The following is a 72,089-nucleotide window of genomic DNA, read 5'->3' as shown; positions in this document are numbered from 1 at the left end:
TTGGAGCACAGGACTGCTGGGAGCTCAGAACAGCTTGGAGCTCAGACCAGCTTGCAGAGAGAGAGAGGATGTCTGCTGGGAGCTGCAGAATAGAGTGCAGTTCTTGAATGGAGAAAGAAGGCAGACGATTGCTGAAGATGAGGAGAGAGAAAGCAGTGCAGAGAGCATCAAAGAAGGCTGTCAGCTGGAGCAACTGAACCAGAGGCGTGGTGATGTGGTGAAGGAGGGAGAGACAGAGAGAGCCCTAATCCCACCAGAGACAGAGAGAGCCCTAATCCCACCAGAGGCAGAGAGAGAGCCCTAATCCCACCAGAGGCAGAGAGAGAAATCTTCCTTCTAATAGGTGAGGTAGTCTGAATTAGTTACATTTACACTTTATGTCCAATCTTTTCCCTTTCAGCGGAGTGTTCCTGTTATGTTTAATCTTTTCTCTTTCAAGCGGTGTGTTCTACCTATAGTCTTTGTCATATCTGTGTGAAGGTTTATATTGTACTAATAATAAATGACCCCATTGATTAGTGAATTAGTGTGCATGAGTTCTTTTATGATAAAGTTATCCTGGCTTCAAGCCAGTTGCTGTTGAGCCACTGATGGATAAGGGGGGTAGGAGCGCTTAAATCAAGAAAGTAACTCAGTCACATAGTGTGTATATCTTTATCCCCATACAGTGAGATTACTCACTCCTGGTAGGTATTACTGTTTGAACAGATGCTACCCCTGATCAGGTAAGTAATAGTGAGGGAGAGAGGAGACTTGCAACCAAGGGACTAAGTTAGTACACCATCCCATAATATTATTGTAGTAGCAGACCCTTAGTGAAGAGACTTCCCAATATATATATATATATGTATAGGTGTTCATAGGAATGTGGTCGTCGTTGATATGCGGCGTTAGTGAGAGCACTGGGGGGTCGAACCAGTGTGTATACCCACTGGATTGTGGCTTGAATAAGTGAGAGCGCTAGGAGGTTGAACTAGCGTGGAGATCGACAGGATTGTTGATCGTTTGGAAAAGGGAGCATTGGGTTCTGCAGGCCCATGTGTAGTCGCACCGGATTGTGCGCAATATCTGCCCTAGGGTAGACCGGTCTGGGTCTGAGTGGCCGCGAGACCAACTGATGTAAATAAGTGTGGTGTAGGGTATGGATATCCCTAGTAATCAGTGAGTATTCTTAGTATCCCTATAGATTTAGTGGTGTTCTTAATAATATGAGCTTGTATATTGCGAGTTCCCCATCCTCAGGTAGGTACCAGGTGCCTGGATATAGAGGAGTCCTGAGGAGGGAAGGTGAGTACGTTCTGGCTGGGTTGGAGGGGCCCCTGGGGGCTGATCCCACCTACTCAGAAAATCCAGCCATAACAGTGATGTAATATGTGACGTCATCAGCAGTGCATTGCACGCACAAGTTATAGTGAGTCCAACTAACTATAACGTGGGAATTTCAATGGTTTTATGCGAGTAAAATTTCCACCTAACTATAACTGGTGTGAAACCTATGTTTTTTTCAGTGAATATATATATATATAAATACACATATATACAAAACATATATTTGATGTTTTAACAATGTACTTTTACAATGTATATGACTTTACCACACATGCATTTGCGTTATAATGGCATGCGTGATGAAGTCATTTGCGTTGTAAAAGTTTTAGAAATGATGTCTTTGCGGAGTAATAGTCCGGCGTTATAAAAATTGCGGAGTGATGGTATGCTGGATGTTGGTTTGCGGAACATCATCACATATTCCCGGGGGAGGGATAGTCCCTTTCTTGCTATTTCCGTGGAGACGGGCCTTGTGTCTGGATGTGCGTGGCGCGAGGCCTGTGCGCAACATTAGTGGAAAATCTCCAGTGTGCGCTTTAGGCGTCACCGGAAGTTAAGGCGAGATTACATTTCCTGCACAATGGCCCCTGTTTGCTCTCCTTTCGGCCCTTGGGAATAGCGCCATGCCTGACCTCCATACAGGAAAGCAGGTGCACGTCACTGGAAGCGCGGGGCAAGCACTCCTTGAGCTGGAATGTACAGAACCTGGGAAAGAAAAAACAATGAAATATTGGGCACAATGCTCGCTTTTTTTTCCGTAATCCCGCGCCCCGCACACGCCCACGCCCCCAGCACACGCCCACAGCACACGATATGAGACATGGCATGAAGGGCGGAACGTACCAAACGCCCCTAGTGGTTGTCACTCCCCCAGCAAAAGCCCACAGCACATCACAGACACGCCCACAAGGAACTACTTTGCTGGCACAGTTCTTTTACCTTTTAAATGTTTATGATGGGCGTCTGCATAGCCTATGTCTTTCTGCTGCAACTGCCCTTTCCAACGCTGTATTGGGTGTTGTGATTGGTGCTGTGGTTCCTGAGATTACCCGCCTCAAAGGTTTGGGCTCTCTCTTTATTATATTAGTATAGATATTCCCCGAAGTACGGCAAAATTCCGCCCTACGGTTCACCTTTGAATGCAAGTTCTGTCATTTTCACTAATGATTTTAATTCGAAGAAACCAATTCTGTTATGACATCCCTGAACGTATTCCCGGTTCTTTCTGCGCAGTGTTTCCGCACATGTATTTTTTCACTTTTTGCTGAATCCGTTCGCTGCCCTGCTGTTAAGAGAGAAGATTGATACTCCATTGGTTATCAAATGGCCGATTTACCTAGACCCAGACGAATAAAACTTCTTCTGCATTTTTCACATGGAAACCCTTGAGCATAAGCATTGGCAAAACCCATAGGTCTGTCGAAGGTCGGCAGCGATTTGGTTTTGCCACTGCTTGTTTTATTATGGCTAGTTAGTTGCAAAGCTTTGTTTAAGAAGCAGCTGGGCCCTCGTTAATCTAAAGGAAAAAAGATGCATAAAGCAATTTCGTTGGGCCTTAAAATGCACATATTGCTAGAGTAGTTCCTGGCACCTGAAGGAACTGCTTAGTGTGTGAATGTGCTCCTTATGAAAGGGCAGTCAGTGATTAGCAGTGAGGTTAGCCTGGTTGAAGTAGGCTGACCCCATAACCCCATGCTATATTCTGCAGTGGGTGGAGGAAATGTGAATGACTGCAAAAGACCAATAGATGAAGAGGACTGGTTGAAAAACCCATTTTACAACCAGCGAACCAAATAAGATGAAGAAGGGAGTGAGGATCTGGCATGGCAGACCTGCCCGGTAAATATCTGCAGGTGGAGGACTGGAGGCTAACAATGCTATCCCTTGAGGGACTGCTCATACTGAGTAACACTAGTCTGAGTACCATCAAAGAACTTCAACAACTAACTTTCTTTCCAGACCCAGCTGCAAGCCTTTGACGCAGTACCCTCCTCTTCTCCACGCCCATGGATCTTCTCCAATAAGTGTTGAAGCCTCCGTGTAAAACAACAGTAGATATTACAGCACCCAGCACAATGTGCTGCATGGATAAATACTTATAAGGTCCCAAAGGCGAGACCGATTGCATTGCAAATGCTTGTCTATTTTATTGTGATAACTCTGTCGCCGAGTGGCCAAAAACAAATAACATCTTGTGTAGTGAACTTACAGCTAGATTCATGAAGCATTTTTGCGGGCGCAAACGGTGCGAATCGCAGAATTCGGCCGTTTGCGCCCGCAAAAATGGGATTTGAAATTCATTAATGGGTCATGAACCCGCAATTTGAGAAATCGTAAAAAATTGCGATTTCTCAAATTGCAATCGCATTTAAGGAATCTCAATTTGAGATTCCTAAATGCTATTCATGAACCATTATAAAATAGCGAATTCGCTATTTTTTGCCGCTATTTACAGCGAAGTCAGACTTCGTGGTAAATAGCGAAAACAGAGAAAAATGCACTTTTGTGCATTTTTCTCAGTTGTATGTTACACACACACACATGTTCTTTGGACATGTGTGTGCGCAACACCTGTGTAAATCTGCATTTCAGGGGTGCTACAGGGTGTCCTTTGGACACCCCTGGCACCCTTGAAATCGCTATCTTATTTGTGATTAGCAAATTGATAATCGCAAACAAGGAATTCTCCCCATTCATTCCTTTGGGCCTTTTGGCCCATAGTTATGAATGGGGAGTTATTCCTTATTTGCAATTAGCAATTTGCTAATCGCAAATAAGGAATGTGTAGGAATCGCTATTTATTTTGCGATTCCTACAGGAATCCCGTTTTGCAAGTCCTTAATATCGATTCCTTAATAATCGCTATTAAGGACTCGCAAAACGGCTCCTAGATGAATCTAGCTGTTAGCCCTTGTACAGGGGTGTACAAGGTGTTCTGATAGAGTTCCTACAAAGTGGTATTGTAAGCTGATTGTGTTTTAGAGGAATGTTATCTTGTGTGTGCACGCAAATGAAAGTGTGTCAAATGTCATTGTGTTTAAGATGAGAGAAGGCAACTTAAGAATCTGAACATGTAAAGATGGTGTTTCATACCTCCATGTTACAGCACCTCATTGTTGTAGACTGTGCTGCATACACAGTATGCTGTCACTCACATTGCTTTTAGACAAATGCTGGTTACCCAAGACCCCTCCACTTTCTGTTTGCACTGCATGTAGTGTAGCACACAAAGTATTGATAGTTGCATGACCCTCAGCAGCTTCCTGGTACCACTTCCCAATAGTCCTCCTTCCATCTCCATGCATTCGGAGAAGGCATGTAACCATGCTAGATCACGTAAATCGAAATCCAGCGATAAGCCACCATATTGAATACACACACAGCTAATTCAAGCAGTGCAAAGACTTTCCTCTGCATTGGGTTACAGATCCTTCCTGGGAGAAGGAACTCACCCATGCCAGCTCCAGATTTGCTGCTTCATATTATTTTGCTATACCTCGACTGTAATGGCCCAATGGAGTCCTGCAGCATACCGAGACTGCCAATTTCACGCCACCTGGCAGTACCTCACCCAAGGGTATTTCCTGGATTAAATTTTCCTATTATTCTTTGCTATATTTATGCGCTACATCAGTTTTTTCCCTTTTTCTCCCGTCAGTGCATTGTGCCAATATTCATGGGCGTTTATCCTCACTGCATGACCACCTAAGTCCCATCCAAGAAACCTTGAATCTTTTTCCACTTGGCTCTTGCTGTGCTTTCTTTCTTCTGTTGCCGCCCCATTGCCAGAGGATCTTGGCTCTGAGACACTGTTCCCTTTTGGGACATTTGTGCATGGCTCTGCTCTGATATGCGTAATAGGAGTACATGGTGTAATACAAGATGCATTCCTATGCGGATAATAGAAGTGTGGAATTCTTAATCCCCTATTCATAAGCCATTGGTAAGTGTGATTATTGAGGTTGGTGGAAATTGGCCTTGTGGTTGTTGTTGTACATATTGTGGAGTGACTTATCTCTTCTCTGTGTTTCCTTGCAAAGGTTGCGTGTCGTCTTTGGGCATCTGTGTACCGTGTTCTGAATAAAGCAACAGCACCTTAGGGGAATCTGGCCACCTATCTTACCATACAGTGGAACAGTCTACCCATACCTGGGATGCACGCTGGGAGTGAAAGCTCTACTGCGGCAATATTGTTTCCTGCGCTATACTTTTTTATGGTTTGCTGAAAAAACGCATTTTTAACTATCACTGATCGCTTGACTGATTGTCTGTTCGTTTGACAATATGCATCTTTTTTAACTGGCACTATTCCGTTTTCACTGACCCGTTTCCCTTTACCTACCTGATCTTCTCTGACGCCCTTCTTCACCGCATATTCCTTCCGGGCTAGAGGGAAAGGAGGTGTGGGATCAAGGCCTGCCGGTCACCTGACCGGGGATTCAAATTGAATGTTTCACTGAAGGCGCGCCAAAGGCAAGCCCGTCTGCGCCCGTCCGTGCCTGGCCGGGATCAGGGGCCATGACCCAAGGCCAAATGCTCCCCAATAGACTCATATTTTCGTCTAATGATCTCCTATCCCTTCCCCCGGCTATTAAATCCAATTGTATCTAGCTTTTTAGCGATAAATTAGGAAAAGAACATTGTCCGGGCTGTAGTTGCTCGTTTGCCACTCCTCAGCTACATTATCCTGTGTCTCCAGGAAATAGTTCTGTTACATCTTTTACTGTTTCCCCCTCTAAAGAGTTAACTTTTCTCAGTTTAAACTGTCGTTCTCTCCCTAATCATAAAAGGAATATCTTTGACCTTCTTTTTAAGAAATCACCGATGCGTTTTTTCTCACTGAAACATGGCTAAATGAGAGTGCTGGCCCCAATGTCGACAATGCCCTACCATCTAGCTATGCCATCGTTAGAAGGGATAGAGCCACAAGAACTGGCGGGGGTATAGCCATTATTTACATGAAACATCTCCAATGTAAATTTGAGCCAGTAGATCTTCCTAATTGTGAAGCGGCCTTGTTTAAAATTGCACTTAATCCCAAATTCACTTTTTCTGGCTTATTGGTTTATCGTCCGCCTGGCCCTCCTTCCTCATGGGCCAATTCTCTGCCAGGTCTCTTATCCCCATTAATTATGAGCACAAAAAACTTTTCAATACTCTGGGATTTAAATTTACATTTAGATGATTTGTCCAACCCTACGTGCATTAATTTTATTTCTGACCTTGCTGCTATGAATATTAATCTCTGCAATTCCGGTCCTACACATAAAGCAGGACACCTTCTTGATCCCATTTTTTCCACTTTTGCTGACATTCACTGCGCTCCAGCAATACCTATTTGCTGGTCCGATCATTTCTTACTAAAGTTTACAATTCCTCTCCCACCCACCTTGGTGTCCTCACACCCTTCCCTTATGTCTTCTAAACGTGATTGGAATAAAGTTGATGCTAATGTCCTTAACAATCACTTAAATTATAATCTACCTACTTCTGACTCGCTGGTCGTCGCATTTTCGGAGAGTGTCAATACCTGGATTTCCAATGCCATAGATTCTTGTCTTCCCTCGACCAAGAAAAAGCTTATACATCATCGCCCTCCTGCCCCTAGGTATAACAACACTTTAAAGAGTGAGAAATCTAAATGCAAAGTATTAGAACGAAAATGGCGTAGGGATTATGCGTCTGATCTTAAAGATGCCTAAAAAGGCATTAAAAATATACCATAATCTCTGCAAGACGGTCAGGGCCAGTTTTGTTTCTAAAACTATTACTTATGCAGCTAATTGCTCTAAAACACTTGTCGGGCTAGTCAAAAAACTGGCCAGATCAGAAACTACAGGCAACCCCACGCCTTTAAACAAAAAGCAGTGTGAAGATCTGGCCCAATTCTTCACTCAAAAAATTGAGACGATTCATCTTGAAATTGCTAACTCTCCCTTATCCATGCCTCTGCAATTAAATTTGACAGCCACTAATTTCACACTATCTTCTTTTAATTTGACTGCTGACAGGTCACACTCAGCTATGGAATTTGTACTACCCCCCCTCGCTTGGATTGTTGGCCCCTTCTTAATCTGAACTCTCTCACTCTCATTTCAGATTAGGTCAAGTCTGGTTCTCCTAATGACCCACTACCAAATTCTATTCTTATGCAACTTGACTGTTCTCACATGAAAGTCATCTTGGATACACTAAACTCTTCCCCAACGGAGTCCACAGTTCCTCCACTGTGGAAACATGCCATGGTAACTCCCCTTCTTAAGTAACCGACTGCTGATCCTGCTATTCTTACTATTCTTACTACCGTCCGATTTCTCTCCTGCAGGTTTTCTCTAGAATCCTTAAAAGGCACATCCGTTTTCATCTGTCCCAGTTTATCAAGACTAACACAATCCTTCACCCTTCTCAATCTGGGTTCAGAACTGGATTTTTCCACTGAAACCACTTTGTTGGGGGTCACAGAGAGGCTCCGCCACCTCCTGGATGCTGGAGAAACTGTTGCGCTCATATTATTAGACCTTAGTGCAGCGTTCAACACTATCTCCCATCCCATACTAGTTAACATGCTGAGTAATAATAGTATTTATTGTATAGTTAGTAAAAACCATTACAAAATGTGAATGCAGCAACATTAAAACACACGAAAATTTACACTGCTGAGTGAGTAAAAAATGTTATAAAAATGAGAGCGTCTTTCGGGTTAATAAAGTAAATGTGTTCAGGGCTCAAGACTTCGCCAGTTTTTTTGCTTTTTCTCGAAATTGTCAATGAATTTGATTGCCCTGCAAATGAGTTGCGGATATACTGAGCACAGGATTAGCATGATCGTTAACATGCTGAGGTCCTCCGGCATTTGTAGTTCTGCTTGGGACTGGATTGTCTCTTTTCTGGATAGTCGTACTTTTCAAATTTTCCTGTGTTTCCCCCTGCGCTGGTGCTAAACTTAGAAGCCTAGTGCCAATGAAGGCACCCTTGCGCCTCACTGCAAGGGCGTCTGCGTTGAGGGGAAGAATATTTATGTCAGGAATGTCTTTCCAGATGAAGGATTACAATGGCAGTTTTCCACTTCCTTTTTGTGCCAGCCCATCCAGCACAAAAAAGGCATTGGGAAACAGTTTTGGGGGCCCCCAGCAGGGCCCCCAATGGTGCCAGGCTGCCGAATGGTGGCCATGCCCCCTTCTTGATCCCTGCACCCGGTGGCAGGACTCTTGAAGAGCCTGCCACGGGTGCAGGGATGAACGGCACCTCTGCCCTTTACAATGTTAGCATGCATTCCGTTCAGAATGCATGCTGGGAAGCTTGTTTCCGGTCCAGGGAAGGCATGGCTTGGCAGTTCGGGCTGGCGGTTCAGATTCTCCGTCCATCACCACCCCCTTTTGTACCGCTTTGTTCGCCATAAGTTGGCAGGGTATGCTCAGACGTGAGTCCCTTGCTCACTTTGCCACTGGATTAATGCAAGCCGGGCTGAAGACGGCTGAAATGCCAGAAACCGGTCCTCGGAAGCTTGTTTCCAGTCCAGGGAAGGCATGGCTTGGCAGTTCGGGCAGGACTGTTCCCATGAGGCACAGGTTCAGACTGATTTGCATATGGACATGTCTGAACTGGGGTGGCAGAGTGGGCTAAAGAACGGTGATGGATTAAACCCAGATCTGTTGACTGGGTGTGAGTGTTTGATTGGTTCAGATGCTCCGTGCATCACCACCCCCTTTTGTACCGCTTTGTTCGCCATAAGTTGGCAGGGAATGCTCAGACGTGAGTCCCTTGCTCACTTTGCCACTGGATTCAAGCAAGCCGGGCTGAAGACGGCTGAAATGCCAGAAACCGGTCCTCGGAAGCTTGTTTCCAGTCCAGGGAAGGCATGGCTTGGCAGTTCGGGCAGGACTGTTCCCATGAGGCACAGGTTCAGACTGATTTGCATATGGACATGTCTGAACTGGGGTGGCAGAGTGGGCTAAAGAACGGTGATGGATTAAACCCAGATCTGTTGACTGGGTGTGAGTGTTTGATTGGTTCAGATGCTCCGTGCATCACCACCCCCTTTTGTACCGCTTTGTTCGCCATAAGTTGGCAGGGAATGCTCAGACGTGAGTCCCTTGCTCACTTTGCCACTGGATTCAAGCAAGCCGGGCTGAAGACGGCTGAAATGCCAGAAACTGGTCCTCGGAAGCTTGTTTCCGGTCCAGGGAAGGCATGGCTTGGCAGTTCGGGCTGGACTGTTCCCATGAGGCACAGGGTCAGACTGATTTGCATATGGACATGTCTGAACTGGGGTGGCAGAGTGGGCTAAAGAACGGTGATGGATTAAACCTAGATCTGTTGACTGGGTGTGAGTGTTTGATTGGTTCAGATGCTCGGTCCATGACCACCCCCTTTTGTACCCCATTGTAAGTATAGGCATACAACTGAGCATAGTTCGGTCGCATCCTAATTCCTGGGCGGTAACAGACGACAGGAGGTTGTTCGGTTACAGTTCCAGAACAAGTCCGTCCAACATCGTAATCAGGCCCTAAATAGGTTACAATTATTATTTCCACTTTAATCTAAACTAATTTAAAGAAGGTGTTGTACACTAAAAGAGTGACATTTACTACTCCCACTCTGGTCTAAACAAATTTAGAGAAGGTGTTGGACACTAAATGGGGACAATTACTATTCCCACTCCAATCTAAACCAATTTGGGGAAGGTGTTGGGCACTAAAGCAGTAACATTTCCTATTCCCAGTCCAATCTAAACCAATTTAAAGAAGGTGTTGGACACTAAGTGCTAGATTACAAGTTTTGCGGTCCAAAGGACAGCCAAACCAATGGTAGCGGTCCAGCCGACTGCTGAATTACAATTTAGGAGGTCCGACTCACGCAACCTCCAGGGATCTGCTACGGTACCGCAAAGCATATTACAACTTTCCCCACAGCCAATCTTTTCATGGAGGTAAGCTTGCCATGAAAATGCTGGTGGTAGGGAAAAAAAGGGGGACCTGTGGAAATCTGAAATAATTTTCGTTAGCATGAGCTGAAGCCATCTTGTTTGTGGCATTCATTTTGTTAGCTATGTAATTCTTCCATCTTCACTGTTGCTAGCCTTTCTATTCTGCTTGTGTCATCAACTTTAGTTAACTCCTTCTGTACTCTACCAAAGCAATGTACATGCTGAGAAAAGGCCTGTAGCTGCTGAAATGCACCTGGTTAAAGATGTAACTGTGAGATATTTTGTGCTGCTGTGAACAGTTCTGTTCCCCCTCCCACTTTGCTGACTAAGTTATTACCCATCTGCCCATGTCTGGCTGTAAGTATTTCTGTGTAGGCCTTTACCTTCTATTTGTATCTACATGCTTACTCTGCAACAAAGTCTGCATATAAGCACCATGGTCTGCATAATCTGTATATTCAATGTACTACCTCCTGCAATACTTGATGGTGCTGTATTGATGTAGTCCCGCTCATGAGTGATTAATAAACTTGTTATCTGAATTCCATCAGTGTCAATGTCTATTTTGTTGGTCTATGTATCCCGTGGACATGATAAGAGTGAACCCTGCACCGGTGTGCTCATTAAAAGGCACATTTCCACAGCCCTACAGGGCTGCCTGTGTCCCTCGTGCATGGGGGTGCATGCAGGGGGCACATGGTGTGCTCCCCCATCTGCATACACAGCTCCTGCACAGCATGGACTGCACCACCATGCGACCCCAAAGAACTGCCCGCCAGAAATGAGAAAACTCGTAATCTGGCTGTCGGTCTTCACACAGCTTTGGGGGTGTGGGAGCGGGGAGGCAGCACTGCAGTCCCGCTCCCACGCGGCTAAAGTCGTGATTGGGCCCTCAGAGAGTGACATTTACAATTTCCATTTAAATTTAAACCAATTTGGAGAAGATGCTGAGCACTAAAGGGGTGACATTTACTTTTGCCACTTCAATCGTAGCCAATTAAAGCAAGGTATTGGATACTAAAGGGGAGATATTTACTTTTCCCACTAAAACCTACACTAATTTGATGAAGGTGTTGACAACCAAGGGAGTGACATTTACTATTCCCACTTCATTCTACACTAATTTCGGGGAAGCTGCTGGACACTAATGGGGTAACATTTACTAGTCCCACTCCAATCTTAACTATTTTGGCAAAGGTGGTGAACAATAAAGAGGTGACATTTACTATTCCCACTTCACTCTATACCAATTTGGGGAAGGTGTTGGACACTGAAGTGGTGACATCTACTATTCCTACTCCAGCATAAACCAATTTTTAAAAAGTGTTGAACATTAATGGGGTGACATTTACTATTCCCATCAGTGGCGTAACAAGGGCCCCAGCAGCCCCTCATTATGGTGGTTTGGGGTTGGCGAGCTCCAAGGGTCACCCTCAGCACAGTACCCAGACATGAGAGCTCATGAGTGAGGTTGGGCCCTCCATGTACTTTGCAGGGGGCCCCCTCAAGTTTTGTAATGCCACACATTCCCACTCCACTCTAAACCAATTCGGGGAAGGTGTTGGACACTAAAGGGGTGACATTTATAATACCCACTCCACTCTATACCAATTTTTGGAAGGTGTTGGACATTAAAGGGGCCCCATTTACTATTCCCACTTCAGTCTGAACCAATTTGGGGAAGGTGTTGGACACTAAAGCGGTGACATTTAACATTTCCACTACAATGAAAGAAATGTATGCACAGTGCTGGATACTAAAAATGTTATATACGCAATAAAAACTCCAGAACCACACAAAATGTTTGAGCCAGAAAATAAAAACAATCTTAAAAAGCACAATAACCCAAACTAAAAACCTATAGATGTATGATTAAACATTAACATATACAATAATATATGTATCACTATTAATAATGAACACATTTTTATTAATGTTTACTAATATTCCTAAACTGTGAAACATAGCATGAAATAAATCCATATAAAAATAATTTTCGATTTAAATATTTAAAATGTTTCACAATAAAATGAATAAATGTTAAAAAGTATATTAACAGATTTTTTTTCAATAATAAACATCAATCAATCAATCAGTGACACTTATAAAGCGCGCTACATACCCGTGGGGTCTCAAGGCGCTGGGGGGGGGGAGCCGCTACTGCTCGAACAGCCAAGTCTTCAGCTTCTTCCTGAAGGAGAGGTGGTCTTGGGTCAGGCGCAGGTCGGTCGGGAGGGAGTTCCAGGTCTTGGCGGCCAGGTGGGAGAAGGACCTTCCTCCTGTAGTCGCTCTTCGGATGCGGGGGACGGCGGCGAGGGCGTGGTTGGCTGATCGGAGGTGGCGTTTGGGAGCGTAGAAGTTGACTCGGCTGTTGAGGTAGCTCGGGCCTTGGTCGTGTAGGGCTTTGTGTGCGTGGGTGAGGAGGCGGAAGGTGATTCTTTTGTTGACGGGGAGCCAGTGAAGGTCTCGCAGATGTCCGGAGATGTGGCTGGTTCGTGGGATGTCGAGGATGAGTCTGGCTGAGGCGTTCTGGATCCGCTGGAGTCTCTTCTGGAGCTTGGCGGTGGTCCCGGCGTAGAGGGCGTTGCCGTAGTCCAGTCGGCTGGTGACGAGGGCCTGGGTGACGGTCTTCCTGGTCTCGGTGGGGATCCACCAGAAGATCTTCCGTAGCATGCGTAGGATGTTGAAGCATGCCGAGGAGACGTTGTTGACTTGCCTGGTCATGGAGAGGGAGGAGTCCAGGATGAAGCCCAGGTTGCGTGCATGGTCTGTCGGTTTGGGTGCGGTGCCCAGGGCGGGAGGCCACCAGGAGTCGTCCCAGGCGGAGGGAGAGGAGCCCAGGATGAGGACCTCCGTCTTGTCCGAGTTCAGTTTCAGGCGGCTGGTCGTCATCCACTCGGCTACCTCTTTCATCCCTTCGTGCAGGTTGGCTCTGGCGGCGGCGGGGTCGTTGGTCAGGGAGAGGATCAGCTGGGTGTCGTCGGCGTAGGAGATTATGCTGAGGTTGTGTTTGCGTACGATGGCCGCGAGGGGGCTCATGTAGACGTTGAAGAGGGTGGGGCTCAGAGATGATCCTTGGGGGACGCCGCAGATGACTTCGGTGGCCTCTGACTTGTACGGTGGTAGGCGGACTCTCTGTGTTCTCCCGTCGAGGAAGGAGGTGATCCACTCCAGCGCCTTGTTCTGGATTCCGACGTTGCTGAGGCGCCGTACTAGGGTGCGGTGGCAGACCGTGTCGAATGCCGCGGAGAGGTCTAGGAGGATGAGGGCCGCTGTTTCTCCATTGTCCATCAGGGCTCGGATGTCGTCGGTGGCGGCGATGAGGGCGGTCTCGGTGCTGTGGTTGGCTCGGAAGCCGGACTGTGAGGGGTCGAGGGATCCGTTCGTCTCGAGGAAAGCGGCCATCTGCTTGTTGACGGTCTTCTCGATGACTTTGGCTGGAAACGGGAGGAGCGAGATGGGGCGGTAATTCTTGAGGTCGGTGGGGTCCGCTGTTGGTTTCTTGAGTAGGGCGCTGAGTTCGGCGTGTTTCCAGCTCTCGGGGAAGATGGTGGTGTCGAGGGATGTGTTGATGATGTCTCGCAGGTGGGGTGCGATGACAGCGTCGGCTTTGTTGAAGACGTGGTGAGGGCAGGGGTCGGTCGGTGATCCGGAGTGGATGGAGTTCATCGTGCGGATGGTGTCTTCGGTGCTGATCGGGGTCCAGGCGCGGAGGGTGGTGGTGGGGGGTGGTTGTTCGGTCATGGTGTGCGTTGGTTGGTTGTTGAAGCTGTTGTGTATGTCCGCGATCTTGTTGTGGAAGTATGAAGCCAGGGAGTTGCAGAGGTCTTGCGATGGGGTGATGTCGTTGTTTTCTGCGCTGGGGTTGGAAAGCTCTTTGACGATGTTGAAGAGTTCCTTGCAGTTGTGTGCGTTGTTGTCCAACCGGTCCTTGAATGCTGTTTTCTTGGCGGCGCGGATCAGCTGGTGGTGTTTCCGGGTGGCAAGTTTGAAGGAGGTCCTGTTGTCCGGTGTCGGTTCCCTTCTCCAGACTTTCTCGAGGGCTCGGCAGTTCTTCTTGGAGCTCTTGAGTTCGTCGGTGAACCATGGGGCTTTCTTGCTGCCGGGTCTGCTGGGCGGGGTCCTCAGTGGGGCGAGTTCGTCCGCGCAGTTGCTGATCCACTTCGTGAGGTTGTCGGCGGCCTGGCTGGGGTTCGCTGAGCTGGCAGGAGGGTGCTGGCTCAGGGAGGTGGCGAGCTGGTCTGCTGTGATCTTGTTCCAGCTTCTGCGGGCGGTCTGTTGCTGGTGGTGGTGGGTCGTTGTTTTCTTGAAGGTGAAGTGGACGCAGCTGTGGTCCGTCCATTGAAGCTCTGTGGTGTGGCTGAAGTTGATGTCCTTGCTGGATGAGAAGACAGCGTCGAGTGTGTGTCCGGCGAGGTGGGTGGGGGTGGACACCAGTTGCTTGAGTCCCAGGTTGGTGAGGTTGTCGAGCAGGGTGCTGGTGTTGCGGTCGTTGTTGTTCTCCAGATGGAAGTTGAGGTCTCCCAGGAGGATGTAGTCAGCGGAGGGGAGGGCATGTGGGCTGACGAAGTCGGCGATGTCCTCGCTGAATTGTGTGCGTGGTCCAGGGGGTCGGTAGATCAGGGTGCCTCTGAGGCATAACAAAAGTCTTAGTAAAAACGTTGTTTCAAATTTTTTTTATAAATAGACCTATAACACATATACAACAAAATATAAGTGTATACCTCATAAATAATTCATATGAATTCTGTTTTCATAATTTAATTAGACATTGTCGTGATTGCCAGTAGCGCAAGAATAGATAAACGCCACTAACCTTCTTCTTGTGACCGGCAGAGATGATGACTGACGATATGCCCCCAATTCCTCCTAGCACAACCCCCAACAGAGGAAGGCAATCCTTCTGTGTGGATTTGTACCCAGGGGAAAAGGGAAGTGGATAAAATAATAAACTCGCTGTAGGGTCTGTGTTTCCCTCAAGGTCTGGTCGAAAGAACTGCTAGGTACCAGGAAGGATGTCTACACTGCATAAGGGGATGACAAAGCAGAAGATATAACACCTGTTTTCTTCTTCTCTAATACTGAATTAAAATGTTCTTTTTCCCTACTCACCAGAATGTCTATACAGCTAGACAAGGTACTTGCGCACACTTTAGTATCAAAACAAAAATAACAAAAAATAGAGGTAGTGCAGTACCACTCATTGGTTCCTTTTCTGGCAAGGACTCTTCAAAAATACGTAGTCTCTATTGGCCGCAGGAACACATATATTTTCACAGTCACAACAGAAAGCAATAACACCAGGTAGTAATTCCCTCCAGAGAAATGAGAGCGTTGTTCAATTCACAACACAAGTTCTAAGGACTGTCCATCCAGTAATTAGGAGCAGTGATGCTTCGCATGAGAAATTGTAGCAGCAGCGTTGGAAGAATATGATCAGAACTTATTTATCAAAGCAATCACCGGTGGAACAAACTAAGCAAGGCAACTGAAAAGAATTGTAAAGAACATGTCTATTTTCCCAGATGCATTCTCTGTCAATAACTTTTCTCGCTCACAAATGCAATTTAAACGCGGAACAGCACGTTTAAAAGCACCACAGCTTTTCTTTTCTAAAATACACGAATACTGACAAAGCGGAGGAGGCGAATCCGCGCTCTTTCCGCAAGAGAACCTGAGGGAATTAATCCAAGGAGAGATCCCAAAGTGTCCAGAACATCGGTAATAGGATCAGGAAAACGGCTCGAATCTTCAAGCTGAAATCCGGCGGGGAACACCATCCTCCATTCCGACAGTAACAGGTTGATTGACAAGCACCTTCCCATTGAGAAGGAGGTGCTTTTGTAAGATCCGCCCTGAGTCTCCACGTGTCTTGCACCTTGGCATGCTGGTAGCTGTAGTCTTTCTGCTGCTTTCCATCGTACCATGACGGTAAGGCAAACAGTGGAGTCTATAAGGATAGTCCGGTTTCAGCCCCCTTGAACACGATATCGCTACAGACATTTTGAAACCTAAAATAAATGTATATATAAACATAAAAATTGTACCAGCAATTTATTTACGATGTTATAATTTTCAAAATTAAAAAGAAAATGCTTATAAATGTTTTACCATTAAAACATAATTTTTAAAAATATTAAAAACAACATTTTGCATAAAAATAAAGTAACACAATTTTTACTTTATTACATTTATGTTTGATATCTTTTACACTTTACAAAATGATCTATCTTTTTAATAATTAACTTCATATTTACAATATTTTTTTTCATGTATTACCATTTCTTTTACGAGCAATTGCGGTTTTTGATGGCGTGCTTCCATATCTCTGGTGGTGCTTAGTATGTTGCTGCCGCTAGTGCCTTGGCGTGTGCTGTGTTCTTCTGCGGTAAGCCTACAGCCTTGCTCAAGGACTACACAAATGTTTGAAACTGGGCATTTGGAAGGCACAAGCCGAGCAGTGGGGTCAGGAGGCCCTGGCTGAATGAATCGGATGTCACTTGATGCACTGACATTAGAGCATTTTACTGTGCTGCCTTTTATTGTATTTCGGAAGAGACTCTTCGTACGGCATTTACAAGGTACATTTAAAGGGTGAACACCTTAAAGTGAAATTGGAAACAGAATTGTTTGCATTTGAAAGTCAATGAGTTCCTTGGGTTAACTGGTTGAATAACAACTGGTTGAACAAAGTAACCGCTCACACCAAAAGAACCTAACCAAATACTTCTCAGCCTAAAACCAGCTTTTGTCAGTCAATTACTGAAAAAAGAGCTGTATAGCAGTAGTCTATAAACCTGCTGAATCAGAAGTTAGATTTGGACAAAAAAAAGCATAGAGTCTCTATTGGCATACATCCAGGTAAATCGCCTCTATTACCTCTTTGTTGTCCTCCAAACTATTTTTTTTTTACCTAGATTTATCCACAACCTCTGACAAATTAGACCCCTGAATCCGTTTTGATCGATGATCTAGTACCACCATTGACTTGGATTGAACCACTGTTACAATCTTATGGCCACAATTTTCCACTCTCATACACATTGTGCTCAATAGCCTCACTATAATTTTATTAATCAAATAAACGTGAACACTTACCCATGTGATTTAACTATACCCCTTCCAAATCCATATGTGTAGGTTTGATGCCCTGATCCAATCTGCATTGATACTAATCTGGCAACCACACAAATAACTGAGCAATACATTTCTTTAGGAGGAGAAACCTATTTCCATATCTCTTTCCATCTCTGTACAGCTCAAAGAATGAAATTATGCTGTGGATTGTTGACAGCAATACAGTAACTTTCGGATTGCCTAATTACTGTGTGCAAACTCAATGCAGACACAAAGGGCCAGATTTAATTCCTGACAGACGACATGTTGTTCTGCCAAGGCGATGAATAAACTACTCAGTCGCCCTGGTGGAGGGACCACCGAACTGGTCTATAAATGGCCATCAAGCTGGCAGTCCCTTGTAAAGCATGCCAGGAACCACTGTATCATCAGTTGCTGTCAATGCATTGCACTGTATGGTACAGGGCTCCTTCAGCAGGACTGAGACCTGCAGCAAAGAGTTTTCTTTTTTTTAATTTCAAACTTTTTTTCACCTTGCCATGGGAGTGCCTTGCCATGGCGAGGGGAGCATTTAGCAGTTTTTACTGGCAGGGTTTTCTTAGAGGTGGTGGGCAGTGAAAACTGACCTGAAATTCTGCCCGTATAAATTAGTTGGGTGGAGTTAGTTCTGCTCATATAAATTAGTTGGGCGGCAGCACTTAATTGGCAGGGCCGTCAGAGGGGATTAACCACAGCACAGACAGCGTAGTCTCCGCCATGATTAATCCTATGGACTGACCGCATATAAATTTGGGGGAGGGCCGCATTATTTACAGTGAGGATACTTTGTTGCCATTGTGACGGAGTATCCTTACCACCAAGAATTCAATTAGGCTCTTAGTTTGGATGTTATTTTTGACCGTGATCTATGGTTCTCTATCCAAAATGAAACATTTTACCTCCTCAACTTGATTTTTTTATCTCATTTTTTCAGCTGCTTTATTAAATATATATTTGTTTACATTTTAAACACTAGTTTAATGTAAATTATTTTTTATGTATTTTTTGTAATGGTGCTTTTATTATTTTGTTTACAATTTGTTAAATTGTTTAATATGTAGTGTTATAATTATTTTATAAGAATTTGTATTTGTTTAAATAATTGTATATTTTCTTAAATATTATGTTTATTTTTGCAGTTATTTTAAATTATATATTTTTATTTGGTATACTTTTTTTTTATAGAATTAGTATATTATAAGATTCAAAATGTAATATTGTGAAAGTGTATGAGGTATATAATATTTATGATTCGATATGCTTATTCTATATTTTATGTTGATGATATTTTGTTATGCAAAGATTATTTAAATGCTAAAGCATAATTAATTTGTGTGCATACTGTTCTTTCATTGCGAAAACATAGCAAATCTGAAACGAATAGTAAAGTAATACAAAACATGTTGTCTGAGTGGAACTTTTAGCATAAATGTGAGGCTTCTAAAAATCTTAACAAGTATTTCTGAAAAATAATAAAAACATATATAATAAAAAGTGACCATCCAAAATAAATCTAACAAAGCAAAAGTTAGAGATAATGAATTAAATGCACCTTAGTTGGTTAAAGTAGCAAAAGAGGTCAACCTCCATTTAAGACATAGTCATGAAGTATTTTTCAAACTAGGGAAGATAACTGCTGAATAACAAACGCATTGGGAACGAGAACAGATCTATATAAAATGGTACATAACTATAGACATCAGTCTATAAATACATGTTCACATGCTAAAGATCACACTTTTTAGTTTGTGGCACACAAGTAACGTTTTGCACGAAATGGACAGTCAAAGACCCTTTATGCAAATCAAACTGTTTCGAATTATTCTTATATTTAGACCTATGAGGATGGGCATGGTTGTCAAAGAAATCGGAAAATGTGCCCTTTTAATTCTACATTCATGTTGAAGTGTAGAATTACGAATTTTTGTTATTCAGAAATGGTTCCAGTGGGCCCTGAACAAAGGCAAATGCTTGTGCTATCATTTTCTCTTTGTTTTCTTAAAGAGGGAAATATTTTTCAACTTGGAAAAATCCCTTTACCTGCACTTGACCAATGTTGGAGGTGGGCTTTTTCCCTTAGCACCCATGAAATGGATTTACACCTGCCCCTGATAATTTCCGACCATTTCCAAGGTTTGAACGAACTGAAAAACAGTTTGTGAATATCCACAATCTTGCAGGCCCTGGACACTCCTACCTTTGAACATTCATTCCTCATCGATGGAATCAAATTTACTTCAACGTAATATCACTGTGGTAAAAGTGTGTGTGTGTGCAAATAGCTTTATGATTGTAAATGTTTGTATTGTGAATACAAAACATGAATTTGCACTTGTAAATCAAGTAATTTGCACTAGATCAAAGAAGAGATCTTAACATATGTATAATAACCTGACTTAATGTAATACTATGTATATGCGATTTGCCTGCATTGATTTGTTGTACAATTATCATGACTTAATGTAAAGCGCTCTGATACCTGCAAGGGTCTTGTTCGCGCTCTATAAAACTCTCAAAATAAATAAATAAATAAATCGATGGAATCAAATTTACTTCAACGTAATATCACTGTGGTAAAAGTGTGTGTGTGTGCAAATAGCTTTATGATTGTAAATGTTTGTATTGTGAATACAAAACATGAATTTGCACTTGTAAATCAAGTAATTTGCACAAGATCAAAGAAGAGATCTGAACATATGTATAATAACCTGACTTAATGTAATACTATGTATATGCGATTTGCCTGCATTGATTTGTTGTACAATTATCATGACTTAATGTAAAGCGCTCTGATACCTGCAAGGGTCTTGTTCGCGCTCTATAAAACTCTCAAAATAAATAAATAAATAAACTAAGGCCACAAGGCCTGAGACTGCAGGGCACAACAGCTGTGAGGAACAGCCATTGTTTTAGTGTGTTTATTTTGAGATAAAGACCTTTACAAAAGCAAACTTTTGCATGGCGGATGAGAACTTGTATGTCTTTCCAGTTTGTGAATTCCATGCTGCATTAGAAATGTTATCTGAAGCATTGTGCAGTATGATGGTAGATGTGGATTATATGAATGAGACTAATAGCGCTCTGTGGCATTTGCCAAGCACTAATCGATAGTCACCCATTGGGGTTTCTTTATGTGTTATTATTTTTTTAACTGAGAGGCCTTATATTATTAATTTGACTTATCAATGGTTGAATGTTTAAATGTCTGCACACACGAAAATTATTCAAAACTAAATGAACAGAAAAAAGTACCATTATATGAACTGCTGCAGATGTGAAGTGTAAAGTATATTGTCTATCGTTTTAGATGTAAAAGTAGACCACCAAAATGGTGCTTTTTTAGATTGAGAAAGGCTGTTGTACACCTGAAATGCATCTCTCTTTTCTTTGTTGCTGTGTCCGGTGAGGGCAGATCAATTAAAAAGGTTTAAATTCCTCCTCCCTTTGCCAGCCTTGCTCGCTTACTTATGGAAGGTTAATATCATTTATGTATATATTAAAAATATTTATAAACTACTAGCTTACCCGTCGCGCGTTGCTCGATCTCAGAAGAAAGGAAATTTAAGGAAACTCGTTATGATAACATTAAATTTACATTGTGTCATTGTTATTGAAACTTATTCATTTTATTTTTTAAAACATTTCTAAGTGTGGCTTGAGCAGTGCGTCCTCGATTGGCTTCCAATCTTGATTCTGGTTGCTCTCCTGTTTCATTCGAGCGAGCTTGAGCAGTGCGTAATTGATCGTTTTCCAATCTTGATTCTCGTTGCTCTCCTGTTTCATTTGAGCGGGCTTGAGCAGTGCGTAATCGATCTGTTTCCAATCTTGTTTCTCGTTGCTTGTTCGTTTGAGAAGAACGGGCTTGAGCCGTGCGTACTCGATCGGCTTCCAATCTTGATTCTCGTTGCTCGTTCGTTTGAGAATTACGGGCTTGAGCAGTTTGTATTCGAACAGCTTCTAATCTTGCTTTCCGTTGCTCGTCTGTTTCTGAAGCTCGTAATGCCTTTTTCTTTTGTGCTTCTGATGTAGATTGACCTATCGATTTCCGTTTGGGGGTCATAACTGTCGACGATGCTCGCAAATATTGCTGTCTATTTCAGTATTCGAAAGATTATGAGGGACCCTAGGGTTCCGATTTAAAAAAAAAAATTTTTTTGACAGAAACCTTTGCGGGAGTGTACTCAACAACATCCCAAAGTTTCATGGCGATCAGATGAATGGTGTAGTAATGCATAAAGGACAAACAGACAGACAGACATAGTTTCGTTTTTATATATATAGATTATTTAGAAAAATGATAATTGTAACAAAATTAATTTATACATTTTACAATTTTAATTTGCATACCAATAACATAATTAACATTAAACTGAAATTAAATAATAACTTTTCAAAAATCTCTCCATCCTTATCCACTAAAATCCAACATTCTGAAAATAAAAAAAGTATGCATACTTTATTTTGACATATTATTACAACTGAACATACAAATTAAAAAAACATATTTAATAAATTATTTTGTTAAACACTCAATATAGAAACATTAAATATATAAAATCAAACACACTACAATGGACAGATTCTCTTTGATTTATGATTTTTAATTTGGAAATGTATGTATAAATAAGATTAACATTAATTTTTGTTGAAATGCATGAAAAAAATGTATAAAAGAAATTTAAACTAAAAAAATCAAACACACTACAATAAAATACATACAAAATAACAGTTACAAAAGATATTATATACAAAGATATTTTCTAAATCAATATTTTTATAGCTATATTAATAACAAGACTTAAAACAATATTCTTACCTCGAAATTCCTGTTGACCATATTTTTGACATTCCAATATTCTTGACACAATATCTTTATATCACATTATTTTGTATTTAATATTTTGTCCGAACACACACAGAAACAGGTCCGGAGTCTGGGCCTTCACGTACATTGTTCCTAAAGCATGGAACGACCTCCCACTACTTGTCAGAACCGCCTCCTTGCTTCTTGAATTTCACAGGAAGATGAAAACCTGACTTTTCAAATAATTGCTGCCTTAGGCTAGGCACACACACACACCAGTTCAGCACCAGGATACCGTTGCGGATGATAGCATGCTTTACAAATGCAATTAATGTATCATAACAAGCAAGATGTCTACTGCGCTTGTGCCATATGTAGTTGCTACAGTAGAGTTAGATATTGAGATGGGTAGGAATTTGGGAAAGAAGAAACAGGAAGAGAATGTGAACAGAAGGTACAAGTTCATAGCCTATATATATATATTCTTCACTGACTTAGGACTGAGATGCAGAGTTCGACAATGGTTTACCTACCATAGGTAGCCTCCTATCTGTAACTTTACCATACCAACTTGTCATATCAGCATACCTACCGTATCTAACCATGTGGTGCCTGGCATAGGGTGCATGGATGTTTGGGAGCACTTCATAGCTGAGGCCATGGGTGAACGGGACCCATCTGGGGGCCCTCAAAGTCAGTTTCCGACAGCCATTTCATGGTGGTGGGACCGTCATTAGACGGCTGTTGGAAACTGACATCCTAATCCCTAAGGGGGTGGCACCGCCTCCATTGTAAGGATTTAGGCTCCAACCGGCACCCCGAGGTGCCCCTTGAGCCTGTCTGATGCGCTCAGGTCGCCGGCATCCTAATCAGGCGGTCAGACTGCTTCCTCAAACTTCTGATGGACCATCCAACCGACATAATTTGGCCCTTAATCTTTCATGCCATCCTTAGATGCCTAACCTATCTACTAAACTTAGCCTACCTTATTTAACCTATCATACCTGACACATCTGCCTACCATGCCTAACTATGACAGCTAACCTAACATGCCTAATCAATCATACCTATTAAACCTACCTACTGTGCTTACTTAACTATCATACATGACCTACTTACTATACCTACACCTCATCTACCTTACCTACTCTGCCATACATACCTACCATACTTAACATGCATATTGTACCATGCCTAACCTACCTCCTCTAAGATGTGATTATATTATATGCCTGTTCAGAGATGAATGTTCCAAACTGAGCCTCTGGGAGCTTTTAAAAAGGTTTAGGGTACTTCAGCGTGATAAACACTTGTGGTTAACTAAAGAGACATCTAGTGGCGGTCTAAAGTTCTGCACCCTGCATCAGGAAGGTGCTGATTGCAGCTTTTGCAGGGCACAAGAATTTGAAATGCAAAGCTTCTTGAAAAATAATGCAAACTGTTAGCTTTGCCAGTGCTTATTTATAGTTTTCAGCTCTTCTCATCCTTCCTTTTAGATTTGTGGTAGATGGAACCTCATGGACCATGTTGTACTCAAGCCTCAAATCTGTTTGTTTTTCGCACCAAGGCCCAGAATTATTACTGTTCATACAACAGAATGCTGCAAGCAAAAACTACAGTGCTGTGTTGCGGGAGTAAGGAAACATTTTGCAGTACCAAATCTGTAAAGGGTTGCACACCAGTGATATCATATCACTAGTGGCCACACACAAAATGGCACTTTAGCGCTGTGCATTGCTCAATAGCACAAAGTCAGGGCATGGCTGTCGTGTGCACTAGAGATGTACCCCTAGGTTCATATTCCTATGTGATGACAACCAGCGTACAGAAAGTTGCCTAAAATGTGAATTGCTGGATGAATTATATGTCACATGTGAAAATAACACATGATATCCCTCTTGCCCATTGTTTGTGTCTGGTTTTGATTGGTGTTAGGATTTTACGGAAAGCACTGCTGCTGCCTCAACTCATAGGGGTCCATTAGGATGTCGGGCGGTGGTACCACCGCAGTGGTGGCGAGGCAGAAAAACAGCTTTTTCCACCCGCGAGCAGCAGAACTCACGTCCGCCACATTAGGGTAGGTAAACATAGGTAATTTCCCATCTGCAGCGGAGCGACGCGCACCGCCATCAAAGTGCGCCCGCCACCGCGGCGGCGGGAGCCAATCGACACTCTCCGCCGTGCCGAATGACGTCCGCCCCGCTCGACAAATTAGGATGGCCCAAACAAGCTTACGCACCGCAGCAGAGATATCGCCCAACCTGAGCAGGCGGAAACTCGACAGCGGAGCAAGATAGCCGAGACCTGGTCCTGACCGCCATGAACCCAGCCCTCCATATGCATCCGGTGATGTTCCTCCTACAACACTATTGTCAGATGGGCCGCCGCGGACGCCGCCGCAGGTATACGCAAATACACATATGCAACACACAACACACAGTCCGACACAGGGTCCAATCACCACACAGACACCCTGCTGGGGGACACAAAACATCCACACGGGCACCCACACATCACCCACCTCACAACAAGGCACCCCTCAGCATCCGGGACACACATTGACCGCCAACCAGCAGCAACGTCCCGGTCCAGGTCACGTCACCGCCGCGGTCAACACATGCGCACTATGCAAAAGGCAGGGCCACTCCATGGCATGGGCAGGGCACAGACACCACAAGGACACACAGCCCCCAACCACACAGCAACACACCCCATCAACCCACAGGCCAGGTGCCCATCCCGTCCACTCCCATGCACATCAACAAGCACTGCAACAACAAGCACAATACACACTCTCTGCACCACACAACACACAACCAGGGAGACAGCCACTGCAGGAGTGGCGGACAAGGAACACACAACACCACTGCCACACACACTCAAGGCTCACAATCTTTGCCAGCACACACACACACACACACACACACAAACAAACACACACCCTGGGGGTAGCCACAAACACAACACACACAGGGTGCCTCAACCAATGCCTGCACAAGAACAACACACAAACAATACAGGAACACATACTGAACTCCAACAGAAACACACATACCCTGTCAGCCAAACTGGGGAAAATCAATGGGAGAACAGACACAACAGGAGTACACAACAACATCACTCAGGAACAAAACACACACACCATGACACAAATCACACAAGAAGCGCATCTGGACCTACAGACAGCCGTGGCCGGTAGTGGGAGTACCGGCCAGCGGTGACGTGGGGAGGGGGAGGGGCAAGGTGGGGGGTAGTAATGTATGGATTACGGACTTTAAAAAGTAAGTAAACATAAAAATAAATAAAACGAATTTCGTTGCACAAACTGCAATGCAAAATGCGATGCAGTGTGTGCAACGAAATTAGTTTTATTTATTTTTATGTTTACTTACCTTTTAAAGTCCATAATCCATACTTTACTACCCCCCACCCTGCCCCTCCCCCTCCCCACGTCACCGCCCGGGCGGTACTTCCACTACCGGCCGTGGCTGCCAACACACACAGCCACATCAAACCCATCACAGACGCACATGAAACCTCAATCAACAAACACCACAAGACATCAGGGGATGCACATCAGGCAATGCTATGGCCACATACACACAGCACAGCATGCACGACAAGCATTGTCTGCATAACAGGCATGATTGACACAACCGCATCACACACCACAAATCAGCACTGCACAAATACAACACCACACCCAGGAACTCAAGAAATACCACACCCTACATCCACACATCCAACACAACAACTACACATGCACCACTCTGGGATACAAGAGCACAGCCACCTCCACCAGAGCACTGGCCAGCACACACAGCTGAAGTGCACATGACCACTACAGAATGACCAATAGCACAAGGACAGCACACATAAACCATTGGGGCAATGTCCAGAGTGGAACAACACTTATGGCCTAAGAACTGAACCACAAAGCACAAGCCTACATATGAAGTGATGGGGAGGCACACACACATGGAAACCAAGGGGAAAGCTGACATCTAAGTTCAACAGCATGTCAGCAGCAGACATGTAAGGAGTGTACCACACACAAATAGAGGGACGGAACACCCAAAATGGCCAGGCACAAGTGGCACACATAGGGGATGGCCTAAAACCACACACACCATGCCATACAGGAGTGCAAAAACCACCATGTGCCTGCAATGCATGACAAACACAAACACAATGCCAGTGTGGAGCAGCAGGGCCATACAGTTCACACAAAAACACCCAAGACACATTGAGGATCAATCAAACACAACACTGATGTGCAACTCACACACTTTGTACACTCCAAACTGACAAACACAACAAGGAGGAGTCACACACAACACCATGGAGACACCAACACACAGCACAGTGCACTACAAACAGCTCACACAAGTGCATACAATCCTCTACCCAGAGAAAGACAAAACAAACAACAGCCATACAACTCCTGGGTGACACGTTTGTCTCACACAATACAGGGGCACACACATCCACTACAAACTGACACCCTTCACACTGCACACCTCTGCAACACCCAACAGCAGGCATCTCATGTAGGCCATGGCACCAGGACCAAGGCCCAACACAAGATGACCATACACATTCAAGGCTGGGCACACAGAAAGCAATCCACACACATACTACATTACATATCCCAGCCAGCTTCGTAACTTTTGCACAGCATCACACCCTGTGCTGGCAGTGTCCCCCAACCAGACATGTGAACAGTGTAGGCAACAACTGCAAATCACTAACAAGATGACTGCATGCCAGGTAAAATAGCCATCACAGATCACACAATGTGTAGCCTCAGAATGGACTTAAGACCCTATCACCCCAGCCCAAAATTATGATGGCTGCAAAGAGCCTTGCAATGTTGAAGTGATACATGGAGCATGGTGCACAGGCAATCAAATGCGAACAGAAACAGAACTTTAATCAGCAAGGACACCGACAAAACACACACCAGAAGTAACTGTATTTATTCACATATTGCACAGATGCAGCGGTACAACAATAGTAGACAACAGCAAGGCTCAAAATTATGCAAACATGCTATATACCATGCACAGGTGAAACACAAACAGGAAGGCCAGTGTCCATAGCACGGGGGAGATTACAGCACAGCAGAGCAATAGGGCCAGTGTCCAAGGCACAGGTGAGAGCACGACACTGCAGAGCAACAGGGCCAGTGTCCATGGCAGGGGAGAGGCCAACACAGCAGAGCAACAGGGCCAGTGTCCATGGCAGGGGAGAGCCCAACACAGCAGAGCAACAGGCCCAGTGTCCATGGCAGGGGAGAGTACAGCACAGCAGACCAACAGGCCCAGTGTCCATGGCAGGGGAGAGTACAGCACAGCAGAGCAACAGGGCCAGTGTCTATGGCAGGGGAGAGGCCAACACAGCAGAGCAACAGGCCCAGTGTCCATGGCAGGGGAGAGGCCAACACAGCAGAGCAACAGGGCCAGTGTCCAAGGCACAGGTGGGAGGACGACACAGAAAAACAACAGGCCCAGTGTCCATGGCAGGGGGGAGCACGACACAGCTGAGCAACAGGCCCAGTGTCCATGGCAGGGGAGAGTACAGCACAGCAGAGCAACAAGGCCAGTGTCCATGGCAGGGGAGAGGCCAACACAGCAGAGCAACAGGGCCAGTGTCCATGGCAGGGGAGAGGCCAATACTGCAGAGCAACAGGGCCAATGTCCATGGCTGGGGAGAGGCCATCACAGCAGAGCAACAGGGCCAAGTCCATGGCAGGGGAGAGGCTAACACAGCAGAGCAACAGGGCCAGTGTCCAAGGCACAGGTGAGAGCACGACACAGCAGAGCAACAGGCCCAGTGTCCATGGCAGGGGAGAGTACAGCACATCAGAACAACAGGGCCAGTGTCCATGGCAAGGGAGAGGCCAACACAGCAGAGCAACAGGGCCAGTGTCCAAGGCACAGGTGAGAGCACGACACAGCAGAGCAACAGGCCCAGTGTCCATGGCAGGGGAGAGTACAGCACATCAGAACAACAGGGCCAGTGTCCATGGCAAGGGAGAGGCCAACACAGCAGAGCAACAGGGCCAGTGTCCATGGCAGGGGAGAGGCCAACACAGCAGAGCAACAGGGCCAGTGTCCATAGCAGGGGAGAAGCCAACACAGCAGAGCAACAGGGCCAGTGTCCATGGCAGGGGAGAGGCCAACACAGCAGAGCAACAAGGCCAGTGTCCAAGGTACAGGTGAGAGCACGACACAGCAGAGCAACAGGCCCAGTGTCCAGGGCAGGTGAGAGCACGACACAGCAGAGCAACAGGCCCAGTGTCCATGGCAGGAGAGAGTACAGCACAGCAGAGCAACAGGCCCAGTGTCCATGGCAGGGGAGAGGCCAACACAGCAGAGCAACAGGGCCAGTGTCCATGGCAGGGGAGAGTACAGCACAGCAGAGCAACAGGGCGAGTGTCCATGGCAGGGGAGAGGCCAACACAGCAGAGCACTTGGCCCAGTGTCCATGCTTGTAAACAATGGTCAGGACTAGCACACCTGTATGAGGCACAGGCGCATGAGGGGGATGTCAACTCACTCCTGGAAGTCATGCAGACTCCGACCTGGCTGTGTGCCGGTGACAGCAGGCACACTTAACTGGGGTGACAGAGCCCCAGGTGATGTGGGGCTAACAGTGGATTGGCAAGCTGGAGGGCTGTGTGGACCAGGTGGCATAGTGGCACGTGGAGGTGGAGTCATGCAGACTTCTGACGCAGTGTGGGTGGGAGAGGTTGGAGGGGTGCCCTTCCACTTTTTGGGAATATGAATTGGCTTCCCTGTCTTGGGGTTGATGGGAAGTGTTGATGACCCAACAGGCACACACACCAATTGTCCCACATCAGGTGCAGACACTGGCACTACCTCTGGTGATGTGCTGGATCCTGCGGAACGCTTGGTCTGGCTACCCCTCAGGACCTCCTTCCCTTCTTTGCCTGGTGTACCCCCTACAGTGCCCTGCTTTGCCTTTTTGGCAGGGGTGGTCTCCACAGTGCCCTGCTTTGCCAATGTGCCAGGGGGGTGTCTACAGTGCCCTGCTTTGCCTTTGTGCCAGGGGTGGTGTCTACAGTGCCCTGCTTTGCCTTTGTGCCAGGGGTGGTCTCCACAGTGCCCTGCTTTGCCTTTGTGCCAGGGGTGGTGTCTACAGTGCCCTGCCTTGCCTTTGTGCCAGGGGTGATGTCTACAGTGCCCTGCTTTGCCTTTTTGCCAGGGGTGGTGTCTACAGTGCCCTGCTTTGCCTTTGTGCCAGGGGTGGTGTCTACAGTGCCCTGCTTTGCCTTTTTGCCAGGGGTGGTGTCTACAGTACCCTGCTTTGACTTTGTGCCAGGGGTGGTCTCTACAGTGCCCTCCTCCACCTGCTTCAATGGACTCGGAATTGGGGTAGATGTGGTGGGTGGATGTGTCCCTGTGCTCTTCCTAGGTGTACCCCTGATATGCAACACCTCCTCAATGGACACAGACACTGCATGTGTAGGTCTGTGTGAAGTTTCAGTGACAGGAGGGTCTTTTGCCGGTGATGCCTCTGCGGCATGTGAGCCTGATGTCTGCCTCATTGATCGCCTGGCCTTGATCTTCCCTGACTGGCTCTTGTCTGTGCATTGTGGGGTGGCCCTGCTCTTCAGTGGGGATGGTGTCTGTGGGCAGGAGTGCCTGGGTTGTGTCTGTTGTGTGCTCCTTGTGCTGTATCTTTTTGGTGACGCAGGTGAAACGTGGTCACTGTCACCTGATGTGGCCACTGACTGGGGGGTGGACAAAGGCACCTGAGCTGCAATGGGAGCATGTGCCTGTTGAAGGGCTGACGTCACTGTGGATGACAACACCTGGACTGTACGGTGTAGCCCAGGACTGTATGGTGTAGCCCACCCATGTCAGAGTGTATGCCCTCCATGAATGCAACCACCTGGCCTAATTTCTTGTCTTGGTCACTGAAGGCATTGAGCAGGGTGGTCTGGCCCACACAGAGCTGGCGCAGGAGCTCTACACAATCTGCAGTGAGGGCAGCAGGGGGGACAGGTGCAGGGGCAGCGGTGCCAGGTGGGAATGTGACCCGTCCCCTCTTAGTGACACGGATACGGGCAGCACCAGAAGATGTAAATGGGAGGCTGGGCACTGGCCGCTGGGTGGTAGATGATGATGCAGACTCCCCATCCCCTGTGCCTGCTAGCATGGATGCATCCCCGCTGGCATCAGATGAAGTGGTACGGATTCGTGGTACGTGAATCGTCCACCCTCGCTCACCCTCTCGGGACTATTAGTATATCGCCCCCCTGGACCAATTCGACGCTTTAATGAGTCACTCATTGACTCTGTCTCCTCCCTTGCGTGTCTATCACCGAATTTCACGATTCTGGGAGATTTAAATCTCCACCTCGATGACTCCTCCAGCAATCCGGCGATGGATCTCAAAGCGGACTTGGGCTCACTCAGTCTCGAATTGCTTAATAACCTTCCCACTCACATCAAAGGGCATCTGTTGGATCCCGTGTTCTCCAACCTCCCGCGTCTCACAACTCAGCCCCCCATCCCCCTTCCCTGGTCAGACCACTTCTTGATCCCCTTCAAACTGCAGCTATCTACCAAACCTACTGGTAAACCTCCCCCCCAACCCCCCGACCGTCCGTGGAAAAAACTGGACAACTACGCCTGGGCCCAGGCACTATCCTCCACTTCACCTCTCCTGGACGATGTCCCTTCTATTGCAGACGTTCAACTACAGGATTGGATCCATCAATCCTTAGAAATCACTCTGCCACTCAAACAACTACCCAGCAGGAATAAAACGGCCCAATCACCCTGGTTCACCCAGGAACTTCGCATCCTAAAAAAGAGTTGCAAAAAACTCGAACGCGCATGGAGGAAAACCTGGTCAACAGCCTCCAAAAGTGAATACAGAGCCGCAATCAAGCTCTATAAGACCTCAATAAAAACTACTCAAGCCACCTTCTTCGAAGGAAAGATTGCTGCAGCGGCCAACTCCGCGAAGGAAACATACCGCATAGTACGGCTCCTTACAAAAATCCAGGACCCCCCCTCCCCTCCAGACCCTGAGGGTGCTAGATGCAATCAAATGGCCAATTTCTTCTCCGCAAAAATCGACAAAATACTTACTTCACTTCCCGTACCTTCCGTTCCTCACCACACCACCTCACCTCCCCTTCATCCGGAGGCTCCTTACCTACGAGCCTTTGACTAGATCTCCACGGAGACATTTTTAGATACCCTGCAAACGGTAAAAAGTGGCTCGCCTGCTGACCCTGCTCCCATCAGCAAGCTAAAACTGGTCGCCCCCATTGTAGCTCAACCTTTCACCAATCTCATAAATGCCTCCTTTAGGAAGGGCGCCGTCCCAGCTAATTGGAAAAAGGCTACTGTCAAAGCCCTCCTGAAAAAACCCCACCTTGACCCCACTGACCCCTCCAACTTCAGGCCCATCTCGCTCCTCCCAGGGATCAGCAAAGTGGCCGAATGAATAGCTAACCAGCAGCTATCCATCTTTCTGGAGTCTAATCACTTACTACGCGACTCCCAGACCGGCTTCAGACCGGGGCAAGGCACCGACACCGCCCTACTAGCAGTTGTCGAAGAGGCGAGAGCCATCATAGACGCAGGAGGATCAGTGGCAGTGATCCTCCTCGATCTAAGTGCCGCCTTCGACACGGTGGACCACGCCATCTTGGTCCACCGGCTAAGTCGAGTGGGAATCACCGACTCAGCCCTTGCTTGGATTAAATCCTTTCTTGAGGGTAGATCTTTTCAGGTGTCTGATGGTTTCTCCACGTCCAAAGCCCTGACCATGCAGTGTGGGGTCCCCCAGGGCTCCTCCCTTAGCCCCACACTTTTTAATGTTTATATGTCCCCCCTCGAAGACGTTATCACTCCCTTTGGCGTCAAGACAGTGATGTACGCTGACGACACTCAGCTGGTGGTGTCCATCAATCACTCAAACACTAGCCTAGAAAATCTCGCCAGATGTCTCGAAGGTATCTCACAATGGATGTCTGACTCAAGACTCAAGCTTAACGGCGATAAATCGGAGATCCTTTTCCTGGGCAACCAGAACAAATTACCTACAAATCTTTCCTGGCCACCTTGCATGGGTACCTACCCAACTCCTAAAACCGAGGTCAAAAGCCTAGGTATCTGGCTCGACCAGGACCTTAATTTTAAAACCCAGGCCAGAAAAACCTCAGGGACCTGCTTCGGCTTAATCCGTATGGCCCGAAAGATCCTCCACCTGATCCCTTTTCAGTCCAGGAAGCTACTGATGCAGGGACTGGTTAACTCAAGGCTAGACTACGGTAACGTTTTGTACCTGGGAGCCCCTGCATCAGTCATTCAAAAACTACAGGTGGCCCAAAACACCGCAGCTAGAGTCCTTACTGGAACCAAAGCACGGAGCTCAGCGAAACCAGCCCTCAAAAGCCTACACTGTCTCCCAGTGAAGGAGCGCATCACATTCAAGACGCTCTGCATATCGCACAAAATCTTGCATGATAAGGGCCCCCCAATACTCAGATCCCTGATGATACCACACCAGTCTACCAAACATCTAAGATCTGATACACTTGCCCTGGCCTCCATCCCTAGAATAAAAAAGGCAAGATCTGGCGGCCGCATGTTCGCCTACAACGCGCCAAAGCTCTGGAACACCCTCCCACTAGCCATGAGGAGAGATCATAATCTACTCTCCTTCCGAAAACAATTAAAAACTTGGCTCTTCCCCTAAAACCTCCCTGCTTCTGGCCTCCACTTGGAAAAAACTAGGTCCTCTCAGCGCTGGGATGCCCAAGGGTAGCTATGCGCTCTATAAATCCACTTCCAAATTCCAAAATTCCAAATTCCACGGATTCCTCCTGCATACTTCTGTCCTCCTCAAATGCGCTGGTGGGCTCTGTATCACTGGCCTCCACTGCAGCTGTAGTGCTACTCTCTGCACCACTGGTTTTGTGTTCATGTTCCTCCGTGGTCTCTTGCGAATCTGCATGAGAGAGAGATACAGGGTTGTGTAAGTGTCATCATCTGGTCACACGAATTCAAGACAATGCACTACAGGAGAGGCCCAAATCTACATGGTCACCACCACCCCCTGCAATCACTGTGCAGCAACACACAACATAGACCACAAGAGTGCCTGCAACGCTGAATATCTGCCATGAGTGAGCCATGTTGATGCCACACAGCACTACCCCCTGCCCGTAGATGAAGTGTACCACACACATAACTTGGCCTGCCCACACCTTGGGACATGATGAGGGTACAACACTTGTTACCACTAACAGACCTTCAGGGAACAAGAGGGGACAACACGCACACCTATTAGGACATCACAGTCCCCAATGCAACGTAGGCCATAGCAAGCACCATGTGGTAATCTGGGGCACATTATTTGCAGATGTTGGGGCACCAACGATCATGGTGCAGGCAAAGTCGGCATACATGAATTCACACTCAGCAAGTGGACACTACTGTTCACCCCGTCCACAAGGACCTCTAGCTCCTCGCTGGTGAATGGACTGGCACAGATCTTCTCTGTCCTTGCCATCCCTGTGGACATGGAACACCTGTGGCGGAAGTGAGTGGTGAGGGGTCCCAGGCTGCAGGCTCAGGAGGCAGCAGCAGGAGAGGGTCCCAGGCAGCAGGCTCAGGAGGCAGCAGCAGGAGAGGGTCCCAGTCAGCAGGCTCAGGAGGCAGCAGCAGGAGAGGGTCCCAGGCAGCAGGCTCTGTGAGCAGTGGAAATGTGAGGCTCACTCCCACAAACTTATAGCCCCCAAGGGTCGTCTGTAAGCTGCAAAGCAGCACCAATTGGTTGTCCAGGTCTGCCTCTTTCAAAATCATCCAATGACCGCCTACGCGCTGGTGGAGCACACCTTCCGTGTTTTTCAAATGTGCATCATGCCACCGCTATCATCACTCCCATTGGCTGTAGGCAATGCTCCATGGCGGTGATGCACCGCAGGTGCCCGGGGGTGCGCTACCGCGATGGTGCATCATTCAAATCATCCAATGACCACCTACGCGCTGGCGGAGCACACCTTCCGCGTTTTTCAAATGTGCATCAAACCACCGCGATCATCGCTCCCATTGGCTGTAGGCAATGCTCCATGGCGGTGATGCACCGCGGGTGCCCGGGGTGCGCTACCGCGATGGTGCATCATTCAAAATCATCCAATGACCGCATATGTGATGGCGGAGCATGCCCACCGCCATGTACACATGTCCATATGTAATGTAATGTAATGTAAAGGGGCATTTATAGAGCGCAAACTGTCGCTCCGAAAGGAGCATCCTGGCGCTGAGAAGAGCAGCTCAAAGAGTGTCAGGGAATGCGCTAGATGGCGGCTAGCACATATGAATCTGGCAGATTATATAACCAGGTTTTGAGTTTCTTTCTAAAGGCTGCTTCGGTATGCTGCATTCTAAGGTCATTTGGCATGGCGTTCCAGTCTTTGGGGGCAAGGACACCAAGTGATTTGCTCCTTTCGTTTTAAGATGAAATGTGGGAACATTTGCAAGTTATAGCAACACAGTCTTTTTGACAGATACCTAGGTCCCATGTCCCGATAGGGCTGTTCCCTGTCTCCGCTTTTATTTGTACTGCCTATCGAACCGTTAGCAGCTCGGGCCCGGCAGGGACGATACTATGAGGGGGTGCTGTTGCGTGGTGAAATGCATTATATCTCCTTGTACGCCGATGACCTCTTACTATACCTGGCTGATGAGGAGGCCTCAGTGCGATGGGCCCGAACCCTCCTCCGGGAGTTTGGCGGGCTATCAGGGCTGCAGGTTAACTGGACCAAGACCTGTCTATTCCCACAGGCTCCGGATTGCACCCGGCCCTCGATGCTGGAGGGCCTGCGCTGGGAATCGGAGTGCCTACCATATCTGGGTGTCCGTATTTATCATACCCACTCACACCGTTATGAGGGAAATGAAGGCGTAGCGCTGAGGGGAATCAGAGGCAGCGTGGGGTTTTGGTGCACCCTTCCGCTGTCAGTAGCTGGACGAATAGCGTTGCTAAAGATGGTGGTTCTCCTGCGGCGCACGTTACCGGTGTGGATTCCGACTTCATTTTTCAGGACGCTACGATCGATGGTGATAGGGTTCATCTGGGGCTCTGGCAGAAGGCGAGTGGCATTGAACACCCTGCTAAGATCACGGGAGGAAGGAGGGCTGGCGGTGCCAGATTTCGAATGGTACTACCTGGCGGCTAGCTGCTGTGGCTCACACAGGCGGTGGCACGGGAGTTTAGAGGCCCACCACGTCCACAGGGTAGAGTTATTACGCGCGCATGTCTTGTCCTTTATAGTGCTCCAGCAGAAACTCAGGCTGGATCAACTCACTCTCGAAGAACGTACTATCCGACAATGCTGGCTGCGTAGCCAGAAAAGAGCGGGAATCCCCGTCCCGTATGCGCCGGAGATCCCTCTGGGCATGTGTACCGCCTTTCCGCATGGCGGGGATTGTTCGGCACTAGCGGGCTGGGAAGAGTGTGGAGTCCACGTGATAGGGGATTTATATAGGGATGGTGCTTTGTTGCCATTCCAAGAGCTGCAGAGTACTTTTGATTTGCCAAGGGGAGACTTTTTGCTGCATGCCGCTCTAGCATCGGGAATCCAGGAACAATGGAGAATGGGCCTGGTGGAACCCCCCACGTCGATGGGCTGTTAATATTCCACGATGGCTGCTGGCACCTTCAAGGCTATCACCTGCTTATACAGGAGATTGGCACTGGAGGGACTACCGCCCCTGGAGAGGTTAATGGGAAATTGGGAAGAGGACCTCGGCCAGTCGATACCTGAGACGACCTGGTCGCAGCTAGTGCGGAGGGCCTGGAAGGGCACACGCAATACTCGGTTTCAACTGGTTCAATATTTCACGCTACACAGGGCTTACCTGACGCCGGTCAAAATTCAACAAGTATTTGGGGGAACTCATTCAATGTGTCCCCGATGTAATGCGGAGGGTGCTGATTTTGGTCATCTGTTTTGGTCTTGCGCGGGGCTGGGTACATATTGGACTGATGTCGTGGCATGTCTGAACAGGGTAACAGAGTGTCAGATTGAAGTGGGAATGGGACTTGCCTCTTACTTTGGTTCCCACACACACCCGCCACAAAAATCACAAGTAAATTTTTCGACTTGGGGCTGATTATGGCAAAAAGGTAGCTCACCATGCACTGGAAGTCCAGAGTGGGACCCAGCTTTCTAGGATGGCGAGGGAGCTTCCAACAGTGGGCGAGCAGCGAAGGGATGCTCAGACTACAATTAGCCAGACGCACCTCCAATGACAAGGCGCTAGACGCGGCCAGGGCATGGGGCACGTTGGTAGTAGAACTTCAATCAACAGCAGAGGCAGATGAAGGGGTGGGGGATGCGCCAGCGAGTCAGGAACTAGCGACTGGGGCTGGGAACGCCGGGGCACACACGGGAGATGGGGCCAATTAGAGCCTAGAACCTCGCCACATGTGACGGTTCCTGCATATTAGGTTGAGGGGAGAGGCGAACCTGACATAGAGACATGGAGCGCGTCTGAACATTTAGTTGGGGTAACTGGACTCCTGATTGGATGTAGCTGTATATAACCTCGGGAAGGAGTTGGGTACCGGAGCACAAGGGGTTTATGCCATTTCATAGGGGGAGTAGAGGGAAGCACACTGACAAGGGGGTGGCGGGGGTAGAGGGAGAGGAGGGGGGGGGAGTTAGGTAGGGCTACGGGATATTGAGTAATGTTGATTTGCATTCTGAAGATAGGCCCATTGCAATGATGGTCCAAACTGCACTGTATGATTGTAAGATGACTGAAGAAAAGTTAATAAAAATCTGTTTAAAAAAAAACCTAGGTCCCATGTCGTTTAAGGCTCTGAAGGTGGTTAGTAAGATCTTGAAGAGAATTCTTTTTTGCATCGGGAGCCAGTGTAGAGTTCTAAGGGCTGCAGATGCTGAGGATCTTCTAGGGAGTTTTAGGACCAGCCGTGCTGCCGCATGTTGAACACTTTGCAGCTTCTTTAATGTTTGTTTCTTGATTCCGACCATCAGACCGTTGCAGTAATCTAGACGGGAAAGTATAAGTGACACTCCCACGGACTTTCTAGCTTCGATAGGGAGAAAATCAAAGAACTTCTTCAGAGATTTTATTATATTGAAACAGCTGCCTGCTAAGTTTCTCACATGATGATCAAAGGAGAGAGAGGAATCAAAAAGGATACCAAGGTTTCTTGCTGACTCAACCACGTCAGGGGGTGGAGTAGTACCTTTGGGCCACCATTTGGCGGGGCAGAAGCTGTTATTTTTCCCCATAGGCAGAATTTCTGTTTTATTTGAATTGCATTTAAGGTGGTTGTTTTTCATCCACTGGAAACTTTCCGTTAAGCAATTTTGAAAATTTTGTTCAGCTCTAGTGGTCGTTTTATCCAAGGATAGAATAAGTTGAGTATCGTCGGCATATGAGGTGACACATATGCCAAACGATTCAATGAGGGTGATGAGGGGAGCCATATAAATATTAAAGAGTAGAGGGCTCAATATCGATCCCTGGGGGACCCCTGGATTTATTTGTTTTTCCTTTGAGAGGAAAGGGCCTAGAGATATCGTCTGGGTTCTATCTGTGAGGAAAGAGATAATCCAGTCCAGTACTTTATCCGTTACACCAATCCCTTTCAGTCTGTTGATGAGGATGTCGTGAGATATGGTATCGAACGCCGCCGATAAATCAAGTAATATCAAGACAGCGTTTTTTCCTTCATCTTGAATGGATTCTATGGTGTCAGTTACTTCCATGAGGGCGGTTTCTGTAGAATGTTTCCTGCGGAAACGTGATTGTTGTTGGCGCAGAAGGTTATGTATTTCAATAAAGTTCGAGAGTTCTTGGTGGACCATAGCTTGCGTTATTTTCCCAAGTACTGGCAATAGAGATATCGGACGCAGGTTGGAAGGCTCCGAAGGATCTCTATTTTGTTTTTTCATTAGAGGTTTTACTGTGGCTTTTTTACAATCTCTTGGCACGATTCCTTTACTGAGAGAATCATTGACTACACTGTTGATGATTGGATTCACTATATCTACTAGTTGATGGAGGATAAACAGGGGGCATGAGTCTAAGGGTGACCCTGAATTGCAGGACATTATGGCCTCACTTGATTGGGCTAGAGTGACAGGTGTAAATAAGCTAAAGGCGCTAAGTGCCTTGACTGTGGGGCTTTTTGTTTCCATAGCAATTGGCAGCGCTGCTTGAGGGAAATCATCCTGAATCAATTTTATTTTGTCTTCGAAGTAATCTGTGATCCGATCGCAGAGGTCTTGGGAAGGTGGAATTTCTAATTGCAGGGCTTTCGGATGGGGGAAAGTTTTCACTATGGAAAAGACAGTCTTTTGTCTTTGTTGGGCTTCGAGAATCATTTTAGTGTAGTGATTTCTCTTGGCTGTTTTTATAAGCGCGAAATAATCATGCCTTTTTTTTATATAAAGGTCTTTAGCTAGGGTATCATAGTCCCTCCTTCATTTCCATTCAGATTTTTTACACTGGAGGTGGACTTCCACCAAGGCTAATGTATACCATGGGGCGCTTATATTCCTAAATTTGTTATTCACCTTATGGGGACGCTTCAGAGGGGCTAGTTCTCGCGTGGCAGTCTGAATCCAAGTATGGAAAATTTTAGAGTCTCGCTCGACCTCTCCGGACAGGGTAGGCACCCGTGATTAGACTGATTGGCTAAGACTGCTGTTCTTGGCAATCCCTGTGCCAATATGCCAATGGCTTCCGTACTTGTGAAGTGGGTGGTGCTGGTGTCACATCGCCGGGGACAGGCGGTTGGTACCGCTATTTTCATGACCATTAATGGCTATGTCAATCCTGAACACTGTATCAGTACTCAGCAGCAACATGGTAAAGGGCACATTATTGTACACACAATGCCATACTTCCATGTCATCCACAGGTGGACGCACGTTCAGTGTGACACACTTTGGTCTGTGGTCCCTGCCATGTTACTTATGCATTTTATGGCTGATGATGCTTGACACTCTTGAGGTGGTGTTCATGATGTGGTACAAATCCATTTGTTGTGGGTCAGTGATGACATTGACAAGGCTTGTGTCACTGCATTGTATCGTATCAGACTGGTGCATTCACAACAGCTCATGCACACAACTGAACGTTTTCCTGATACTGTGATCATTGTGTTGATGGATGTGTGCAGAGTTTAGATACTCCATTGAGGTGTGACAGGTACAGCAGATGGGTGTGATACAGACATGGTAATTTTCAAAACATTGGCCGATGTTGCTGCACCTTGCCTGCACATGTGAATTGTGATCTCCACTTTGTGCGCTATCACATTCTCCCATGTGTTTGTGGCACTTGTGTATTGACAGTGGAGAGGTGTGCCCTCTGTGTGTATCAAAAGGCCAGCCATGTAACCTGGTGTGCCATGCATCTCTCAGGCAGTCAATGTTTTTCCATTACATCATTGATGGTATGTGCTGTGGCCATCTCATGATGGTTGTCACTGACATTTTCAATTTTACTTCTCAACTAGGAGGAGGCCAAATCTCCTACGTCACCTGACAGTGCTGGAGGACATGGAGAATATTGCAATAATTAGGAAATTCCGCCTAGACAGACCAACACTGAAGATCCTGTGTGATCTATTGGAGCACCAACTGCAGCCTCGCCGTCACTATCCTACGGCATTCACACCCACATACAAGGTGATGGCAGCACTCCATTTTTTTGCGACAGCTTCTTTCCAGGAGACATGGCTAGCGCTGGAGGGATGTCACAGCCCATGTTTAGCATGGTGCTGAGGGATGTTCTTGCTGCCATGATGCTGTATCGGAATCGCTACATCCATTTCCCTAGGGGAGGAGAATTGGCTGCCGTGAAGGGAGACTTCTATCCCCTTGGGCGCATCCCACATGTTGTTGGTGCCATCGATTACACCCATGTAGGTCTGGTGGCACCACAGGCGACGGAGCACATTTATAGGAACCGCAAACATTATCATTCCATGAATGTGCAGTGGGTGTGCCTTGCGGACATGACCATTTCTCATGTGTGTGCGGAGTATCCTGGCTCGGCGCATGATTTGTACATCATGAGGAACAGCATGGTGCCCCGGATGATGGAGAATCTGCATCCCGAGCATGCTTGGATTGTGGGTGAGTATGCCTACTGATATGGTGTGCTGTGTGTTACCTGCTGCACTCTGGCTGTGCAATATTGCAATGGGTTTTTGTCATTCACAGGTGACTCTGCATATCCCAGTCGGCCATGGCTGTTGAGCCCCCTCAGGAATCCCAAGACCCCGGCTGACATCCGCTACAATGACGCCCATGGCAGGATCCGATGGGTAATCGAACGGACTTTTGGCCTGCTGAAGTCTAGAGTCTAGATTCCGCTGCCTTGACAGGACAGGAGGTGCACTGGCATACTCGCCTGGGAAGGTATGCAAGATCGTTTTGGCATGCTGTATGCTGCACAACCTGGCCATCCACAAGGGGATCCCCTGCTCCTGGACGATGGTGAGGAACCAAGGCCCCTACCTGCTCAAGGACATGAGTCTAGTGATGAGGGCAGTGGAGAGGATGAAGGAGTAGACCAGCGCCAGCAGCGTATCGAACGCTACTTCACTTAAAGGTGGGTGACGAGGTACATCGTGTACATTGTGTGGTGTGGTTGCTGTTGTTGTGAAGGGCTATGCGCGGATGTAACAGACAGGCACACGTTCAGTCACCTGTGTGTGGTAAAAGTGACATTGACGTTCCATATGTGAACGTATGCTGAACCCTATTTGTTCACACCTGCAGCCCATTGTCTAGTATGCCTGTGCCTGTAGTGTCTTGTGTATGTTTTGTGTAGTGTTCTGCCTGTGATGCCACAATGAGACCAGTGACTGTTGTTCTGTTGTGTCTCCCTAAGTGCTACAGACGAATCCTGCACTACATACTGTACATAATTTAGACACATCAAGGACATTGTCAACATTGTAAATATTGCACTAAAAACGATACAGCACAAAATCTGGTGCATCAGGTATTTTATTTTGACAGTGGACATGTGATTTGTGCGGGAATATTTACATGACAGTGGGAAATGAGCAGTGAGTTTACAGTCCTGTTCGATGAGATGCAAGAGTAGAGTCCACATGGATGTGGTGACTCAGTCCAACAGACAGGTACATTGCCAAGGCAATATGGGTAAAGACAGTCCAAACAGTCAATGCAGTAAGGAAGAGGGTTTTCATCACGGCTGGCTCCGTGACTGGCGTGTGGCAGGTGCTTTGCCTCCGGAGACTCCCAGGCTCTTCTTTGGACACCCCCTAGGTCTTTTTGGAGGTGGGGGTCCTGCTGAATGGCCAGCGGAGTCAGGGGACTCATCCCTCTCTGTTGGCGTAGGGAAGGATGGTGCACTGTCATCCTGCGGCACAACAGGAGGGGACGGAGGTGATGGTTGGGACACAGGCCTGTCCCTCTGCAACACCACTTGCTGGCCCATGAGGTCCACCATCTGTCCAAGGCGGTTTTCGACGGACCTCATCAGCAGGATGAGCTCCCTTAAAAGTTCATCCGACCGGCCACTTTGTCCCTGGACCTCTTGGTATGCCTTCACTACTCTGGTGAAGTGGTCCAGGGATGGTGTCCACTCCTCCCGAGGTCTGGTGGTGACCCTGGCCCTCCCACCTGCTCTGCTGCCACGAACCTCTTGCCTCACCACTGTCGGTCCACGCACTCTCTCCCTGCCCTCCACAGTAGTAGCTGTGGGCTGGTCATCCCCTGGGAGAGGGAGGGTGCTGCAGGTGATACTGGTGGTACTAGTGGTAGTGGCAGTGGCGGTGGTGACGGTGGTGGCTGCGGTGGAGGCAGAGGCCGTGACAGCAGGGGTCTGTTGTGCTGTTGTTGCAGCAGGGGATGTGGTGGGGAGGATGGGGGCCTGGTACCTCTGGATCTGTGGCACGCCAGATGGGCCGGCCTGGAGCTCTTCGTCCAAACTGTCCTGGGTCTCCGCATCTGAGAGTCCATGTGCCAGGGGGGAGACTGGCTCTGCTGGTCGTTGGTGTGGCCCTCAGCAGTGAGGTCTTCATCACCTGTGGAGTAGATGGGGAATGGTCAGTGTTGGGCACTGTGCAAGTATTGTCTCAGCTGTGTGTGATGGACTGTCTGTACACTACACGAATATGAAGTCAGCAGTAGTACAAATCATGGCAACACTGTGTGTAATTTCATAGTGCAGAGGAACATCATTTACTCATACATGTTGGATGTCAATGCATTGCATGCAATTGTTGCCGCGTTTCTGGATGCAGGTCTCCCACACGCACATCAGGAAGAGTTAAGATAGCTACCTACCTGTTAAGTGAGGGAGAACAGTGCAATGGCTGACATGTGCTCCTGGGTGGGGGAGGCCTCTATGCTGCTGGAGTGTGGGACAGGGGGCATGCTGGGAGTAGTGATTCAGGGCCTCCCACCCCCAAACAGTGCTCCAATACAAGATGGATACCTACCTGTAAGTCTGTTTGTTGAACAGTGCAATGGCTGACACTTGCTCCTGGGTGGGGGAGGCCTGTATCCTGCTCAGCTGTGGGACAGGGGCATGTTGGGAGTGGTAGTGCAGGACTCCCTCCCCATACAGGCCTCCTAAGCAAGATGGCTAGCTACCTGTTGTGTGAGGGTGGACAGTGTAATGGTGTTTTGGTATTGCATGGAAGTAGTTCTCAGTGTGTTCTTTGGCATTTGTTTGTACTTACCAGCCTCCACTCCCCCAGCTACTCCTGTGAGACTCTCAGGAAGCAGTATGGCAAGCACCTTCTTCTCCCATGGTGTGAATGTTTTCTGTGGGAGGGGAGGGCCACTGCCAGTCACGCTCGCCAGCGTCCAGTTCTTACTCCACCTCTCCTTGACAACCCTCTTGAGATCATGCCACCGCTTCATGATCTCCTTCTTGGATCTTGGGGGGGGGGGGGTCCCTACTGCATTCACCCTTTGGACTATCCTTTCCCACATTTGTATCCTCATGGCTAATGGTGACTGTTGGACCAGGCTACCAAACAGTTGTGGCTCTACTCTTACAATCTTATTGACCATGATTGTCAACTCACTCTCGGTGAATTTGGGCATTTTTGGTGTTGTCATGGTGTGTGGTGGTTGAGGTGTTTGTGGGTGCAGGGCTGTGGGTGCAGGGATATGGTGTTGAGGTGTGAGGTGTGTTGTGTGCTGTGGGATTATTTGTGCTGGTGTAAAGGTGGTGGTGGATGTGTGTGTGTGTCCTGTGCTCTTTTGCCTCTCCTGTTAGATGTGGGGTATGGCCTTCAATTCTGGAGTGTTGCAAAGGATTGTGGTTTGTGAAGGGGGCTTTATACTCAGCTGTGTGGGTGTGTCCAAGTGAATTTTGGGTGTCAGGTGTGTTGTGGGAGTTGTCCAGGGTTTTTATTTTATTTTTGCTTTATTTTTGTTATTTGTATGTGTTTTATGTATTTGGGGGGCATGGCTGATTTTATTTGTGCACTGTTTGGCATCACTGCGGTGTTTTGGCATTGTCCACCATGTTTTTCATGTCCCATCCGCTGCGGTGTCTATGCTGCAGCTCTTCCTCTATTTTTCCCATTCACTGCCTGTGTGCGACCGCAGCGGTTGGTAACAGCGGTTCCGACCGCAACACCCTCGGGGTTATCTTAATTTCCTGTGCGGTGTGTCCTCTGTCCCTGCGGCGGGTTGTAGCTTTTCCGCAGCTTTTCCGCAGCTTTTCCGACCGCCGCGGTCGATTTTTGGCCATCACCGCCCGCGTCGGATGGCTTTGCATGGCCTGCTACCGCCGCGGTCGGTCTTTAGTGGCGGTTGATCTAATGTGGCCGCCGGTGTATCTGCGGTGCAGGTGGGCGGTTGGTTTCCGCCCACCGTCTGGGTGGTTTTCCGCCCGCTATCCTAATGACCCCCTTATTCTTGTCAGGGGTAGTAAGCGCTATATAAATGCTATTACGATACAATACAATAGTGTAACTCTACAGCTGACTGGTTTGGATTCCGGTGCATCTTTGGCAAATTTTAGCCCACAGAAAGGTAGTCCCGCTCTCTCCCTGGCTCTACACAGGTACAATAATGGTGGCCTGGTTCTCTCATTTGCCATTCATATGCCCTCCTTCTAGAGTTCTGTGATAGAACGTCACCACCAATCAGCTCTTGGTATGGTATTTGTACCTAGGCGACGACTCTTCCAAACAAAAAAGGTTTGAAAAGTTTGATGTTTCAAGTACAAATATGAATTAGTATTGGAAACAACCAGGGTTCTACTTCCTCCAGTCCAAGTTCCATCTTGCCTGTAAAAAAGGTTTCCACTGGATCCTGCTGCAGTAGTTGGAATGCTGAACATTGTAACATCGATGAATGGCAGAACAAACCTGGGTAAAGTCTTCAGATTAAAGGAAACAAGCAGGTCACAAGGGATCAGTTCTTGCCAAGCTGCAACGAGAGTCCAGATCACTGCACTCAGCTCCCATCTGAAGTCCGTGAAAATTGACGCTGGACACAGCTTGGACCCCTCGATGGTCCATGGACAGATGAGGAGGTGCTAGGTACATTCTGTGCTTTTGGATGTAATGCTCTGAACTTCTCTTTCCATGCTGGGCTGCTAATGTGTGGCATCTTCATTGATGAGACTTAACACTCCGCATTACACTGCCCTTAATATTCTTGGACAAGTCTGTCATGTGTCTTTCAGCACAAGCCCGCTCTCTATCCCCTGTTGCCTTTAAAAGTCGTTCCCAATTAGTCTTAAAGGCGCCTTTTGAGGCCTCACGACATGGACCAGACAGTATGTGCATAAATGACCCCAGTCTGTCACTGGCACTCGTGGTCAGTGCACTCATTAACTGCCGCAGGGTTTAATGCCCATATACAATGGCTCTGGGACACGTGTTCTTCAAAAACTAGTCGCACCTCGCTCGTCTGCCCCCACCTCCTCAGCTTCTCCACCAGCGCCTCTGAGGCCTTGGGAAGTGAATCTCGCCTCAGGCAGGAACATCCTCCTTCAGAGTGATGTACAGGTCTGAAGCCCCAGTTCCTCCCATAAATATCCACTGCATCCTGACCCTTTTCATGTCCTCTCCCTCTCTCCCTTGCATCTCAGCCTACCGACCCCTCTGCACTCCATCCTTTAGCAGGTCTTCTGTCTACCCATGCCCACTCGTACCCTCACACTTCGCCCGTACTTTATGGCGGTTTCACCCTCCCTCCACCAAATCACCATGGCCCAACCCCTCGCCCTTCAGTGTTGTAATTGTACATTCGGGGGCATATTATCAAGACAGGCGATAAAATTATTGCCGCTTTAGCGGCAGAAAACTGCTGCTAAAACTGCGATAATGGGCTTGATAATATTCTCTATGGAATTCCAATTGAAGCCCATGTTTGATGTCCTTCACATTTAACATGGGCTCTAATTAGAATTACATAGAGTATATTATCAAGCCCATTTTCGCCGTTTTAGCGGCCGTTTTCTGCCACTAAAGCGGCGATAATTTTATCGCCTGTCTTGATAACATGACCCAGGTCCCTACAACTCATGCAGCTTCGCACTCTGCCCAGTGCCGTAACGAAAGTCGACACCCCCTCACCCAGGCCTCCCCACCCAAGCTAAGTGCACGGAGGGCCACCTTTCCTGGCCCACCACCTAGCACTTTTGCGGTGGGGCCCCAGCACTGTGGGGGCTTATGTTACTCACTGAGACTGGACCTGCACTTTGTACCCAGAATGGGCTCTCCCTAGCAACTGACGGCTTCCAGCCGCTACTTACCCATCTGTTAGAGCTGACAGCGGAAGGGCCTCGTTTGCGCTCATCCGCCTGTCTGTCTGAATGATGCTTTCGTGGACTGGCATTCAGTTATTGCTGCCTGCACCCTTCAGTCCAGGAGCAGGCGCGCGCTGTGAAGTACTCTTTATTCCCTGTGACACCTTCGTGAGCTGTCAGCTCTCTGCAGAAATCTTCCTTTCATCGCAGATGCCACGTGTGAAGAAACTCTTTTCCTGGACGCAGAGTCCACCCCAGCACAGCTGAGCAGCAAGAACACTCCTTTCAATACTAAGAACGACTCTGAACGTCCTACTGCCTCCCGTTCTGCATTCTGCGTCAAAACGCATGAAGGAGAGGCTGCGTCCATTGGCATTCCAATGCAAAATGGCGGTTGCTTTGGTCATTAAAACAGCAGTTCTAAAATCTCTCATACAACACGGTGACTGAATGGTGTATGCTACTGTTCTTCGGTTTGTGCCTGTGTTCAATGGTAGTGTTTGGTCATTAATGGACCAGCACAGTCTATGCATGTCTGGACATTGTTGTTGGAGCTGTTCAGACTGCGCCTGAATATCGGAGAGCAGTGTAGACTGTGGGGCCTATTTATGAGTGGCCTTCGTCACTTTTGCACCATGTACCGTAGGGCTCTCATTTCAATTTATGAAGCCACACAAAGCCACCCTTTGAAGCTTTGAGTGGCCTCATACGTCGCTGCGTCGCCATACTCTGCACTGGGAAGGAGTTCCATGGGCGTTGCAGTAGTTTTTCCCATGCAACACTCGTGGAATTCAACGCTGTCCCAGATTCACAAAGTGATGTAAACCTGAGGAAGCGTCAAATCCATATGGCTCCCGAGGTGAGGCATATGAAAAGGGTTTCTTTATTGTATTTATAGTCTGTTCTCACTGTTTATCACATGTCATTATTCTGTGTTCTGCATTTCTACTTTAGTGTTCTAAACCACCTCCAAACATGTTCTATGTTTGAAAGTGCATCGCTCCTGGTGCTGTCCTTCGCTGAAGTACCCAGCAGTTGAATTTGCCATTCAACTGTTATGCTTCATTGAAGACAGACGTACTCCCGCGAATAGCTGCAGTGCCTCAATAAACTTAATGTTGGAACTTACCTGAAGACGTCTCTTCCTTCCTTCGATATTGTTTGTTGGCACCACTTCACAGCATAACAAGGAGAAATATGTTTGTTTCTCCTCGTTTTTTCCTCTTTCTATGTCTGCTGATTTTGCAGAACACACACGTAGAAAGAGGAAAACACCTCTTAGGATTGTTTTGTGCAGGAATGCGCAAAATGAATCCTGCATGCAACAGAGGCACCCTTGCACTATACTGCAAGGGTGCCTAAGTTGACACTAGGCTGCCGAAATGGCGCAAGGACAAGAATGCTCTGCATTGCTTAAATACAGCGCATTCCTGCCCTTTCACATTGGCGTAGAGCAAAATTCCATAAATACGCCTCTGTGTATGTGTCTGTGTGTGGCCATTGCTGGAGCAGCGCATTGTGCATCTGATCATAGGTGTACCAGTGTAGTGTGTCTGGAAATTAGTAGCTGAGCAATGTGTATGTAGTCACTGGTAGAGCAGTTCAGAGTGTCTTTTCTTTGGTGAAGCAGTGTAGTGTGTGCTATTTTTATCAGTGCTGGAGCAGTGCATTGTGCGTCTGGCCAGAGGCAAAGCTGTGCAGTTTATATCTGGCCATTAGTGGTTAAGCAGTGGATAGCGTAACCGGTAATTGATGGAGCAGTGAAGAGTATTTATGGTTGTTGGAGGAGAGGTGTAGCTCGAGTCTGGTGATTATTGGCAGAGCAGTACAGAGAAAGTGTGCGTGGCATTTATTGGGGCAGTGCGTTTATGTGGGTTTACTGTTAAAGCCCTACAGTTTTGGGTATATTTACTAACAAACGTGATACAAACCCGTGCAAAATGTTTATTTTAAATGTATTTCCCTGGAACGTCGCTGGAAAGTAACGCAATGCAGCGCCTAGTGTTTCCATGCAGCCATCCATGGCTTCTGAAGCAAAATCTTACATAGAAATAGTAGACAGGGTTTTGCCTAAAAAAATAACACTATCTCGACATTTGTGTGATCAAGAAGAAATGCTTTTATATCTTCAGTATTCTCTACATTTGTATGTGTGCTGCACTGTACAGCACACAAGTTTAAACGTTAGTCCAAGCCAAGAATTTTGCACTGAAGAGGGCATTCAGGGATGACTGAACAGTGGTTTTACTTAAATTTGGAACTGCTGTTGTGTAGAATGCTGAAGGATTTGGCAAACTAGAACTCTTCACCACTTTGAATATTGGTTGGAATTTGCACTTTTTAAAATAATTCTACTGCCTTGCATATTAGATACCCTTTAAAATTCTCCATAGGAAATACCAGGTTCCTTTTTCAAGAAAATCAAAGAGAGCTCTCAAACTATCGTATGGGTAGAGAGGAACCCAAGAAAGCTTAAATGTGTTCAGCCTGTAAATGATAGAGAACTGGCAAAGGGCGACACTAGGCTATACTAGGCGTCTCCAATCTTTTGAATGAGGTGTGCTACTTCTGTTTAATGAACCCATCCTGAGCTGCTGTCTCATATATGGATTAGACCACGGTACATATAGTCCAAGCCACTTAAATAGTTCCTCTAGAACACCCAGTCCTGCTGCATTGAGCAGAGACATTGCTCATGGCATACAACTATACCCTGTACGGTCCCCAGGACTGCTTTGTCACTTTAATTTTGTTTATGAATCACCCGCGAGAGGAGAGTTTCGGTTTGGAGTCTGTTGTCTTTTTGTCATCAAATAAATGGGATGACACCTCTTATTATGTGAGCTAGGAGGTGAAAGACTTTCATTATCCTGCTAATTGCTCCCAAATTCACTGCTTGTTGAGCAGATACTGGCCCTGCCTCAATGATTTATTATTAAGTTAATAGTATAGTGACTAGAATAGTGCAAGAACTATTAGCAAGGTCGGCCCTAGAGTCTGCTGCTGTAGGAGTCTGACACACTCTCTCTATTCATGGCGCTCTGAAGTAAACATATCTCTGCATCCATCCCAAGCCCTTGAGCATACATTTGACGCAAAGATGAACACAAAATAATGAATAAAAAGATTGCTTTAGGAAGTTAAACACTCTCTTGAAAAAGTGAGGAAATGGAAGAAATGGGAGAAAGAAAGAACATGCAAATGTGATGTCAAGAAAGAAGGAGCAAAGGAGAGAAGGAACAAAGGAAATGATTGGGTAAGTGTTAGAACTGGGGGTCTCTAGTTGGCAGAGGTAAGTACCTTAGACCAAGTAGGGACCCTTGCTTCTAGTCAGGGTGAAGGAATAACCCTCTGAGATAACCCCTGCTCACCCTCTAGGTAGCATGGCGCGAGCAGTCTAGGCTAAACAGAGGCAATGTGGATAAGATTTGCACTTAACACAACAATAATCCCCAATCCACCACAAGCTGAGACCACACAGGTAGGTATATTTTATAAAAATATATAACTTTATCTAGTTTCAGCAAGGTAAATCAAGCAGTTGTACGGTAATTACTTCATTATAAGAACGTAGCACTTCTTGCCAATGGTTGCACTTAATCTTTAAGGTGGTACTTGGTTTCAGGAAGTTCGTATAGTAAAAAGAAATGTCTCAAGTCACTTAAATCAGTAGCTAAAAATAATGCCACTGATTTATCTTCACTCGGCTCTCAAAACGAGCAAATTGCGCAATGCCAGAATTATTCTCAGCCCGCAAAGCAATGGGACTCAGGCGCTGTAAAACAATGTCAGCTTCCAAACTGCCAAAAGAATCAGCCCCTAGCGCCAGGGGCCCTATGCGCTACACGCGCGCCTCACCGGAATGCTGGGGGGACTCCCTTCCCCTCGTCCGGTACTTTGTCAGGCCTCAGACGCTCCCCGCCCTCCAGCGCTCACTCGCGCTCTGGCCCGGCCGGTCTCAGGCAGCTCTCCGCCCGCTCTCCGTCCTTCAGTGAGCAGCGGGGAGCAGAGACGGCAGGCCGGGGCTGGGAGCACTCGCTGGATTCCCTCGGCGAGGTCGGGTCAGTCTTCCCCGGTCCCGGCGGTGATCAGGCGGCACTTGAAGGGGTCCCGTTGGCAGGGACCAATCCTGTCGCGGCAAATGGGGCGAGCCTACAGCAGCACCCGGGAGTCAGCCAATGGCAGTGCGGCTCCCGGGCAGGCAAACAATGACGCTCCGCTCCTTGGGCCAATCACGGCCCACAACGCTGATGACGCTGCGCCGCACGGGCCTATCCCGTCGCGGCGTTGGTGAGGGGGCTCGGCTCCTCCACCCAATGGGAGCGCGGCGGCTTCGTTCTTCGGCCCCGCAGCTCCGTTCAGGACAGCACTTCAGGAAGAGGTTTTCTGGCCCCGGGCAGCGGCGGTGATTAGGCGGCAGATGATTTTAGAGGGCGCGGGTCACGGACAGACCGCCCTCGTAGCCTCACAACCGCTCTTAAGTGGATTCTGCGAGGGGAGGCACCACAGACCTCCGACCCTCGCCGGGAATGTGCCGATGAGCACCACGATCCCTTCTTACACTCAGCAATCGAGCACCACAACAGCACGATCTTGCAGTAATTCTGGGCAAAGCTTTAGGAACCTTTAACCCTGGGTTCCCATCAGGGGGCCAGCTCTTCTCAGGCCCTTGGAGATTCAGTGGAGACACAGCACACAGCAAAGTCTCTGTAGTTTCAAGCAGGCAGGGTCACAGCACACAGCAAAGTCCCTTTCTTCTCCTCTCCTTCAGTTAGATAGCAGGATAGGTCAGCCCTTAAAGCACACAGCAAGGCAATCTTCCATAATCTCCTTCAGCAGTCCTTCTTCTGGCAGAGGTTCATCTTGATTGTAGAATCCTAGAATCTAATCTTCTGTAGTCAGGGGTCCTTCCCTTATACCCCAAAAAGTCTTTGAAGTCCTTTGAAGTCTTTGTGCAAGGGGGCCCTGAGCACTGGAATGTTTCTGGTGTTCTGCTTCCTGTCAGCTTCAGGGCCAGAGGTGACAGTGGGCCGGCAGGGGAGTTAGCCAACATGGTGGTCAGGCAGACACAGCCCGGCACTATCAGGCGCTTCTTCCTCCCCCTTCCCTGGCAACAGATGTTGCCTTTCACCCCTGGGCTGACTCCGACCCCCTCCGGGGCCCTGCAGCCCCTGTCACACAGGCAATCCACACACAGGCCCAGGCACACAGAAAGGTTTAGACAAGAGAACAGCCACTTTCTAAAAGTACTATTCTCAAACACAGAATTCAAAAATAACCGTTCCTAAAAGATGTGTTATTAAATTCTGAGTTCAGGGATATCTTTCACTTATGCTCCATCTTGTTCCTATGGGAAGATAGGCTGGGATCCAATGGGACCAGCCTCCCCCATGTTACTCTATGGAGCAAGACAGCCCTACAGCAGTGAGCACACAAAAGGGCGGCTGCTCTCTACCAGAGCATGTTACCTGTACTAGTACATGCTCTACCCTATCCCTACACTGCACCCTGCCCAGGGGGGTACCTTGAGCCTTCCATAGGGGTGACTGATGTGCACAGACAGGGGAGGGTTAGGCCCAGCCAGTGGGGACACTGGCCAGGCGGACATGGCAGTCCGCTGACTGCACACAGGCCCTGCGCTGGCAGGCCTGAGACACCATTTTAGAGCTACTCATGTGGGTGGCGCAATCTGCGCTGCAGGCCCACTAGTAGCATCTGTCATCACCAATCCTGGCACACACAGTGCACTTTACTAGGGACTTCATGGTGATACAAATATGCCAATCAGGTATACCCAATCAATATGACAATTTACAGAGGGAGCACTTACCCTCTGACACTGATCAGCAGTGGCAGAGGGTCCAAAGCATCTAAACCAGCAAAAACGAAATCCAGCACAGCATCAAAAATACATGAGTCAGAGGCAAAAAGATGGGGAAAAACCACGCCAAGGGTGTCAGGTCTAACAGTAAGGAACAGAGGAAGGAAGGAAGAGAAGAAGTAATCAGAAAAGGAAGGAGAGGCAGGGAAAAAGGGAAAAGATGCAGAGGAAGAAAGTAGAAAAAGGAGGAAAGAAAATAGACAAAGAAAAGAAGGGCCAAAGGAATCGTGGACAGAAGCAAAGAAAATGAAGAAGAGGGAAAGGAAGAAGGACCAAATGAGAGAAGAAAAGGAACAAAGAAAGAAAAGGAGTAATGAAGCAGAGAAGGATGAACATGAAGAAGAACCCAAAAAGTGAAAGAAACAATGTGAGATATAGAAAATGAAAAGGAAGGGGAGAATGGGAGAAACAAAGCACAGAATGAACAGAAAAGAGAACGAACAGTGAGAAAGCAAGACAGGAACAAAGGACAGAAGGTATGAAGAAGAGTAAAAAAGAAACATTTATGAAAGTGAGATGCAACAAAAAAGAGAAAGTAGAGTGCAAAAAGAGGAGAGAGAAGAAAGAAAAGTATGAAAGGAAAGGAGGGAAAGAAATAAACAAGAAGAAGAAAAAGAGGGAGAAAGAAGGAGAGAGTAAGAAGGAGGGAGAAAGAAGGAAAGAGCAAGAAGGAATAAGCAAGAAAGGAAAGGTGAAAGAAAAAAGAGAAAGAAAAGATGGGAACCGGCAAGAAAGAAATAAAGGAAGAGAGAAAGAAAGAAAGAAAGAAAGGGAGGAAGAATGAAACGAGGAACGGAACAAAAACAAAATATCAGTGTAGTGCAACTTTCAAAAATGCATCTTGAATACAGCATAACTCTCTGACTAGCTTAATGAAATAAAAGTTCAAGGAGTGAATATTTATCAGGGTGAAAGTTTACAAATATGTGCACTGATCTGAGACATTTCTTTATGATCAGGCTTCTTCACAGGTAGCAGCAAATGATTTTCTATTTAAGAAGAAGGTGGTGTGTTTGGTCCCCCAGTCACCTTTCTCAAAGAAGTTAAAAAATGCATCACCAGGAAGTCAACTTCTGACTGCCTAACTTAACTTAGAGGCACTGAGCTACTCCAAGACATGCTACTGGTAGCTCCCAATCGACCTGATGGAGACTTCTGGGCCATACTACTCGGCCTCTCAGCTACTCTTCATTAATAACTGGCTCTGTGATAGGCGAGATTCAATACAATACAGTCTCATTAATAAAGCGCACAGATACCTCCGGTGTTTCAGTCGCGGCACCCTTTCATGTCCGCGAAGGCCCAAAAGCCGGGTCCTATAGTAGCGCCCAGGCCGTCCAGCCGCGCAGCAGCGCCTCTGTATTGCGCCCGGCCTCCGATCTCCGGCCCACAGCACAGCTCCGGGAGCAGGCAAGAAGACCAGGGTAGGCTCTACCGGCTCCGCCGTATCTGCCCAGCTCAGGAATGCAGGCAAAGTGCGGCTCCTACGGAGTATGCCGGATATTTACGGGGTGACAGGTTGAGGCTCAGAGGAGCTCCCGGGCTAAGCGGCCATCTTCGTAGGCACCTGGCCCTCCCCCCTACTGTGGGTATTTCAATGCAACACCCATGGAATCTAAAGCATTCCTAAATTTTCAAGTAATCATAAACCGGGAACTGCATCAGATGCTAACACTACCCCAGGGGTGGCTTTAGAGAGGTGCAATGAAGAGAAATATGTGTTCCGTGTGTGTTTCGATTTATATAGCGCACTTTAACCCAGGGGTCTCAAGGCGCTTGCTTAGGGAACCCGTCCTGGTATTCCCCTGTGAGATACCCCGGCCGGGTATCCACAAGGTGAAAGCCAGGCATCCCGCCGCGAGGGGCCGTACTGGAGATTAAGCGAGCTATTGCCCAGAGTCGCAGAGTGTGACCCCGTGAGTCGAGTAGGCACCGGAGCGAGAATTGTCGACTCCGTGGAATTTTTGAGCCCGAGACCCGCCGAGGCGGGGAATCGAACCCTGGTCCACGGCCGATCTAAGCTTCCGGGTCTGCCGCCTCTAACCACTGAGCCACGCTTCTCTTCATCCTTATTTTCTCCTTGCCGTTTCCTTTTTCAATGTGTGCTGCATTTAGCACACATGGAAAGAGAAAAACACCTCTTGTGATTGTTTTTGCGCAGGAAACTGTCCCTTCCTGCACAAAAACAATCACACCTACAACGTAGACACCCTTGCACCATGGCACAAGGGTGCCTGTGTTGGCGTATGGCAGCCATTGTGCGCCAGCGCTGGGGTAAAGGACAGGAATGCGCTGTATCTCATAGATATGGCGCAATCCTACCCTTTTCTTTTGACCCAGCGCAGCACAGCAAGATTCCTTGCAGCACTGCCCTGCGCCAAAACCGCATAAATGAGGTACTAAGAATTTAGCCTCAGAAGTGAAAGCGGGAAGGAAAACAGCCTCAGAAAGCTTGCCAATGATAGATTTGAGACAGCATAGTTTGCGGACTCTGACGCTGATCATGTCCAGTCTCCCCAGCAAAATAGTATGGAAGACCGTGTCAAAAACTGTGGAAAAATCAAACGCAGCACAATGACTAGAGTATTTAAATCAAAATTAGCTTTACTGTGTTGCCGGACTTCTGGTAAAGCAGTCTCGGTGATATATCCGGCACAAAACCCTGATTGGAAATCATGGACCAGGTGGTTTGCTTCGAAAAAGTTTGATAGCTGTCTATTTCTATTCTTCTAAAAAAGTTTAGCGGTTGTGGGCAGGAGAGAAATACGTCTATAATTGTCAAAGGCTTTGGGATCAGCAGAGGGCTTCTTCAACAAGGGGAGAGGAGGGCATGTTTCCAGATGGAGGGAACCAACTCCTGGTTAGGAGATTCGTTAATCAGCCTATTTAGCCAGAGGTTCACCACCGGTTCAATCCAACATTGGCTGTTGCTTAACCATTTAAAACTCAACCAAGACAAAACCGAAATACTTCTCATCTCCAACAAAGAGGAGAACCCTCATATTTCAGAATGGCTAAAAGCGTTGGATGCTCGTAACGGCAATCACACTCTGACCCACTCTATTAAATCATAAGGAATTACCCTAGACTCAAAACTCGAAATGGCCAATCACATCAAGAACTCCACAAGATGTCAACCTGAAGTTACTTAACAATATAAAACCATTCATCCTAACCAGCGACCTCAAACAAGCCACCCAATCACTGGTGCTAACCAGACTCGACCAAGGGAATGCCACTGGTACAACAAAATCGCACCTAGCCCCCCTCAAAACTACTCTCAACGCAGCAGCTAGAATGGTCACTGGAATCAGGAAATACAATCACATCTCAGCAGCACTCAGAGAACTAAAATGGCTCCCAATCGAACTGTGTGCCAGATACAGAACTGCCTGCCTCACACATAAAGCCTTGCACTCAGGAAAACCTGAGTATTTGACTTCCAAACTCAAGAGGGCTGGTCAGACAAGGAACCTCAGGCGCTCCAGTACCCTACTACTCATCCCCAGGAAAACACGCAAACAAAAATCTGCTGCACGGTCCTTCGCCGGAAATGCACCCAAAATCTGGAACGCCATTCCAGTCGGTATCAGGACTATCCCGTATTTCACAAAATTAAAAAAACAACTTAAAGTCCTTTTCCTCAACCGCTCCCTTCCGAATGGTTAGTCGCCATCAATACGCTATTCCCTGCTCGTTGTCTCTTCCTGACATTGTAGCTCTAAGACTTTCCATCTCCCTGCTATTCGACCCCCAACTACTCCTTCCCCTCTTAATTGGTTCAACCCCAAGACAACGTACACTCTATGAGGTTTTCGCAGGACTCACGGACTACCCCAATGCTGCTCAGCACAGTTGGATTTCCAAACCTATGATGTAGAATCCGGCTTTATTGCATCAACCCCAAGACAACGTGCACTCTATGAGGTCATCTCAGGACTCACGTACTACCTCAATGCTGCTCAGCACACTTGGACTGCCGAAATTATATGTAGAATACTGCTTATTGTATGAATCTTGCTCAAAAACTGTTGTGAAGCGCTTTGATACACTCGGTTCAGGCTAGCGCTATATAAAACACCTTAATATATAAATAAAAAATAAATACCACCGGTCCTGCTAGATGGGAATGCCAGGGAGGCAAGGGTCATGAGGAGATTCTGATTTACACTTTGCCGATTCTTCAAGTGAGATGGAGGGAAAATAGATAGGAGCCCAGCAAAAGTATCAGGTGATGCTTGAGTGGTGCAACTCCGACCTGATAAATGTTCATAAATTACTTGAATTTTCCTATGGAAGAAGCTGGAGAGACACTCTGTGCGCTCCAAAGAGGAGGCAAGAATGTTTTTAGTGGCCGTAGGGGACAGAAAGGAGTTAAGTTCATGCGGACAGTGTGGTTCTGAAATTCTGGACCCTGCTATAATATGGTACCGAGGCCCAACACTCGTGTCACAAAATATCATCGTACCCTGACGAATTTGGTGTCTACAGACCGGTAATGACTAGGACATTATCCCTATGCATTTGCGTCGTGATTGAGTGATGCTATCACCCTTAAATCATGGTTTCCGTCCCGAACCCTCGGACTCCATTTTGTGAACGGCATCCATCTTGTGGCTTGCCCTCATATAGTCAATTGATTAAGGCCGAGTTTGATCTGAAAGGACACGTCCACCTTAGCTGACTTCCCCATGACCTGGCCGAGCTGACTCCACTGCCTCCAGCCAAACCTGTTCGGGCAGTCCTTCGCTCAGTGGCCGAGTAAGATAGCATCAAGGCACAACATGCCATAAACCATTCACTACATACAAACCATGTTATCCACACACATACACCTGTCCATGTTTCTTGTTTATGGCCGGTTTTACGATGAGGAGGTGCCTGATTTTATTGGGGTTTCATCGATATCTGATGGTAGTTCTGGGTCGAGCTGGGTAATCTATCACGAACTGGACACACAAAATTGTAGGCTGGCCGTCATGACTTTGCTTACTCTTTGTTGTACAAATATGTATATGGTTGCATCATAAAACAAAGAATTCTTGCCTGAAGTGTAATATTTTGTATAAAAGGAGAAGGCTAGTTCTGTAAAAACGAACAGTCTCCTGAGAACTTACATCCCGTGCTGTTGTACTTCTAGGACACTTGTTACTTGGTTGCAGCCAATAAAACTCGATCTCTGACTTCACCTAGTCAAGTCAAGTCAAGTCAAAAGATTTATATAGCGCGCTACATACCCAGAGGGTCTCAAGGCGCTTGTAGAAGGGTGGGGAGTTACTTGTCGAATATCCACGTTTTGAGTTGCTTTCTGAATGCTTGGTGGTTCTGAGTAAGGCGAAGGTGAGTGGGAAGTGAGTTCCAAGTTTTAGCTGCTAGGTAGGAGAAGGATCTACCTCCCATGGTGGTTTTGTTGATGCGAGGTACAGTGGTAAGGGCTTGGTTGGAGGATCGTAGCTGGCGGGAGGGGGTGTAGAAGGATAGTCGTGTGTTGAGGCATTCGGGTCCGATTTCGTAGAGTGCTTTGTGCGCGTGGGTTAGGAGCCGGAAAGTGATCCTCTTATTGACGGGGAGCCAGTGGAGGTTTTTCAGGTGATCAGAGATGTGTTTTTTACGCGGGATGTCTAATATGAGCCTGGCTGAGGCTTTCTGGATGCATTGTAGACTCTGTGTTTCTGTGGTCCGGAACAGGGAGAACTCAGAGGTCTTCGGGTGTTATCCCCTGGCACCACCGGGTTCCTAAAAACACGGCACCTCAGTTGGCGCCCAACTCGGGGCGGTATCAAGCGGTGGCGGTCCAAGCCAGATGTTCATGAGGAGCTTCGTGTGAAAATTCCAGAGGACGGCCAGCCACTTCAGTGACCCCTGTATGTCGACGTGGTTCCGAAGGTCTTTGCTGCGAGGTTCCCCGCGTCCGGACGGCTACGAAGGACTGCTGCCCTGACTATCGCCCTGTTTTGGACCCAGTAATCCTTGGTAGAGCGAAACGATAGACGAGTCTTCTAGTGACGTCATCGATCTTCAATACTTCAGTTAAGTATAAGTGGAGCGTCTCCCAGTCCTTAGTTTGTTCTTAGTTTTGGTATCCTTGAGATACACCTTGTTTGGAACTTGCAAGCACCAAAACCAAGGGATTCTTGTATTCACGAAAATATCGTATTTTGATAATCCTTTGAAGTTTGAAGCTAGACTAGCGTGCGAAGATGCCTGGTCTTAACAGACTTGGAAACTTGTTTTGTCTTGGTTGTAGTAAGGACTCCCGATTAGAGGATTCGTGTCTGGTTCCTCCGATTGGAACTCCAACATATGAGCTCTATATAATGCATGGAGTAGGCCCTATCACATATAATGAAGTATGGATAAAATACACCAGAAAAGATGGTGTCTTAAAATGGCCCCAATATGGTAGCTTTGACGCAGAAATTTTAGATAATCTCGAGGTCAAACTGTTTAAGAAGAAAGCCCGGCCGGCGATGTTTGACTCTTTTCGCTTATGGCGCAAAGAAGACAAACTGAAAGAAATAAAATTAGCTAAGAAAAATAAAACAGGTATGTCAATGGTGCAAGCTGCCATTGCATACAGGGATAATGAGTAAGCATGAGCGAATTTTGCGGATCTCGCGTTCGCGAATTTTGCGGATTTTTTTTTTTTTGTGTTCGCCCGTGTTTCTGCCAGTTCGCGGGGGTTTTGTACACTTTCGCAAATTGCGAACTTACCTGTCGGGTCGCAAGTTTCGCGAACTTGTTGTTTCTACGTGTCCAGCCTGTTTGGGACACTCTTCTTCATCACTGCCACTCTCTGTCACCACTGCCACTCTCTGACTACTCATGCCACCCTCTGGCCCACCCATGCCACCCTCTGTTTCATCACCACACCCTCTGGTTGTCCAGTGTACATTATTTTCGGCAAAGCAAAGCACACCTTCCCTGCCTCAAGTGACCTGAATTAATTTGGGGCTGATTAATGTGTCACAGAATATTTTTTTAGCTGGCACCTGCTTCCTTAGTGCGCCCTGATTAGTGATCTTTTGCACTTGCTAAGTGCTTTCATTGTTGCAAAATTAGTTACAACACCTGCCCTGCCCCAACTGACAATAATGAATTAGGGGCTGATTAATGGATTTTAACTTCCAGCCTGGCTCCTGCTTGTCTCCCTTAGCTGTAATTCAGGACCTTTGTGGCATATGTGTAACTATTCTGAGGTTCAGAGCAGGGTCACATAATAGTTTCAACTGGCAACTGAACTCTGGAGGGGCCCCTCAGGAAGCACTACAGGAAATGGCTACTAATGATGAGCCTGAACTTTTGAACCTGGTAAGTAGTTACTTTCAGTTTTGCTAAGATCGTATTTCTGCAATTTTGCACTTATTCGCGGGGCGCGAACTCACGCGAACAGTGCGAGCAGTGCGAGCAAAATCCGCTGCTCGCGGATTTGCGGATTTTGCGGGAGATTCGCGAATCTCGCGGATTGCAGATTTCCCGAAAATCCGCAAAATCCGCGAGCGGAACGGATTTTCCGCCCATGCCTAATAATGAGGAAGAGCAAGAAAGTGAACAAATGCTCAGAAGCAAGAAGTTAGCAGTAGATAAATGCTACCCAATGTTGCCCCATGAAGGACAAGGTTCAAAAGAGACATCAGAGAAGGATCCATTAATGTCCCATTTACTGAGTTCACCACCCCCATATGCACTAGATGCTACTGCACCCCCGAAGCGCTTTGTTATACCGAGCCCCGGCGCACAAACTTCAGTTCTTACAGAAGCACCAGCTCCTCTTCAGCTGGTTCCTACTTCTCCGGCGCAGCCCTCTCAAGGGCCGCCGCCTTTGCTACATACTCCATCTACTGTTTCTGCGACTTTGCCTACTGCTCCAACTGTTTATCATGATGCTACTTCTGCCACTGCCTCGACTTCCTCTGCCATTGCCTCGACTTCCTCTTTACATCAGCCTGTCTTTTCTGGCACATCTGCCTCTCCGCAAGCTTCTCCTTCTGTTCGACAGAGAGTGGCAAGTACTGTCACTGGTCTGTTCTCACCTTTCTTTGGGTCGCCTAAAACGACCCCTAAAACAGGACGTAGACAGTTGCGTAGTCAACTGCCTGATTATGAGGAAAGAGTAGTGCTGAATGAGTTAGCACGTAAATGGGTTACTGATACTGTAAAGTATGATTTTCAGTCTGTAATGGAAGTCTTCCGTCAGTGGGATGCACCCACCCAGAGATATGTATTCGAAGAGATGTGTGTATACCTCTGCAAAGATTTGCAGGACAATGATCCAAAATGCAAAATGCAGGAATTATTCCGTATGCGATTCAAATTTTATGAAGGCATGATTGTAGGTGCCGATGTTGAACAAGCAATAGATTTATTGTTATCTTATAGGAGTAAGGGAAACGTCTCTAGATCACTATATGAGGATGACATGTCAGGTAGGAAAAAGCCGCGACAGTACCCCATGAGAGAGGTTCCTCCAGTTTGGAGGGAAGGTGATGCGAATGCAAACCCAGCAATTCTGCCATATTTCCAGCGTGTATGGGTACATGTCCCCTGGAAAAGATCTGAAGTCTTGGCGCTCAAACAGACATTGCCTGATCCTCGTAAAAATCCTGCAGGGTATTATAAGGAGTTATCACAGACTGCCAGCTCATGTATAATGAATTTAGCAGATGTAGACATGTTGTTTGGGAATGTTGTTCCACAGCCTTAATGGAGTAAGATTCGTCATACAGATCATGATCAAGAACTAGGTGACACATGGGCTAATATTACTGTTGCTGATGCTAGACAAGTTGGTGGTTCTAAACCCGAGCCTTTGGTAGCTGAACTTCCTGGTAGAATTATCACGTATATGAAAACTTTAATGCCTGAATTACGTGTAAATTGGGACAAGTTATCTGCGTGCAAGCAGAAAAAAGATGAGAATGTGTCTGACTTTTTCACGAGATTTGAAGAGACTTTCGTCGATCATAGTGGTCAGGATATGGCTACCAAGGATAGCCAAATTTGTGCATAATCGGGTTCCCGAACTGTGTAATAAATTGAAAGATTCAGAGAGTGCTTGGGCTGTTTCCACGTCAGCGCAGATTTTAGCCACGGCCCAGTACTACGAAAATAGGCGCAAAGACGAGCTAGATAAGGCAGACAAAAAGACTAAAGATTTGAAAACTAAAGTCCTTCTCCAGCAAGCTTATCCACCTCGTAATAATAGTCAGCCCGATTATCAGCAACCTCAGCAGTATTCGAGAAACTCACAAAGAAATGAGTCTTCTCAACAGTGTTTACCGTATGGTCCGAATCAGTGTGCGTATTGCAAGGAAGAGGGTCATTTCAAGAATAGCTGTCCAGCTTTATCGCGACGTTTAAATGGTGTTTCTGGTGCAAGAGGTAGAGGTGTTCAACAGGCTCCTAGGGGTAGGGGCCGTGGAAATTTCCCCCAGAATACTACTTCTTTTCCGCCTCAGAATTCCATGAACAGCTTTGATCAATAGAATAATGCGTCTTCCAGGTCAGCTCAGTAGTATGCTGATGACTATTACGCAGAAAACGAGAATGAGGGTAATAAATGCTAGGACAGCCATGGACAAAGAGAGGGAGTTGTTTCAGTTCCAGTAGATCAAAATGGACCTTATGTTGAGGTGATTGCATCAGGTGTGTCAGAACCTTTTCTGCTGGATACGGGTGCTACAAAAAGTTCTATTATGCACTCAAAACTTCCTGGCGCAGCTTTGTCTGGCGAAATGAATGTTTCAGTAGGTTTTTCTGGCGCCCCTGTTAGAAACCTGATTTCTAGCCCTATGCCCCTTTCTGTTGGCCCATGTGAATTAGAAGCACCCTTCATTCTTACAACAGGTTGTGGCAAAAACTTGTTAGGTTTGGATTTGTTAAAGAGATGATATGCGACCTTGTACTGTTCTCCTTCGGGAGTACAACTTACCCTAGGTAAGAAGGTGATCTCCCCAATGTATTTGTCAAGGGAAAGTATTCCAACAGAGTTGTTATCTCTTCCGGACATACTTTGGGCTACTGGCTCTAATGATGTGGGTCTTTTGAGATAGCGCCATATGTCATAACTTTGAGAGCTAATGTTAGGTTGCCACGTATTCCCCAATACAAGATCTCCAGCGAATGTGAAAAGGCGTTGTTAGCGATAATTTACGATCTGATTGAGAAAGACGTAATTGAAGAGACAACAGGCAACATTTGTAACAGTCCTATTTTGCCTGTTTTAAAGCATACTGATCCTTCGCAGCCACCTGTGTACAGATTTGTGATCGATCTTAGAGAAGTGAACAAGATTGTTGTGCCACAGTTTCCAGTTGTTCCCGACATTACTGCCCTATTGACTATGGTTCCAGCTTCAGCCACTTGGTTCTCGGTGATTGATTTGAAGAACGCTTTCTTCAGCATCCCAATTGCTGAGGAGAGCAGAGATATTTTTGGCTTCAATTTAGGAGGACGAAGCTTCCGCTTCAAACGCCCTCCTCAGGGCTACTGTGAAAGTCCATCTATATTCAGTCAAGCTCTGAAATCACAACTTGACACGATTGTTCTACCTGATGGTGCGACTCTCATTCAGTATGTAGACGATTTGCTAGTCGCTGCAGATACTGAAGAGATTTGCAAGGAAGCCACATTGCCATTGCTGCGTCATTTATGAAACATGTTGCACAAAGTCTCTCTTTCGAAATTGCAATTTTGTTGACAAGAAGTGACCTACTTAGGTCACATCTTATCGAAGGAGGGAAGGAGACTGACCCCAGAGAGAATACAGGCAATTGCAAGATTGAGTGTCCCAAGGAAGTAGTGTGGCTCACTGGTTAGAGGCGGCAGACCCGAGAGCAGAGGACGACCCGGGACCAGGGTTCGATTCCCGACGCGGCAGGTTTCTGGACCAGGGTCAGCGGACTCGATAATTCTCTCGCCTCGGTGCCCACTCTGATCAGCGATCACACTCGGCAACTCTGGGCACTAGCTTGCCTCATCTTCACTAACGGCCCCACGAGACCGCCGGGGATGCCTGGTCTCACCCTGAAGATACCCATTAAGGGACCATCTCTCAGGGAAGCCAGGAAGGGTTTCGCAGCGGTCGAAGCGCGGAGGTACCCCTTCGGGAGTGAGTCCTGCGCTATATAAGCACACAATTAAGGACACAGAGAGAAGTGCGTGCTTTCTTGGGCATTACATCATATTGCAGACAATGGATACCGAACTTCTCACTGTTGGCTAAACCTTTGCTCGCACTAATCTGTAAAGATACACCCAATCCTATGCCCTGGTCTGAAGATTGTTAGAAGAGTTTTCACGAGTTGCGTGATGCATTATGTTCGGCACCCGGGTTGGGCAACCCCGACTACGGTAAACCTTTCACATTATACGTCCATGAGAAGGAAGGTTGCACATTATAAGTCTTGACACAATCCTTTGGGGACAAACAGCGTCCATGCGCGTATTTCTCAGCGACTCTAGATCCTGTAGCTAAGGCATTACCAAGTTGCTTGAGGGCCACTGCTGCAGCAGCTGTCTGTATTCGACAGTCTGCTGGGTTAGTAATGAATAATACACTAATCGTTATGGTCCCACATGCAGTAGACATTTTGCTAAACAGAACGAAGACACAGCACTTAACTAGTGCTCGACTGTCAAGTTATGAGCTGACACTGTTAGCGAGTCACATTCACATAAAGAGGTGCGATACACTCAACCCAGCCACGTTATTGCCCATTCCAACAGAGACAGATGAGGTTGAAATGCATGATTGCTGTTTTAGGACAGAAGAAGAGACAAAAGGGAGAGTAGACTTATTGGACACTCTCCTTCCTGAATGTAATGATGCTTTATGGGTTGATGGTTCATGCTTCAAGTTGCCAAATGGTGATACGACTGCAGCATACGCTGTGACAACATTGCACACGATTGTAGAAACTGCACGTATCCCCTACCATTCTGCGCAAGCAGCAGAGTTAATTGCACTTACAAGAGTGTGTGTGTTGGCAAAAGGTGAACGAGTGAATGTGTATACAGATAGCCAATACGCCTTTGGCGTGGCTCATAGTTTTGGACGATTGTGGCATGAACGCGGGTTCCTGACGTCGCATGGTGCAAAGATACAACATGGTCAGCTAGTTCACGAGCTTCTCGAGTCACTGACCTTGCCACTACAAGTTGTGATTGTGAAATGCAGTGCACATAGAAAGATTCAAGATGATGTTGGTCGTGGGAATGCATTTGCGGATGAAGTTGCGAAAGAGACTGCAAGGAACACAATGAGTCGAATGTATGTTGTGGGTCCTGCGAGATGGATTGCTGATGTAGGTATGTGTGAGGACACTATTGAAAGTGTAAGGTCTATACAATCCGAGGCCACTGAGAAAGAGGTGAATGAATGGAGAGAAAGCAAGGGTAGATTGGATGCGAATGGTTGTTGGGTTGAATTGTCAGAGCATCAAAGATGGCTGTTACCCGACGCGTATTTACTTGCAGTGGTGACAATGGCTCATGGGATGGCTCACATCAGTGCGAAAGGAATCTGTAAGTTGTTGGCCCCAGTATGGCAGAATAGCGGCATCCCAAAATGTGCAGAGAACTTGGTCAAGAACTGTATGGTGTGTCTGAGGTACAATCCTGGTAGGGGAACTCCAACTCCAGCTGGTCATTTTGCGCCTCCAACGTATCCGTTCGAGGTTTTACAGCTCGATTTCATCCACATGGAAAGGTGCAACAATCTGAAATACGTGCTTGTCGTCGTTTGCGCCTTCTCCAGGTGGGTGGAAGCGTATCCCCTTATGGACAATACTGCCCTGTCCACAGCCAAAGCCATTGTCAAGGAATTCTTCCCTAGATTCGGTATGCCTAGAATGGTCTGGAGTGATAATGGAAGTGAATTCGTGGGACGAGTGATGAAGAGAGTGTGTGAATGTCTAGGCATAGACCAGAAGTTCCACGCTGCAAATCACCCCCAATCAGCTGGATTAGTAGAATGCTACAATGGCACGTTAAAGCTGAAACTAGCCAAGATCCAAACCAGCACAGGTCTTAAATGGCCTGATGCCCTGCCTTTAGCACTCCTGTCTACCAGAATGACTGTCCATTCTAGGTTAGGACTGAGCCCTCACGAGATTGTGTTTGGCCGCCCAGCCAACATCTGGGGTGTGCCAAGGCCCAAGAAACTAAGTGAGACAGAGCACCCTGTACTGCTTGACTATTTGCACGAATTGACAACTAAATTGCGTGTTTTACACCAACAGGTTCACAGTTTCTCTCCGCCAGCGTCTGATGATCCAGGCCACACCATTGAACTTGGCACCTGGGTACTGGTGCGGAATTTTCAGCGCACGAAGAACGAACAGCCCAGGTGGACCGGCCCACACCTCGTCCTTCTTTCCATGAGATCAGCCGTTCGGGTGGAAGGAAAGAAGAATTGGGTGCACGGCGCCCACTGCAAACGGGTCCCGCTGCCCCTTCCCTATGACCGGTGGGTCCATTACGGCGTCGCCGACTCGGAGACTGAGTCTGTGCCATGCTTCGTGCCCTTCAGTGATGCACGTTTAGAAGGAACTGGTACAGAAAAGGAGAGCAACCGAGTTCTGCAAGGATTTGTGCCACCGTCAATGCAGTTGGACACTACAGAACCTGAAACATTGTTTGAAGACCACACCATACCTGGGAAACAACGGTATAATCTGAGGCCAAGAAAAACGAACTAATAAAAATAAACTAATAAGGTTTTTCTTTCCCCCAAGAGCTATTTTTGATTGTACAGCTCTCTCGCCCAGGGAATTTGCTCATTTTTGATTTTCGAACCGCCATCCGGTTCTGCTGCTAGGGTCGCGGTTGACAGTCTTGGGAAGCGCAGCTGGAGACGTTTAGGTCACGGTTCTGGTTGGTCTAAGGGAATTACCCTGGACTGAACAGAAGCACCCCTGAGCAGAATCAATCTCCCACCGCGGACAGCAACTAGAGGATGGAGTTTCCAAGGGTAGAGAGACCTGTTACATCTACGAACTTTGAAAAGAGAGTTTGCGCTGTGATGGCAAGAAAACGAGTTTTAGTAATATGCATTTTAATGTTGTGTAGCATAATAATGTTTTTAATTGGCAATGCTCTGTTCATCTTTCGAGTTCCATTCGTACACAACACTCAGCCCACACCTCCTCCTACTGTTTCCCCGCATTCTTTCCACCCTCTACCTGAACACGAGTCTGCCAGAAGGTTAGAATTTGTAAATAATTCATTCGTCCAACTCCTACACCAGCACCAATCTGTAGTGAACACCACGAACTGTTGGGTATGTGGACTTGTGCCACACACAACAGATAAGGGTATTCCGTATTTTGTCCTGCCATTTAGTTATTATGGTTCTCTGTGGGCTTTCCAGACCATGTTCCTGTTCGCCCTCGAACCATATGTTCCAGGGAAAAATTCAAGCAACAAGGCACTAGTGGCAGGAATCAGAAATATGAGTAGGGATATCGACACGGTTAGAACGACTCCCAAAGATGAGCTTATACCATACAGCAGATGGAATATAACTAAGTATGGAATTTCCTTGGCTGAGAGTCAGAAAGCAAAGAAATCCTCCCCAATCTGGATAGTACCCCACCAAGGTCACCTATGTCTGCAGGGAAATGGCAACAACCCTAGAGCCCAATTCGGGAAGAGTGTCTGTACTGAGACTTGCGTTTTGCAGTCTCAGACCTCCCCTTCATTCTTAGCGGCTAAGGGTACCTATTTCGTCTGCCACGATAGAGCGTATACATGGTTGCCCCCTGACTTCTCGGGCACATGTTTTATCTCTTTCCTGCTGCCACCCACCTACACGGCCGAGGCAGATTACCATCGGGTCTTCGGGTGTTATCCCCTGGCACCACCGGGTTCCTAAAAACCCGGCACCTCAACAGTGGCAGCTCCTCCACTAAGACTGGAGGAGCGTCGCGCTACTGCTCAAAAGGAAAAAATAATATGATAATAACATATCATTACTATCATTTTATTTTTCCCATTGCAGTCAGCTGCGGAGCAGGGTTGGCCATAGTAGGGGAAGGAGTGGTTTGTACTCCCTAAGAGTGCATAACTGGGCCGGCCAAACAGTCATACACACTTTGCATGTTCCCCACCAGGCTGCATTACACAGCCTGGTGAGGAATATGCACAGGTTCCCTGCCACCGTCTGAGCACCGATCCACGTGCTCAGACCAATCCTAACACTCTACTGCTGAGTTGTAATTGGCTCAGGGGAGTCTGTCTGCCCGGGTGCTTCCTGCTGCCAGCCAGGACTGGTGACAGGAAGAAGGAAGATGAAGAGAACGGAAGAGAGGCGGTGGCGAGTCGTTCCACGTAAACCTTTTTTTCCATTTTTTTTCATTCCCTCCCCTTCCACCCCCATCCGGTAGCAGCAGCTACTGCACGCGGATGGTTCGAAGCTTGTAAAATAGACACGTCAATGAATGATTTTTTAACCAACCAGATGGATGCATGATATTTTTCAAGAGCAACCATATAAATCACTTTTACATTCTTGTCATAGTTCGATACCTACTGCCTTTACAACTTTTTATATAGGGATTTCTCCACCTTAAGGGAATTGAAGAAGCATCATGGTGCAGAGCCCTTAAGCCTCTTTGAGGAGTACCCTTTCCAGGGTGCAATGGTATCAATCGCTTTCGTAATCCAACCAGTGAAGCTGGATACATCACGCTCTAAATAACCAGTCCTTTTACACGGAAAGAACTGAAAATACTCAAGAAGTGAAGACTGAACAATTTTATACCAGGGTTTGGACTACTTTGAAGTTCTGGGGAGTACCCACATTGAATGGGATCAAAACGTAGTCCGACCAACTAGGATTCAGAACGGATTTCACCTTGACAGTCTATGAGTTGGCCAGAATCAGGTCCAGTGTGTGACCAGCGGTGTGGGTAGGCACTTTAATAATGTGCTCAAGATTAAAAGCTACATGCAGGTTCAGATTACCTAATACCATGTAACTGGCGTGAAGTGGGAAAGATGACCTAAAGTGTAGAATCCGGAGGCCTATAAGTAAGTATGCCGGAGACAGCAAAAGAAGGGACTAGAATAATAGAAAAATACATGCCTTCAATATTATGAATATTAGTACGTTTTGCAACAGAGCAAGAGTAGGCTGACCGGTGTAAATTAGTCATTCCGACCCCATTTTTGTCCATTCTATGAAAATGCTTAATGAAATAATCGTGAGAAATTGCCAGGGCAAGAAAAACACCTGAACTGTCTTTCAGTCAAGTCTCAGTGAAGAAAAGTTAATCCCATTTGCTGTGAATTAAAAGATGTCCAGAACATGCTTAGGTAGTGAACAACAGTTTAACAAACCTGCCCTGAAGGAGGTAACTGGAGGGAAGAGGTGAAAGAGTCCACTCTACCTTGAGGAATCCGACCCTGGACCTTAACGCGTTGGAAGCTGCATAGTAGAGGGGCTTCAATTGAGAAGTCACACCTGGGGCAATTAAGACACTCTCCTAGTTTGCCAACAAAGAGCTCACCTGCATGATTACAAGGTAAGGTACGAAGGACAAGCAGCTCAGCCTTAGAGTAAATACACGGGTGTGGTATGGACGGTCGCAAACGGGCTTGACTTAGCCATGCATTTATCCCATCAGAGGTGCGTCCGCTGCTTGTCCACAGCGTCTCTCAGCGCAACCACAACAAAATGGCAGCTTGATATCGGAATACCCACTAATTCGGAAGTGAGTATCGCAAAGTGTAAGCACGCTTTTTGAATGTTAAATCAAATCAAATCAAAGCAAGTGCGCATTAAAATCAGGACAAAACAAGTTTTTAGCAGCACTTTTTGATCAAGCATGTAGATTACCGCCTTACTGTCCTTTAGAACAAAATCTGAGGTCCATGCTCTATGGTGGTCAGATATAGACAAATTTCCCTCCAATTGCCAAAGTAGGTATTGACTGCTGGCACAAGGCACTTACATGAGGTGAGACGATAAACCTATGTGAATAACTACTCTTGCGTGGTGTCACTGATTAACAAATACATCGGAATTAACTGGACTTAAGTATTGGGACACCTTTGGAATCTCCAAACTAGGGGATTTGTAGAAAGTGATATATAGCAGGAAATTTCAGACATTACATTAAGAATTTCAATGGCATAACTCGCAGATCCTCAGGTCTAACACACCCTAGAGGCTCATAAACTGGGTCCTGACACACTGCCAGAATTCAGCCCACTGGAGGTTAAACTTAGGCCTAAAGACTAAAAACGTTTCCCAGCTACACTGTATAATAGTTGGAAATGCAGTCAATAATATGCTAACAATCACAACACAATGGGATGGGGGTGTGGGAAAACTGGTAGAAGTCAATTTGAGTTATGCCCTGATGGCTCCGAGAGTACTGCCAACCTCTACTAAATTGCGCTGAATCCAAATCAAATACTTACACAGGGTATATTATTCTCCAGCATGACTCTAGAAAATGGACTGGAATATACCTCTCAATTGTTACAGATGAAATGTAGCTGTTCAGAATGTGTTTCACGTAGTATGGGAATGTGAGATCATTAAAAGATATTGGCACAGCATCGGTAGGACACTGACTGAAGTGTTGAGCTGCCCATTCTACTTTCACCCAAAGTGGTACACTTGGGGTAATGGATGATAGGTATATGGAAGCACATTGCTCACCGAAGGGCTAGGACTGCTACTGGCAAAGCAAGACAAAGCCAAATAGTGGATGTCTGAAATGGTTCTTCCTATATCAGAATGTTCATCTATACATTTCATAAAGAGGGCACAAGTATGCCTACAGAAGTATAATAAGATATGAGGCTTTTACAGTGACATGAGACACATAAACATAAGAAGTTAAAATGTACTTACCTGTTACTTTGGTCCTAAAGCACTGGCATCTTTCATAGATTCACATCTTTGAATTATTTCCCGCCACCAAACCAGGAACCCCAGTAACAATGTAAGCTCAGCACTGTAAGCCTTACACTCAGTAACATTGGAATTGCTTAGATCTTTCTTTTGTAACCTATCCACATCATTATACATTATCCACACTACAGCCAAACAGTGACCAGCATCCCCAACTATTCCCTAGTCAAAGGCTTCCAACTAGCCAATGTTCTTAGCTCATAACATGTTCCTGTGAGGTTCCTTTTTTAATTTGCACTATATTCTAATTGTGTTCTGTGGGAATTACCTTTTAATAACTGTTTGGGGGGCATTTTAAACTGAATATTGCAGTTATTTTTCTGTCTTTTATTTCATGTGTTATACTCCTTTAGCCTTTTAACAGGACTTGTTTGGTTCCTGGCGGCCATTTTGGTTCGGCCACGTCCTGCTTGCGGTCAGCGCCCCAGTCACTGCACACCGTCTGGCCACAATCCCTACTTAATGGGCTGGGATTGGATGCGCAGCGCCTGTGAGGTTACTTTTTAGGTCTCGCCTACGCAGCGCGCATGCTCTGCAAAGGCAAAATTACCTATTCCTATCGCTTCGGCTTCTCAGCCAAACACGTGCACGCGTTCCATTACCTTCAATGACAACGCATGCACGTGTGGAGATTCACTTGCGGGAGCGAGCGCCACCATATGGTAGCAATTATCGCTCCCGCAAGTGAATCGCGCAACCCCTCTCCTCCCCCCTGCTGCCGCGCCTCTCCCTTCTGCCTTGCGATGCATGCACGCTTGTTTTCATTATTCTGGCTTGCGCTGTCGACGGGTGATAGTGGCGGCTCGTGCTGTAATGTATTTGCCGCTTAGCGCCGCAGATGGGCTGCCACATTAAGCTGGAATTCCTCTTCTGGTAATGAATCGTTTAACTCCGAGGGCAGATCGCCCGCTGCCCGCACGTGCTATAGTTTGTGGGAATCCCACTCACCGCTAATGTATGCAGATTGCTGCGTTGCCTTTGTGAGAGAAAGGACTTTGGGGTGTTAAACTCTGCAGTTGTTTCCACCCAGGGAATTAATGCAAATAGATGCCGGTGTTGTGATATGAGTCGTGTTTAATGACACGTTTTCTATGAAAAGCAGGGACAAATGTCAGTAAATGCTTTGAGCCTCGCTAGCACTTGGAGCTTACTAAGAGGGGTGATAATAGAGGAAATGTGAACAGCTTCAGAACAGAAAGCTGCTTTGTGGTGTGACTGGGCCTGCTGCAGATCTGAGTCACAGCCGCCGTATCTCTTAAGGATGCCGGAGGTGTCCCTGAGACAGATGCAAATTGAATACCAAACAAAAGGTTTCAGCACTTTTGTTCCTTTGGAGGACACCCCTGCGTGGATTGTCTGTAAATACTGCCAAACATAATCATTTTGTTTAATGTGGGATGCACAACAGCAAACTGCGCTACTCTGCGTTTCTGGCACAATCCCCTGTTCTCATTGCAACACGAATGGATGATCCTGTTGAGGCAAAGCAAGAACTGGGTATATTTTTTAACAGATGGATGAATAACTGCACTTGTACAGTGTCCAAAGAATACAAGGACCATCAGAAGAGGTAATCTACAGGCAATTTAAAAATCAGATTCAAGGGCTCTACAGCGACTAAATATGAGACTTTAGCATGCAACAGGTCCCGTTCTGCTCAAATGGTGTCAGGAGGGGCATTCCAGATAAGGGGGGATCTGGTGGCAAAGCTATGCCCCCTGTGATGGCCGTACAAAAGTAAGGAACAAACAGAGTGTTAACCTCAGCTAACTTGGCCCTTGCTTGTCTGCACGGGGATCATTTTTGGCAGCTACAACATTTGTTCATGCCATAGTGCCTCCCAAGTGTGAGAACAATATTTACTAATTATATTAAAACTCAAGAAAGTAGAAGATACAGGTATACAAGTAAGCATGCTGGAGACATATGTTAACATATTAGGGCATAGTCTACATGGGCTGTGGGATGCTCTAGAACGATGAGACATGAGAAGGCCAGTCCTGGGTCTTGAGAAATTTGCTAGAGATTTCTTTTTTTCCCCCACAGAGTTTTATATAACGCAAACTTGACACAAAGGTATCAGAGCACTTTACATGACCACCAGTTGTGTTACAGACAGACACATTCATTTTTTTGTTAGGCACAGGGGGATTAAATGATTTGACCAAAATCACAGGATGTTGAGCGTAGTAGCAGAGACTCGAACCCTCTGACCGCCCTAGCCTTAGGTCACATCCTCTCCCCAATACCCCCAGTTTCAATCAACATCTAGCTGGTGGGTGCTGCTTGAGGCTGGTTTTTAACTGTGTGAT

Source organism: Lissotriton vulgaris, chromosome 7, assembly GCF_964263255.1.
Source record: "Lissotriton vulgaris chromosome 7, aLisVul1.2, whole genome shotgun sequence".
In the NCBI taxonomy this organism is placed as follows: Eukaryota; Metazoa; Chordata; class Amphibia; order Caudata; family Salamandridae; genus Lissotriton; species Lissotriton vulgaris.
Note: the sequence above shows the minus strand (reverse complement) of the source record.